At 32.9% G+C, this 72,089-nt stretch overlaps 1 protein-coding gene across 1 annotated transcript; it reads left to right on the top strand.

Annotated features, from left to right (window-relative positions):
- The first annotated feature begins 29,181 nt into the window (after nt 1-29,181).
- LOC130448568 (juvenile hormone esterase-like) lies at nt 29,182-44,522 on the top strand. The gene is made up of 10 exons (XM_056785982.1): nt 29,182-29,428; nt 30,290-30,427; nt 32,081-32,234; nt 32,320-32,511; nt 34,603-34,781; nt 37,081-37,216; nt 38,955-39,124; nt 41,460-41,601; nt 42,445-42,586; nt 44,269-44,522. The coding sequence occupies exons 1-10, from the start codon at nt 29,231-29,233 to the stop codon at nt 44,447-44,449; spliced, it is 1,632 nt and encodes a 543-aa protein (XP_056641960.1). The 5' UTR covers nt 29,182-29,230; the 3' UTR covers nt 44,450-44,522.
- Nucleotides 44,523-72,089: the final 27,567 nt, after the last annotated feature.

Raw genomic sequence — 72,089 nt, 5'->3', positions numbered from 1 at the left:
CTTAAGGAATTCGAAAACCCGGAAAAATTCACAAAATAATATCAATACGTTAGATTTGTGGTATCAACGCATCAAAAAATACAGAATGATTTCCAACTGATGAGGCCCTCTTGGACCTGGGGCCCGGGGTTATAGCCCCCCAAGTCCCTAGCTTAATCCGGCCCTGTTCATAACAAGATACGTTGATTATCAATAGAGAACGTTATTTGAGGTTATTGGGATAGAAAGAAAATATCTGACATGTAACCATAAAAAAAGTACCCAGATGTAATTAGTAGTTTCTAATCTAACGACGAACTGAACGTTTCTTTTCCACCGGTTTATATACAACGAACATATCAAGTCCTTCGTTATTTAATTGAGATCCTCCATTTTGAATAAACCAGTATTCGATATTTTACTATAAAAAATTTATCATTTGTTCATATTCATTCACACATTTTGACGTTAAATAATAATTATTTTCTGTAATGGAATATTTTGTTACACGAATTAATGAATGAACAAATTAACCTTTCAAACTTTTAACGAGATAATCATGGCATGATCTTAATTCAACCATCTGCTTTAAACGTACGCTTCAGCTTAATGCATCCATTCATAAATAGCGAGTTGTGGTGCTACACTATAACATCGACATTGACATTTGACATGTTTTAATTGTGGTTCATTGATTACGCACCGAGCCGGATGTGAATCACATATGCAATCCGTCAAATCCCGTTCGTTTTATGAATGTAATTTTAAGAGCACGAGTCAACTTTTTATTTTGAGAAGTATGAAATCATTGCGTTTGGTTGGGTTCGAGATTACACTATTTTATTTCCTTTTTGTCAAATCAGATTGAGCAAATATTCATTTTCTTTTATTTCACTTACTTATGATATGCTTTATGCCCAAATTATGGATGTAACGTAACTAGATTCTTAATAAATGACATATAATACAGTCTGAGTTGCTTGATAGATTCTCAGCAAATTTGATTTGAAAAGGTTTTGTAATTTGTAATTTGGCCGATATTCTAACATTCTTTTTCAAGAATTTTATTGAACTAACACGAGACTTCGTAACTTTTGTCCAATAATTTCCAAATTCATTGAAAAATTAGCGAAAATATAATTTTTATTATTGAATATAGTTTGCATTAAGGTTAACACATTTTAATCCATCGATGTTCTAATGCATCTCTAAAGATAGACTGTTCAAAGTCCGTTATTTATTTATCACAGTAAGTTATCTGAAGAACCACGTTTACCGCGAATGTCTTCGAATGAGGTGGTAATCGCTGGGATCAAATCTGAAAAAAATATAGCAGAACTGCTTGAGCTACTGATGCCCCGTGACTGGTTGCGTTATCCCGATGCAGGACAACTCATTTGCGTAATTTCCTTGGCGTTCCTATTTCATCACCTCATAATCTTGGAGCTAAATAGGCATGATAAACATTCTAAAATTATTAAAATTGAATCTATTAAAATCACAACTTTGGTATCTCAAAATACGATTATGATTTAGAGTTTGATACCGCCAGTTTCTCGTTACGATCCGTCTTGATACTGAGATATGAATCTACGAAAATTAGATTTCAGTCCAGTAACTTTATACATCACAGCATGCGTCAAATCCGATAGTTCTGATTTTTTATAGACTTGTTGGCCTAATAATCCTCGAGCGCCGAACGCAGGTTTGTCAAAAATCGAAAAAATCGGGTTGCTTACAAAGAACTAGTTTTTGAAAAAACATTTTTGAAGCAGACTAAATTTGTTACAATATTATACTGGAACAGTCTTTGTTTCGAGTCCTAGTTTCCAAGATTAAGCCTTTCATTTTTTTCTTCTTCGCAATTTATTCCAATTCTGTCTTTCGCATTGAATTTCGACTCTGATTATACTAACGAAGCCCTTTATTTTATGATGGGATGTTAAAAAAAGAGAATGAAATTAAAAAATCAAAGAGGAAAGTGAGAAATGTAGAAGAATTGAGAAATTCTTATTTTTGTAATGGTACACTCATGTTTTAAAAATAAAAGTAAGTTTTGCTAGATCTCTGATATCGTTTATTATGTATTAAGCTACTAATAACGAGGTAAATAAGATAAGCACAAAAAAAGTTAATAAGTTAGGTAATATCCAAACTAAAACAATTAAAATAATTTAGCTCTCGTGGAAGGTCCCGGTTCAGGTTTGTCTGTAACTGGATCGACGTATTGGGATGGCTATTTTCATCAGCGGATGGTGGTTCGTCGACGTTTTGCGCCCACAAGCCATCCTCTATTTCAACATCGGACAGATCTTCGACTTCTGGGATATTTACTACTGCAACATTAGATAAATTGTCACAAAAGTCCCCGCTGCAGTCCCACAACCCTTGGTGCAGGCGCAAGAAATCATCTGCTAGAGATGTTGTGGACCTGCATCTCTCGTCATTATTTTGAAGTTGAGGCCTTGTGGCGTGGATAATTGACTTCTCATCGTTGTAACGGTAGCGAATTTTCCACTTATTCCGAAAAAGCGGACGACCATTTGCTTCGAAGTGCTTCGTGCGCGGAAAACTTTTGTTGGATATGGCTCTTCCTGAAAGACTTAAACTAATTTTGGGTTCATGATCTCATAGTCGTCTTTTGAAGCATCGTGCAACACACGCTATTAGAAATTCATTGGCTGGTTTTAGTTTAAGCACCGTTCATTTTTTGTACAATTTGTTTGATATTTTCTATGTTTTTTTAAATCAAACTTTTTGTCCTCTGTAGATTAAACTGATATAAAATAAATGTTGCAAAAAGCGTATCTATCGGTATTTTAATTCGTAATAATAATAAAATTCGAAAAACAGACAACATATTTGAAATATTTAAAAAATAATGAGTGATGCGATAATTTTTGTGGAGTGGTTATTAATCAATAGATCACCTTCATCATGAATATCAAAATAAGAATAAAATCAAACTAGTACTTTATTCTAATAAGAAAAATTGATTTTTCCTTAGAACTTACATCTCAAATATTAAATTAATTTACAAAATTGAGCTATAAATTTGAATTAATTTATTTATAGCTTTTTCATTCTTATAAATGTGAACCATTTTTAAAAATTCTCTTTTTCATGTATTGGATTCCTTTTCAAGAATTTTTGAATCTTTCTTGGTATGTTTTTGTAATAACGCTACTAACAATACAGAAGTTGAAAAAATGTACGTTCCGAATACCAGTACCCGATAAATGAAAACCAATTTAAAGGTACAGCTGGGTTGATAAAAGTTACTATCCATTATTATTCCACCTGCATCCGTAAATACTGTATTACCTTCTTATATTTATTTCCAAACTAACCCATTTTATTGTGTATTGAGGTATAAGTTAAAGAGCTTAAAATTTGAATAGGGAAGTTATCAAAGCCTACATACAGCCAAAACAGCTTTGTGCATTTGTCCAAATTCCATCACACAAGGGCATAAACAGATTAAATGCTGACCATATGTGCACGTTATTCTCAAATTTGCGGTACTTAAGTTGGATAAAAGTAATATAATTGTTAAATCTGGTCAATTTAGACATTCGACGTTACATAAAATCCCATCAACCTGAAAATCGGAAAAATTGTTTAAAATACAATTGAAAATAAAATTTGAATGTTTCCCATAATTTCCGTGTATGGAAAAAATTTTATTCAAGGTCAAAGGTAAAAAAAATGAGTTATTCGCAATTTTTAGCTAAACGGTAAGTTTTATCATGAAAATACTTCAAACAAAAATTATAGATCATAAAATTATCTACAAAAATTATCAACAAATTATCTATATACTTTTTTTCTTACAAGCCACTGTTTCTGAGATATAATAATTCAAAAAGTTGTAAAAGTTGTCGTATTTAATGGTTTCATCAATATATTTTCAGCATTAAACTTTTCTTACAGCATTGAAATGAACCGAGACTATTTGTAAGAAATTTCTGTTGACTGGTTGGAACTGTCATAAGTTCGTTAAATAAATTATCAATTAACGAAGATGTTGCTAAAGTTCGGCGATGTTGTTCTGTAGCTTTCGTATTTCTCGTGCAATTATTATAGCCATTAAATGCGATAGTAAATCTGAAACATTATAACTTTTACAACTTTTTGAATCGTTATATCTCACAAACGATGGTTCGTAGAAAAAAAGTCTTAATAAGTTTTTTGTAGATAATTCTATGATCTACAATTTTTGTTTGAGGTATTTTCATGATTAAACTTACCGTTTTGCTGATAATAGCGAAAATTTTACTGATTTTCAGATTGATGGGAATTTATGTAGCTTCACTCTTATTTTTTTATCTAATTTGTCCGTTCTATTTGAAGGACAATTTTGTTATAAAGTAACTGTTATGAGCAGGTATATGAAGATGTTTCCAACCAATTATAAAAAGTCTTATTCTAGATAACATTAACATTTGCCAAAACAAAAGACGGAATTTTATCTAATATTTTTTCTATACCAACACGTATATGATCACACAAAAAAAATGAATATGTAGACATATCGGTCAGTTTATCAGATTTTCACGAAATATATTAGTAAGAATGAGCGATTGCTCTTATGAATTAATAAATAATAAGCGAAGAAGGTGTATAGTTCATGATTACCCTAATAATCTTAAAATAAATATGAACTAATTTACATGGTATTACATCATAAACGGTAATACGTTCCTCCTCCGTAGTCTATTTTAGCTTGACTTTTAGCATTGACATTTTAAGTCTAAGTAGGACCATAGAAACTAAAATTTTGATCAAAGAATACGTTTACTCCTGGTAGCAGAGCGTCAAGGATTTAGAAAAAGTTAGATATAATTTATACAAATTACGAAATTTCATCATCCATTCAAAAGCAGTTGTTGTCTATGTATGCTTTATTTCTTGGTGGCTAGAAATCATCAGGGGTAGCGGAGATTTGTGCTGTACAGCATTGTTGTTAAAACAATTGCAAAACTAGTGCAAAGAATTATATATTATATTGTTTTTCTGTTTATATCGAGCAAAAATAATAATCTAGAGGACCATCTCCAGGTATTTCCGATAACCATTACAAAGAAAATATCTCCATCCTATGAAGAGAGGTACAAAGCCATTTCTATTATAATTGTCAACAGTATCTTCATATTTATTCAAGTGAGTATCGAGGAAATGTTTTGATAAAAATTGGAGGAATAAAAACTGATGTCAAAAACATGGAATGCAAAGGATAATTCAAACAAATTCTTCCAGTTTCAAACATACTAATGCGTATCGTCAATATCAGGAATTTACTCTTAACAAATAATCTTCAAACAGGTTCAAGGGATGAACAAGTTTTAAACTAAGACGTTTAAGCCCCTGGTTAAGTTTCGTGTTGTAAATTGTATTTTTCAATGGTTTTTATAATTGTAAATAATTCTTCTTTCACCTCACTGACTTGGTGTGGCCTATTGAAAAATAAGAAGATTTTATTTTATTGAATGTCTTTCAGTTTTAATTTTCTTTAATTCAATGTTTACCCCTTCGAAAGAGCTTGACTATTCAAGAGATAAGTATCTTTGTGGGAATTCGAATAAAATTGAACGATTTTTTCTGGGTATTTTTATTATGTTTGTTTGTCATTGCAATAAATATTAACTCCATAGAACTATGAGAAATTCTTCAGTAATCATGTCATTCACTACGTATTTGCAATATTTTCCACGTTTTGTAAACAATTTTTATTTTTATCCATTCTAATTTAAATATTCTTCCATGGATCGTAATTGATTGATAAAAAATTCGCTTAGGCCAATACAAAAGTCATAATTAAAGGATTTATAATTGTAGAATATAAGGATTTAATTTGAATCTATAATAAATGAATAAAATATTATTAAACATTCTCATCATTCGTCATTGGTAGTATATTTTTAATGGAAATAATCGTGATTATCGATTGATCTAAATCAATACCTAATTTTGCTGTTAACGCTGCATAATCTTTCTCTATTTCAATTACTTCATCAATGGTTCCATTTTTTTAGTTTTAGCTTAGTTAGCTTCAGTATTCATAAATTTCAAATAAATAATATGATTCTGGTCACATCATAATCCTCAACGATTTTTCTTTCTGTCAACCATTGTTACAAACTTTGATGCTTTTCGTTCCTTGTGCGCTCTATAAAAGTCCAAAAGCTGTTTAATGTCTTACTGCACACTTTCACCTAAACTGTAAACCAGAATAAACAAATAGTTATAGTTTTCATTCTAGTCTACATTTGTCACTTACCACCGTGTAAATGATCTTGCATTTCTATTTTTTCTTACAATAACTTGAAATTTACGTTTTTATCTTTGTTTTCTGGTATAAAAAATCATCTCTGGTTATATATTTTTTAAGAAATTCCTGGTAATATATTGCATCCAATTAGATTTTATTGTGATGCTTTTATAACAGTAGGAACTGAAGTTGAGAGTTGAGAGAGAGAGTTGAGATCAAGTATTTCATAGTTAGTTCTTTGTTCCTAAATACCCAAAATTATCATTTATATTTGAGGTTATGATAGTAGGACTGCTGTTATTTGATAGATAATGTAGCAACGTGAGATTATCCATTTTAAACGGTACATCGGCATTCATTTGCCAGAAGTGCTCAAAAAAAAATCAAAGAAATCAATCGCAGAAAACGAATCATACTCAATCTCGACACACTCGAGCTCTCACACATCAGTTCAAACAATTTTGAACAGTCTAAACATCGAATTGATAGGTCATACGCTGTATAGTCCTTGTTTAACACCCAATGACTTTTTGCATTTTACCGCAGATCAAAAATAAATTCGATGTCAACGTTTTTTTTACAACTGAAAAAGCGAATGATGCGTTCACATAGTTTAGAGCAGCTTTTCTCTTTCGTAAATCATTTTCAAAATATTTATTGCTAGTTTTAGTTGACAGAATTACACCATATTAACTCTTAAAAAAACCAGATCCTAGCTATGGAAATTGAAGTACACTCCTATTGTAGCTACCCATGGATCTGGGAGTGCACCTGGACCACTTTGGGGATCACTGTTTAGAGCTATCTCAATAGGAATGGAAAAAATTACTGGTTCAAAAGCATGTATTGATATTGGAGAATATTTTGTAAAAGAATAAAGACATATCCAATTATGAGTTTGTTTTTATTTGTCTATCTCAAATCTTAAGTAGCAACTTTGTTTCTTTTTGTCGGATCCAAACATACCTCGTTGCAAAATTTGTATTGCATGCATTAATCTCGAAATAACCTTACCTAAAAACGTTCATTAGAATAATTAAGAGAAATCATTTTAAGTTAAAGCAACTAGACATCTCGATGACAGTATCTGCAGGAATTAAATATATTTACTGGCAGTGCTTGCGACAATAACGACGTCGGCAGTGATATAATTGGTCTCATTTTCCCTATCAGGCGTACTAGGCGTCACGAAGCTTTATATCGTGCGTCGCGTTCTCGTCGTGTGGTTTGCCAACTTTGCAAAACTCGATTCGCTATTGCTGATTCCGTTCAGTTATGTTGAAACAATAATCATACACTGTTCAACTATCTAAACGGTAATGATAATTTTTGTTGTATTTTGTAGCATCAATTATATTTCCTTACAGGTGTTATTGCGGCAAAAAATGTGGACGTTGACGATTTAAATCTGAAGATACAATCGTTTTTACCAGAGAACTTGGTATGATACACTTGGTATCATACAAATCTATTGATACAGCTTCCGATTCCAGCGAAGCTGTAAATTTTCCAACAGAGTTTTGAACTCACTGGATTTGCTAGGCATGCCACCGCATTATTTACAATTGAAGGTTATTTCTCCGATTATTTTGCTTCGTAATTTGAATCCGATACGGCTATGCAACGGTACGCGATTAGTCATTCAAAAATTAATGAAAAATGTTATCGAAGCCAGCATTTTAAATGGCAAGTTCCGAGGTGAAAATATATTAATAGCACGAATCTCTATTATACCTACAGATGTGCCAATTCAATTTAAACGTATTAGATTGGCATTTACAATGACTATGAATAGGTCCCAAGACCAAACGATGTCTGTTTGTGGCTTAGATTTTAGCACACCATGTTTTTCACTCGGAAAATTTTACGTGGCCCGCTCTCGAGTGGGTAAACCATCCAGTTTGTTCGTGTTAGCTAAAGTTGGGCTAACAAAAAATATTGTTCATGCTATAGAATTAAGAAATTGATATTGTTTGTTTGTGTTACTGTCGTAATTAATTGATGATATATATAATTTTAAGGAATAAATTATAATAAATAAAATAAAAAATGCCTCTTTCGCCCATTTACCACGTCCTTACACACTTACAATAAGTTCGTTATTTTTTTTTACACTAATAAGTAATTTATATGGCAAAAAACGTTTGTCGGGTCAGCTAGTAAATATATAACATTCTGAAATACTAAAGTACAATCAATCAAGGGTTGTGAGTGGTTCAAATTGGACGACAACCAAAATAGAATCAGCACCTAGAAGTAGAAGTTAATTGATTCCTTGTAAATGGGCCTATAATTTTAATACCGTTACAGTAGAAATTGATAACAACATAAGATCAACATTTTTTATGTTTACCAATATTATGAACGTAATGTTGGTTTCTATCAACCTTGTCCTCGCGTCGATTCAACTTAGTTGGCTTATTGGCTTTTCATGACCTTCGGGGTAACATCTTCTTCACAAGACCAACTACAAGATAAAGAAACCCTGAAAAAATATAGAATTATCACTTAATTTAATTTTTAATTTATTAAAAATTGCTGAAATGAACCAAAAAGAATATATATTTGTTATTTATGAATTGTTCCCAAAACATAATCTTGAAGCTACGAAATTAATGACATTGAACTTATTTGGGCCCACTGTAAGATCTATTATAATAAGTTTATTGGTAAAGACGGATACGGTGATGAAAAGCTCTTGAGTATGTAGAAAGATGCATTGTAAAATTGTAGTGCAAATGCTATATTTGTTGGAAACACCGAAAAAATAATTGGAGACTGGTTTAGTCAAGAAAGAAATTTGGTGAATACAGATCCAGTGATAATAAATACTGGTAAAGACAACTCAGATTTCCAATTGTATGAACTCTAAAGCAAGGTTTTCTGCTGCAATACCACAGGCTTGGTCAAATATTCTACTCTCAACCCTATTGATGGACTAAATATTACGTCACATCATGGTTTATATTGATTTTGGATTTTGTATCTTCTATATCCAGTATATCGATATTGGATGTAATTCAGTACACAGAGAGATAAATGTATCGATACTTCAAAGGAGACTAAAGAATCGGAAGTACACCACAATGTAGATATGAGATACAAGAAAAGTACCAATAGAACTTGGGTACAAGCAGCTAAAGACAAGAACAAATTTAATAACATTAATGAAGATTACATCCAGAATTGTATGCTAAAAAACTGAGAAAGATGTTGTTATTATATTGTACAAATGAATTTGTATTGAACACATTTGCTGTGTGTGTATTTACATTTTTTTTTAATTTGCTGGGGAGTGAATGAAATTTTCATGATTCAATAGACTACTTGTTTTTGTACTGCAAACAACTGTGTCAGGGTGGTTTTTTTAACCAATGATTTAAACAATATTATAACATAAAACTTTCCATATTAGATATTGGCCTTAAGGAAATCTGATTAAGACGTTTCAAATAATCAAATTAAGTACAATACTATCTAATAAATTCGAAAACGATTTACCTTCCGACATTTTCATCGGTATCAATTAATACGGTAATTTTGAGAATGAGGATTTTCTCTTTACGTTAGATTAATCTCAAATTAATGTTTCGGAATATATCTTTACACAGCTTTGATAAATAATTATAGATAATAACAATTAGATTAATCTTTATTCGCAAATAATTAGATAATTTGAATGCTAAGCGACTTGTGGATAACTAAATATATATGTTTGTAGCTTTATATTTTCAGAAGTTATTTTATGTGCATGAATTTGGAGTTTAGCAATATATGTAATGATAAAGCTTTTATATAAGGCGTGTTTATACGAGATGTGATTCAAGAAAGTAGGACACTAGAAAATGGAGAGATTTACAATAACGAAATATTTAGGCAGGACGAAAAATTCCTAAGGAAATATTTAACGAAATCTTGAACTTTACAAGCAAATCTTGAAAAATACAATATGAAAATAAACATAGATAAAACGATAACAATTATCATAAGCATAGAAACATAGTATCAAAATAAGAAATAGACAAATAAAACAAAAAAGAAAAAAGAAAACTTCAAATACCTGGGCTTAATGATAACGGGAGATGGAAAATTAGAGAAAAAAATAGCAGAAAGAACAGAAAACTATTCAATGCGACGAAAACATCTTTTTTAGGGACAATGAAATACCCAAGTGCAAAAGAGTGACACTAAAACGATACAAACAATGGAAATTAGTTCCTCGGAAAAATTGAAAGAAGCAAAATCTGATCAGACCATTTAAACATACATATGCATATTATAGAGAAATAATAAATACAAAACCTGCAAAATAGCAAATAGAAGAAAAATATCTTAGACGATTCTCGAACGTGTGAAAAAGATTTCTAATGAAATAATATTTGAAGCTAGAAAAATTTAACCAGAGCTAGGAAAAAAAAACAAGGTAGGCCTGGCTGGACGAAAGCCATAAAGCCACTGAGAATAGAGGAAACTACACGAGCTGCTACCACGTACAAAGAATCGAAAGGAATAGAGAAAATTTTGAATAAAAGACTCGATGAAAAAATAGTACCAATTTCCACGTCTTACGCCTGTAAGGGGAAAAAGACATAAGTATGTTTTATACCCCCATGTATGTCACAATTTGTGACAAGTTTGAACCCATTCTGGTGTGAAACGTGGTTCGTGAATAATGCGATAACATAATGTGTTGTTTCAAGCTGAAAACATTTGACAACGGAGCTCAGATAATATTAAATAACCTATGAAGATAATTACTAATATCAAAACCGTTTACGAGTGGTATTAGTAACTTAAAAGTGGAAAAGAGTTAATAGATGAAAATAAACAGTGCAAAAAATGAACAAACATATGATAGGGGGGTATTGGGACTTTTTATTCACGAGTTAGGCCATTAAAAGTCTTCCTGTCTGTTTACAATTCACCTCATTCATCAGATTTCGTATCTTTCGACATTCCCACAAAAAATAGACTAAATGGAATGGTGCGACTCTATGAGATGTGAATCTTATGGGGTCCTGTGGGTTTATTTTACTCATAAATTATACTAATTATAAATCAGTTTTTTCAATTAACATTTCTCCAGAAATTTCCAATCTGGGAATGAATTATAATTATTAGTTTTTTGCCAAAGTTCACAGTTCGACTATTGTTTGAAAGGGTTTATCGTTCTACTGACTGACTATGGATATGTTTGCCATATCTATTTCCGATAGTTTCTACCAAATTGGTACGTAGTTACCTTACACTATCTGTACCTTTTGCCTGGTAGGTGGGTTTCTATTGGTTCTGAGTATTTGATTTCTGGCTTATATCCACGTTTCTCCGTTTTGATTGCAGCGTCAGAGACATCAGTACACCATATCATTGTATGATTTCTTATTGATTTGAGTGTGTCATTTTTCAAATTGTTTTTTTGTCTGTTAACAATATTTAGAACTTTTTCTCGAAATTAACTTTTTTCTGGTAATTCCAGAAAGGAAATTTTTGCTAGTAGATTCTTTCATTCATCTAGGAATATAATTCTCCCCTTTCTTAAATCATCTTGGACAAACTTCGACAAACGGTGCAGTAGAGTTGATACTATGACAATTTTTCCGTCCTTGGACAAGTTTTAATATGCACATTGATCTCTGCACATAGCTCGGATGTCGCTTGACGTTTCTTTTGCAGGCTGTGAGCAATTATTGATCTCATATGTAGGTTCTACATCCCCACCTGTTGTCATTTCTTCTTCTCTACAACTTGATGGCCATCTTGAAGATATTCTTATTTCCATAGAAGTCTAGGGCTATTCAAAAATACTTAGACGTACTAAAACGTATGCTATAACAATTTCTTTTCTTTTCAGCCTTAATTAGAACTCAGGCTAAGGCTTAAACCATAACTGCGTTATGTTGAGTCAATCTTGATGATGATATCGCTCAGAGTATTTTCAAATTTACTATTGGTTTACAATTTCTACAACAGAGAGTATCTGCTTGGGTTAGTTTGCTCAGTAGTTCATGTATTACTAGGCCCTTCAAGAATAATAATGTTACAAGAATATGTGGTATAATTTCGTTGCAGATTATCAACGAAATTTCTTTTGTTTTCGAGTATAGCATGTCCACAATCCAGCGGATTATAGATCTATTCACACCAGGTAGGTTTATATGAACTTATTTTCTACGTTTGCATGGAGTTGCTTATTTAGTTTCTGTTGATCTAACTGCTCTATAAGAATGCCGACTGGTTTGTAGAGAAATATCCTTAAAGTATACATCTTTCATTTGATTGTCCAGTATTTTTCTATTTTTAAAACTAAGAATTTAACGATTATAGGTCTGAATGATTTCAAGTTTGTCCAAGACAGAAACTTGAAATAGTTGTGATTTAAATAACAATAGTAATAGTTTGTTGAGTCAACATCAATCAACATCATAAATAATGTAAAAAGTATTCAAAGTATGACAATATAAAATCAACTACGATCATACATTCCAATCATGATGAAGACATATTCGTAGACAAAAATGCTAATTTCAACAATAGCTGTGACAATCGTTGACCATTTAAAATCGAAAGAGGAGGTATTTTTTCAGGCCCTAACATATTATATGATAATTTCTTTCAACAATGTTTTATTTTTCGAAACGAGGGGTGCGGCATATGCTTTGGTCAGAATATTATCTTGTAAAATCACAAATAAGCAACCTAATACTTTTGTATACGATTCATTGTGCATTTGTTTGTACGCATCAGGTTATCTCATATTCTAATCTCGTTCGAGCCATTCACAGTAGACAGGAAAACAGTTGCACTTTTTACCCACCAAAAAAACCATCTCGTATTACTTAATTGAAATATTAGATCGGAAAAAAAACTGTGAAATCTTTGAAGCACGTAAATCTACTAAGAAATTTACAAAATGGGATTTAAAATGTGGTTAGGATTTAGGTCAAGTTCTAATTCGTACACTATTGTTGGTGATAATATTTACAATTTACTAAAAATTTTTGGTTTAGTTCATCCTATTAGGTTGAATGAAACGGTGGAATCATATTTCTTCAATATTTGATCGCATAACGAGGAAGCGAGCTCGTAATCACGTTAAAATATCAAGTTATAACAATTCTTATAAAAATGGTAAATTAGTAAACTATAAACTTTTGACTTCAACTATATTTTTTTCAAATTATTCATCAGACCAAAAAGAAATGAAAAAGCATCAGCAAGACTTATACGTCGTCCAAGTTATTGCTTTAATCGAAAATGGACTGTTCAGCAAGCTGATGCTAAGCAATTGAATATGACCTGCGCAGCGGTTTAAAGAGTGTACCAGCGTTATGAGAAGACTAGATCCTCTCATAGGCGACCTGCAACAGGCATAAGGCGATTAACAACCGCTTTACGGTGTTAACAACATTAAGAAATCGTCACCTCGATGCCGTTCAAATGCTACGACAGCTCCTTGAGGTACGAGGAGTGATTATTAGTCAGTGGACTGTAAGACAAAGGCTGTAATACAATAATCTGACCCCTAAAACACCTGAGACTTGTACAGGATCATGTGAAATGGACGTTGAAACAATAGAGACGTGTTCTGTAGGAAGGTAGAAGTAGGAAAGTGGTAACAGGATCGCAACCAGTTTGAATAATCGCATCAATGAATTTTGGCCCGAATCACTGCGTAGAGTGAGGATATGCTGTATCACCAAGGAGGCGACGGTTCTATCAGAATCGTTCACCAGTAAAAATGATTATGATTATAGCATATGGCGTCTAGTGTACTTGTTTTTCACTTTATTTCTCATGGTAGAACCATGTCACTTGGGAACGTAAACTTTAGGAAGACTTTAGGAAGACCTCCAAAAAGATGGACATGGACATGGACATCAACATCTCAAGGATGACAAGTTGGAAACTATAGGCAAAGGCCGACAATACTTTGAAGAAGAAGAATGATCACCGCACTACAGACACCTGGTGTGACGTTCGGGATAAATGTGAACAGTGCAACAATACTGCACTAAAATCCAAGACCATATAAAGCAGATTGCGTATTGCAGCTATTTCGACGTTGAGCATCCACCGTACTCTCCCGACATTTCTTCCTGTAACTTTGCCTTCACTACTAAGGTAGCCATCTTTTCCAAAGATAATGGTAACTTCAAGAAAAAAAAACAGTCATCATGACTTATTTCACTACCCTCGTAAATATTTTTATTAACATATATTTGCTGGGGTGCGAGATCTACAGACCTAACCTAACCATCAGCAGCATCTAAGATTTTCCAAAATTAGCAAAATATAATATGAAATATTCAACAAAAACTGATAAAAAAAATTATTTTTTCCAAGAATCAGTGCATTTTTGGTATAAGGTTCATAATGATAGAAAAATTGCGTATTTTGAATTTTTCACAAAAAAGCTTTATAATTTAAGAATATTTAGGTTAAGTAAGGTTAGGTTAGGTTAGGTTAGGTAAGGTTAGGTTAGGTTAGGTTAGGTTAGGTTAGGTTAGGTTAGGTTAGGTTAGATTCTTCTTTATTTACAGTAATAGACATTTCAAGCTAAATACAGGGATAGAAGATACCGTTTTTATACCTGCAAATGTGCGCTCGATGTACCCTTCTATATAATCTGTGCGCTCGAGCCACCGTGCGCTCGACTCATGTGCGCTCGACGCACGCATTCCATATGTTGAATTGTACGTTTACAACCATCGTATAAAGCTACTAATCGAAGAAACAAACTATTAAGTTTAATGCATACATATCAAGACATCCTTTATAGATTTTTTTATTAATTTTATGGTGAATTTTAATTTGTTATTGTTCTACTAAATCCAATCATGAGGCCACCACTGGTTTTTTAATTAGCTTCTCGCACTGCCGGCCTTTTTCTGTGTAAACAAAGATCAAAATTTAGAAAAAAATTAATCGTTTCTTCATGGTGAAGCATTGTGACCACCACTGTTTGGTAATATTTAGATGGTGAAATCATTAATCACGGGTCGGTATTTTTGAAAAAGGATCTTTTTCGTCTCAATGGGCGTGGCGGGCATAAAGTCCCATGATGAATATTTCAAAAAACTGTCGGCAAAATGCCACACAAATAAAACAAACTATCGTTGATGTCTGAATTTCATTGGAATTTTCGGAAACAAACATGTCAATTAGTTATTCTTCTGGAAAAATACAATGTCATGGGCGTAATCACTTTTCAGACGTCTTTAGTATCCAATTTTCATATTTATTTCGAACCAACTTCTTACAAAAATGTGTGTCCGAATTATTATTCGAGAAAATAGAATAGAAAAAAAAATACAAAAATTACGATGACCTCAAAAAATAAATAATCTTCTAGTTGTATATCTTATATAGAATGTCTCAAATTGGAATAGTACATATTATATAAACTGATACTGTAATCTACTTCATATTTTGTTTAACATCTTCATCATCGAAAAGAAGAGAATAATCATGTTATGAATCGATTTAGTTTCTTCTTTATTTAGATGATAATATTCAACAAAATCAATCTTTTCGAATTAGTACATTCTAGTAACAAAAGCAAAGTAGTATAAGTAATCTTGTAAACGTGAATTAGTCTTCATAGTTTGTTATGAAGTTATTCTTACCCATAGAGGAAAGTTCCAAGGGCACAAACTTGGCACATGCTTGGCCCAACTATGTAGAACTCTGGTCCAAGCTTGCAAGGCAGGTTTGGCCCAGTCTTGGTAAAACTCTAAAGTAATAACGATGGGCCAAGTTTGGTCACCAAGACTGGGCCAAGCTTAAATACAAGGGCTGGGCCAAGCTCAAATGTCAGGGCCAACCTTAACTGCCAGAACCGGGCCAATGTTAAATACCAAGACTTATTCATTAAATAACTTTTTCTTCTTTATCTTATTCAGGTATGTATATGCCTATATGAGTAAGCCAGATTACCATGAACTGTTTGATTAGGGGTTTTGACATACAAAAAAGATAGGAAGGCGTTTAGCGTTATTTTGAGTAAATAAAAAATAGTAATGATTTGTTATTTAATGCAACAGATAAAAAAATATGTTTTGCGAATGAAAAGCGTGATCAAGGTTATTATGAAATATTGAATGATTTTGTCGACGAGTGTATTTTCTTGTACTCTTATGTCCACAACAATCGTTTACAATCAGTCAATTCGGCTTCGAAGAGCCCCCCGCTTGCTTTGATCCTTAATACACATAGGTAATAATTCCCAGGGCTTGTTGGATGTTGAAAACTCAGCGGGACAGATACTCGATAAATCGAGGTGTATCGCGAAAAGAAAAGTTAATATTTATGGATTGACTTTTTGATGATATAAGTGCCATTACTTATGGGAAAGTCGTTAGGAATACAAATCATATAAAACGAAGTAAGTACGTAGTATTCAGGATTCAGTTCCCAGAGTTTTTAAAAGTACACAAATTGTACTCCAATTAATACGCTGGTTTCACAGGTAATACTGAGAATAAAATTTTGAACATTAAACACGATTTAACACTGTTGATGTTTAACTGTTGATGAAAAATGTGAGTGAGTTTTATGTATCTAACGCCTCAATTATCTCGGAAACAGCTATAAAGGTCTTGTAATACGGTCGGAATTGAGGTGGTATTTACATTATTGACAGATCATTCCTTTTTCCGGAAAAATAATGAACTTTATTTTTCCAAATGGATCACCCTGTATATTTTTCGCTTTTGGAAATCCTATTTTTCATGTAATATGATCTTTAAAGGTTTGTTGTCATGTTAGAAATAGCTCCACATATGTGAAGTAGAAAAATTACGAATTTTAGAAGATATACAGTAAAAGCGATAACAGCGGATACTCAAAATGTTGTCAACTTACTTCAATACAAAAAGCCATGCGATTTTTGAAACTTTGCAATACATTTTGCAACATCCGTGACTGCTCAACTCCTCTTCTATCTGTGGTAATCCCTGTTTGATATTACTAGCTTTCGATTTAGTTAGTGAAAATACAAAGTAGAGAAGTGTAGAAAATTGGCAACGATCCTTGAGATATGCTGTTGCCCAAATTTTTCGACAGAAAAAATTTGGTCGATTTGTAGTATCAGAAAGGGATATTTAATTTTAGATGAAGAAGAACACAACAGAAGAACGATAGAGAATTCTTTTGGTATTCTGGTTTCTAAGTGGACAATTTTCAAAAATATGTCTGTTAAAAATATTATGTTAGTTGTTTAAGCATCAGTGTGTTTGCATAATTGGCAGATATAACATAAATGTTTTACCTTTCAGTCTTTCGCTATCTCTCGCTTTTTTGCGACACTTTTGTATCCTGCATAGTCTATTATTATTTTTTGTTCATGTTTTCTTTTTCTTCTTCACCTTCTGGAATCTTCCAATCAACTTTTTTCACATTTCATGCTTTCCTGAAGATGACCTATCTCGTACCTTTGGGAAGCTAGCTACTGTAGTCTCTTATATAATTAATACTTCCGTCCTAGGTTAGTTTTTAACTATTTTAAATATCTCTCGTTGCCAAATTTGTGGTTTTTGGTTCAGATTTTGCAACTGCAAATCATTATTCCTAGCTTTTCATTTTTCTGCAATTATCTATCCAGACTTTTTCGAACTTTCCTCTTCGTGAACCCATCTCTTGATCCAATTTGTTAATTTTACGGAAGTCCAAACTCCTTTAATATTTTTAATTATTTCTGTGTGTATCATCTGATGCCATACCTATTCCTTAGATTCAATAACTAATTTCCTTTATATTGTTAATACGGAGATGTAGGATCTGGTATTTTTTCATCATTTCCATGCTATCTTTATAGAAATTACTATTCCTTTTTTGTAATAGTCGTCTTTTGACTTTAATATGACGGCATCGTTTATGGCTTGCAGGTTCCATTTTTCTGATTTTAGCATTTCGAAGCCATTAGGTTTAGCTTTATAATGAGTGTTGTCTATTGTTGTTATTGACATTAACTTTTTTTCCGGTAAAGAAAAAATATCAAACGAAAAGGTATTTTGAACAATGAAAAAGGGTTTTCAATAACATTAAAGAAAATACAAGCTAAAATTCGTCAAAATAATAATTTATTTGTAATTTTAACTTATTTCAATATTGATAATGCATTCGATTAAAAAAAAGAGTTATAAATATACATAGGAATGTGACACATAAGTATATTAATTTATAGTCTTGAATTTTTTTACTAATTTATTTATTAATACAGTTTACTACGGCTTATGTATTAATAAATCTGTTAAAATACCTAGTGACCAAAGGGTATTCGAAAAGAAAACTTTCACTTTCAAATTAAAATGAACTTAAAGTATGAAAAGTATAAAATCTTAGGATTTTGAAAGCAACATTTCGATAATAACTTTTTTTTTCATACTGTACTGTAAAGTCGACTTCACAGTATTAATTTGAGTCCGGAAAATGGCAATTTACGGTATCCTTGTATTTTACAGTATACAAATTCTCCCAAACCCGCTTGAAATAATAATAATTGTTTACAATGTTACCTTTAGTGCCCTCAGATAATTTTGCTTTTTATTTAAAACCGAAAACAGTATGAAAAAAAAAACATATCACGATATACGTCTCTGAAGTTATTATTAATGTACTCGATTACTTATTCTTGACTCGGCTCATCCGTCGCCTCGTCTATAAACATCTATCTCGTACAGTATTAAATCACTGCTTTCTGGAAAACTATAACCCCGATCGATTTTTGAAACTCTCTTAATTAGCATCTTTTCTGTGATATTTAAGCCGAAAGATACTGGGAGTCACAACTATACATCAGGAACCCATAATTGTACCTACATCAAACTTGTGGATAATTCCCCGTTGCAAGGAACCACAAAATTGCATCCAGACGTTCACATGACATCTATGCATCGCCAGAACATCGGCCATAGCATTTAATTGTTAATCTATTAGATGAAATGTAGCTAAGGAATAATAAGAGAAAATAATGATATTTCTAATAAAAATAACTGGTATTGGTTTACGAATTATAATCAACATCAGCCATGTTGCCTTTTCGTAAACTATAACCCCGATCGATTTTTGAAACTCTATTAATCACTAGATTTTTAGGGATATTTCATCCGAAAGATTCTGGGAGTCACAACTATACATCAGGGATCCATAATTGTACCTACATCAAACTTGTGGATAATTCCCCGTTGCAAGGAACCACAAAATTGCATCCAGACGTTCACATGACATCTATGGATCGCCAGAACATCGGCCATCGTATTTATTTTGTTAATCTATTAGATGAAATGTAGCTACAAATTCAGATCACACTAAGCGAACTGTTTACATTATCACTTTACTTTTAACAGTTATCAAACGCGCGTCAGAAAGTGGAGTCGCCGTGGAGATAACTAAAGGTTTCAAAAATTCCAACATTGATCAGATAGGAATTTCATATTACTTCTACTACTCCCACTGTTAGCTATGCTTTGTGTAATATGGCAATCATCATAACCACTACAGAGTGAGTTTGTAGAAAAAATATAAATCACCGTATTAAAGTCACTTAAATTTAATTTGGAACTAATGCTGTAACTAATGAATTAATTAGAAGACTTCTTTCTAAACCACACACATTACCACCTCATGGTCAAACTAATTCTGTAAATACATTAGAATTGATGTTCAAAATGGTCTCCTCAGTAGGTATACGGATCAGCAATACTGAATTCTCTGAAATACTTTTCAATAAATAAATTACAAAATCACACTCTATTGTATTTGTATAAAACGTTGTTAATCAAATGGTTGTCGTTACAACTAACAAGCATTAACATCATAAATTTAAGAGATAATGTCCTTCCTTAGTTTCTTCTGTAACAATGTCATAAAAACATGATTTGAAATTCTTTAAAATAAAGATACTTTTAAAGCGATACTAATCCACCGTAACACAATTGCAAATATGCAACGTTTCCAAATAATAATGGCCCTGTATACTAAATGTTTTGAATTTGAGTTTTATGATCGTTTTGTTGAAGAATCTGTGGGATGCCGGTAGCCGTAGTTAGTGTCACATTAAACCGGAAAGCTGTATAACTCCAGTCGGTAGGTGACAATGATCATTCCAAGATTTTTCTGCTTATTTTTTGGTTTTATTTATGGTTGTTGTGGAGCATTTCTAGTGAAGAGCTAGAAGTATCCTTAGAATGAAGTACACACATGGTCTGGGTTTTGAAAGATTAAATATAATTGAGCTTTTAAACAAAAATTTAAAAGCATAACATAGGAACAAGCAACATAAAATTCTGGGTGCATTCTTTTCTTATTATTTGAGACACATTTGATTTTTATTTCTATTGGTCAATATCCTTGATATTTTCATAAATAATTGAACGTTTTAAACGCTGATTGACAGTTAATTGAATAAAATGTTCAATATTCTTTGTATCGAAATAATATTTTCCTAAAATTTATGAAAAACACAAAGCTCGGGGTTCAATATAAAAATTCTTTCGAACAACACACCCTGACCGGACTAGTACTTAATGGTAATAAGAAGGATATTTCTAACAATTTTCACCGTCCATGTAACTGGAGAATTATTTCCTCGTGCGGAATGGGTCTATATGTAATTTAAAAATGTATTAGTACAGACAAATTAGCCGATTTTGAGCAAAAACCTCAAATTATATTGGGCGGTTTTGATTTTATAGATTCTGGGAGATTTTGGAATAAAGAATAAGTCTAGAAGCTCTTAACAAAATTACAGGTACGGATCTTCGAAATTTGTTCCTAATCTCAAAATATTCACCGTAAAATGGGTTTATACACTCAAAAATATTTTAAATCGCGAGAGCTCGAAAACTACGAGGAATTTGAAAAAAAGTCCTGGAACAAAAAATGTATAGCACAAAATTCTCTACAGATTAGACTCCAAGCTCAAAATTTTCACTGTAAAATTAGTTCATGTACTCAAAATCATTTTAAATTGCGGATAACTCGAAAACTATGCTGGGACAAAAATGTGGAGCGCAACATTCTGTACAAAAAAGATTTCAATTTTTATCTAACCTTAAAATTCCTATTATAAAATGGGTCTGAAAATATTTTGAATCGCGAATAATTCGAGAACTACGTAGAATTCGAAAAAAAGTACCGGAGCCTAACCTAACCAAAACTGTTGAGCACAAAATGAGTATCTACATTTTTGTGAAAGAGAAACTATTCAGAAGTCTGTGAATATTGAAATAATAATTGGGCGGTTTTGATTTTCTAGATTCTGGGAGGTTTCGGGATACTGAATAAGTCTAACCAAAAAAAAATTACTGGCAAGATTTTCGAAATTTTGGGACTTGAAACTCAAAAAAATTCTGATACGCGAATAACTCCAAAACTCTAAGGAGTTTGAAATAACTGCCAAAACAAAAAATGTAGATTATAAAATTCTCCACAAAAAAGTTTGCCAGGTATTTGTTCCTAATCTCAAAATTTTCACCGTTAAATGGGTTTATACATTAAAAAAATTTCTCGAAAACTACGAGAAATTCGATAAAAAGTCCTTGAAAAAATTTTCTGCAGATTGGTCTCTAAGCATGTTTTCCTAACATCAAAATTTTCACTGTAAAATTAGTTCATGTACTCAAAATCATTTTAAATTGCGGATAACTCGAAAACTATGAGGATTTCTACACAAACTGCTGGGACAAAAATGTGGAGCGCAACATTCTGTACAAAAAAGATTTCAATTTTTATCTAACCTTAAAATTCCTATTATAAAATGGGTCTGAAAATATTTTGAATCGCGAATAATTCGAGAACTACGTAGAATTCGAAAAAAAGTACCGGAGCCTAACCTAACCAAAACTGTTGAGCACAAAATGAGTACCCACATTTTTGTGAAAGAGAAACTATTCAGAAGTCTGTGAATATTGAAATAATAATTGGGCGGTTTTGATTTTCTAGATTCTGGGAGGTTTCGGGATACTGAATAAGTCTAGCCAAAAAAAAAATTACTGGCAAGATTTTCGAAATTTTGTGACTTGTAACTCAAAAAAATTCTGATACGCGGATAACTCCAAAACTATAAGGAGTTTGAAATAACTGCCATAACAAAAAATGTAGATTATAAAATTCTCCACAAAAAAGTTTGCCAGGTATTTGTTCCTAATCTCAAAATTTTGAGATTGGGATTGGGCAGATTGGTCTCTAAGCATGTTTTCCTAACATCAAAATTTTCACTGTAAAATTAGTTCATGTACTCAAATTCATTTTAAATTGCGGATAACTCGAGAACTACGAGGATGTCGACACAAACTGCCGGGACAAAAAATGTGGTGTACAACATTCTGTACAACCTCAATTTTTACCTAACCTCAAAATTCCCATTTTTGTGAAAGAGAAAATATTAAGAAGTCTGTGAATATTGAACGAAGGTAGTGTTCATGATTGCGTTTTTTAAAGTTAGTTCATTTTAAACCAAGAAGTAGTTCATATGTGTTATATAATGAAAATATTGATAATAACACGATTGGATTTGCTTGTTTATATGGCGAGTGATGAAATATATCCATTGATTTGCAAGTGCAAGTCGAAAATTATGCTAGCTTATCCGAGTAGAAAATAGAGACCTCAAACATCATGATGCATTTGGATTTTTTGGAAAACGAAGTAATTTTCCAAGAGTTAGAGCAGTTTCCATATGCGCCTGGAACGTAAATTAGCTTGAATTCGCTCAGCGGATGTGAGTATTTATCAATAAAAGGTGGAAAATATATTTGGGCATGTGTTGAAAGATTGTCAATAAAATTTCATCTATTTTGGACATTCAGCTAATTGAAGATAAACAAATAAAATAAAATTTCAATATAAAGAAGAAAACCACAATGAGTAATAGTATCGAATTGTCATTAAATATTTGATATAGAGGGAGATAAGCTTTATTGTTATTAGAACATTTTACAATTTTATGGACAAAGCGACAAAATTTCATATTAGATAATATGAAATAACAATGTGGATTAATAATAATAATTATAATACATATAATAACTTACGTAGTACTAAATTGAATTAGGCCAGTCTATTGAGGACTCTGACCATCATTTCCTAGCGTAAAATTTTGGGCAGCTGAATTCAAACCAATTAGCTTGACTGACGACGAGTGTCAAGACAGCTAAAAACTGCTATAATCATCATCAAAAGTTCACCAAATGAAAAAATAGTCGACATAATGTGTTGCAAAGAGTGAACCTGCTCCAAGAGAGGCGAAGACGGTTTCTTTGGCCGGAAAAGTTATTCGTATGGGACACCTTGATTAAAACTAAAAACATGGTAGTATGGAATAGCTTATATTACATGTATGAACAAGGTAAGTAAATAAACATGAAAAACAATAATAAAATATCGTCCAATTAACCATTAGATTGAAGTCACTAACACTTTAAATAAACTTGAGGAAAATTAGGATGTATCAGTTGCTTATAGTACGTCTGGTATCTGCAATTCTTTGAAAACTGGTAATTTAATGTAAGTCTTAGTATAGAGATAAGGTAGTTTTGAACTTTTTTAAGGGAAACATGTTATTGTCAAAACTATACAGAACCAATTGAAGAATAAGGAAATTCTTTCTATTGGAAGTACCTCTTTATAGGTGTTATTGAAAAATTTGGGTTCTAAATACAAAAAGGAAGAACGAACAAATATTGCTAGCCAAAGAGCGTGTTTCTTAGAAATTATGACTAATATTAATTTTATATTTTGAAACTTTCTTATCCTGTGTATCAATATTTTTATCAAAAGAGTTTCGCAAAAAATGTTGATTTTAACCATGTAAATAAAATACAAACAATACAAAATACAAACATTTCAAAAAGTTTGATTTCTTGTTAAACTACCAATTTGTAAATGTCCGACCGTTGGTTATAATGAAAATATTGGTACTGACGTATTAGTCACGTGTTGGTAGACTTCCACCGATCCGACTTTATGATGTTACGCATAACTGAGATGAACATTCAAATTTCTTTGTATCTCAATTATCATATTGTTACATAAATACATATAGAAAAAAATAGTGTGTAATATAATAATTTTTAAGTTTGCCCTCATATATTTTAACCCATTCGCAGTTAAATCCATCACGAATCCATCTTGATCCATCACTTTATTCTTAAGTATTACAAAAATGCTGAGAACACATAAACTAACCCAACACACCCTGCGGCGAGCAATCTATCTTATTTTGCGATTGTTCTCGCTCTACACAGTCAGTAGCTCTTGTATTTGGACAGATAAGATGATGCGCAAAACAAATTCTTCAAAAGTAAACGGACACTGTATCTGCACCGTACAGATCCGCATCCAAAGTACGAGGCATATTTTTTAAGTAAGTACCGTTTTGGAATTAAAAAAAGAAGTGCCAAGATATCGCAATAATTTTATTTTTACATGAAAGCCTGTACCTTAATCTACTTTTCCGTGAATATTGAGGCACCAGTTTTGATAACCTCCTCATAAAATTCTGCCGCCTGACTTGTTAACCACTGTATCACAACTATTTTGACTTCGTTATCGTCTTGAAGACGCTGACCGCCCGGGTGTTTCTTCAAGTGCAGGAACAAATGGTAGTCACTGGGCGCCAGATCAGGGCTCTAGGAAGGATGATCTAGAGTTTCCCATTGATTTGATGAGATTTTTGGTCATATTAGCCACATGTGGACGGCCATTCTCATGCAGCAAAACGATGCCCTTACTCAACTTGCTACGTCTTCTGTTCTGAATAGCACGACGCAGATTGTTCACAATAAGACGCTGCATTGATTGTCTCATTACGAGGCCAAAACTCCACTAGAAACACTCCTTTTCTGTCCCAAAAAACTGTGCACATGATTTTCCGGGCAGAAATTGTTTGTTAAATTTCACTTTTTGGGTCATGATGAATGCCGCCATTCCATGGATTGTTGTTTCTTCTTCTTCACCGATCTCACGATGAATATCGGTTGGTTTTACGCCTTTAGCACTTAGAAATCGTATAGCACCCCGTACTTCATAATAGGCGAGACTCACGATTGTCGGAGGCATCTTAAACACTCAGTAAACAACGTACACAATGAAAAATCAGACTGTAATGGCGTCAGTGCGTAGACAAGAGATGTAGGTAACCAGCGCGCATGTGCGGAACGCCGACCTTGGGATTGCGGCGGCGGAATCGACTTACTTAAAAAATATGCCTCGCATTTATGAATACTTTTCTGAATTTATCAAATATTAAAGAAATCGTTTTGTACGAGTAATATATGACGATTTCCATATTTCCTTCTGTAATTTGTCAAGCGTACTCCATCTTGTTGCAAAGCTAATAATAAAATGTACCTCCTAGAATATAAGTTTTTCTTCCATTGATTTCAAAATTGAACGTATTTATGTATCTCTCATTTCATTTTTCTCTTCTACTTTTTACTGATCTAGTTCTAAATTCTCTCTTTTACTACTTGTGTTTTTTTTCGCCCATCACCTGGATTGTAATGTTTTGGACGGTTTATTAGAGAATGTTTGTTTTAGAGCACTTTTTGTATAGTTAGAAGATATTCAAGATTGGTAACTGTGAATGACAACCGGTTAAATAAAATTGAAATTGAAGCTATAGTAATACAAAATTTGAAAGTAGTTACCAGAAAATGTTAGTTACGTTCCTGTATTGCATCTATATGTCAAATATATCATGACTAGGTCTACTTGGAATTGTAGAATAAAGGCGCAGTAAGATTCATACTAGAAAGCAGATTGTTCGATAATGGTCCCACTGGGTAGATCGTTCATTAGAGTTTCAGGGGGTACATTGTGACTCGTGGTCCCGAAGAATCTCCACCGTGGCAATTTTTTGGCCATTTTAAGCGTTACGATGCAATTACTGTTTAATGGGCATTCAGTTTGTCAAAACCTACATATAACAAGTACAAAGGAAGTGAAATTACTACGGTAAATTAAGAATAATGTACGTTTTTTATATTGCAATTTATTATGCTTTTAATGACTTTGCTTTCAAAAAAGAAAAATGAATTATGTGTTCTAGGTAAAAGTCAATTTTAATGTGACTTATACATATTCCAAAAATGAAGACATATTTCGGAACTGAATCTTATCATCACTTTCTTCTAACAGAAAAAGAGTTCTGGCTTGTGGTTTTTCGAAAGTGATTTCTAAAAAGTTGCAAATCACTTTAGTATAGATAAAATTAGAATAATAGATTTGATTTTATTTATATAAATAATTTTGCACGAGGCATTTTCTACTGTGATCGTAAAATGATTCGGGTGTCAGTTTTTGTGTCAAACCGGCATAACTGCAGAATTCATATGAATGAAAAAATTTTGATAAGACTGGAATAGATCGAAACGTTGAAACAACTTATCCACAAAATTTAATACAAATATATATTGGGTAAGTTGGTGTAGATGCCATATTTGGGGGCAAAATAAAAATCATTCTTTATGACTTTATATCCTAATCTCACTAGCAGTCTTACACCAACTTACACTAAAAATAAAATTTATGAATAACTTCCCCACATTAAACTACCTTACCACAAGAAAATCGATTAAATATTGTATTCTTATTATAGAAAGTGGTTGGGATTAGTAAGTATTCTGTAATCTCAAAAATACACGCACAATGGATAAATGAACTATTAATATCAATTGAATAAAAAGAATAGAAACTGCTTTAAATATTTATTAAAATATCCTAAGATAATTGGTTCAAACGCATGGAATCTTAATAGAGAATATTTGGAAAAACAATAAACCCATATCCAATTATAAATATTTGATTTTATTTGTCTATCTCAAAACTTAAGTATGTGTGTGTGTTGATCTTTAGCTTCAGGAATCATAGTCCTCAGCCACAAAATTTGTTTGAAAGAAATCAATAATTAGAACCATATTAGCGCTACAAACTATTAGAGAGGGGCTGGCTACAAAAAACAGGGTCGATAAGTTGCGCGCCATTTCAGCTTGTAAACTGGCGGCACCAACTTAGTACATCACCAAAAGCCAGCACAGATCGAATATGAAAATACCAGCCGGTCTTTCCGAACAGGAAATTGGCTGAAAAACCTCATCACATGCGCGCGTGAAACTTTTTCTAATATGGGGTTTAAGCTTCAAATAAGAGCGGTGTAATAGCGCAAGATGTTTTGCAGGCCAGAAAACTCTCATAAGAAGTGATCGAAAATGCCGGAAAACTCATAACATTTTTACAATGATAGAGGCGAGCGCCGAGATTACCATGTTGCCTCGAAGTTCCTCAAAGTTTCTTGGGGTACCTCGAGCCGATACTCAATACTGAGTAACTTTATCAAAAAGTATAACTATTTCCAGAAGTTTTAGAAAAAATTTGAACACAATCAATTGATAATCGGTGCAGTAAATGAATTTACCAAAAAAATTGGAAGCCCGTTTTTTGGCGTTTTGCTATCACGCCGCTCTTAGTTGAAACTGCAGAAACCTAATAAAAATGTTTCGCAAGCGCATGTTATGAGGTTTTTCAGATGAGTTTTCCGGCACTTTCGATCACTTCTTACGAGGATTTTCCGGCTTGCAAAACTTCTTGCGCTCTTACTTGAGGTTTAAACCCCACGTTATAAAAAGATTCACACGGGCACGTTATTAGGTTCTTAAGCCAATTTTTCCGTTCGGCATTTTCATATCCGACCTGTGCTGACCTTAAGAAGTGGCGTTTGGTGATGTACTAAGTTGGGGCCGCCAGTTTACAAGCTGAAATGGCGCGTATCTTATCGACTCTGTTTTTGTAGCTAGCTCTGGGACTATAATTGAATTAATGAGTTTAAAATTCCTTTGTTTTCTTAGCTTAATTAATACGTTAAATTTATAGGAAAATTAATATTGTTATGAGTATGAAATGGTTAATTTATGTGGCATGATTTTACAAGAAAATATTAGATGATTTAGATCAGCAGTAGATGTATTATCACTTGAACACTTAGCACTGTCCAATAAAACTATTTTATTCAGAAAATATACCGTGATTGAGCCTCATTCTGGTAATGGTAGAATATTTTTTTACTGACACTATATTTATTTAACAAAGTGTAGTGTCTAGTTGAACTCAGGATATATTTTTTCCGATGTGTATGCCAGTTATTATTCAGCTCTTTTATAAGAATTGGTAGTATGACTTGGGTGTTGCAAAATTTCTCTTTACTATTTTTTCTTATTGCTTCTTTTGTGAGTTGAGCAGCAATTTCATACCCTTCAATACCAGCATGCCCTTTAGTTCATATAAAAGTAATTTTTATATTTTATTGATTTAACATCCACAAGCAATTCCACAATAGTGTGTTTTTAAAGTTTTTTTACTTTTTGTTGCAAGGAATTATAGTGCTTGACAAACATTTCTGTTGTATATATTGAACATGAATCGTGTAACTTAAATTTCACCTTTACCTGTTTGTCTAAATGCAAAACTTAAATAGCAATTCTAATATCTGTACATAAAACTCTTATCCACCACTAGGAGATGGTTGGTTTGTGACAAATATTTTCTTGTAGATTAGCTCCAGAAAAGTTCAACAATATCGGAATAAAAAATATTATTTCTTCTTGAGTTAAGAAAAAACTGGAGATATGACCTCCAATTTTGGTTCCTAACCTAAAAATTTATTGTGGAAGTTATTACAAGCGAATTATGATTTAGTAAACGCGTTTTTGGTGGAGAAAAATAGATATTTGAAACGTGGGAGAGATCACTTGTTTGTTCGTTTTGTCAAAACAAACCTCGTAGTTTACATTAATCTACAATGAGTTTTTGAGTATTTGTACTCATAAATTCCAAGGTACTTTTAATTAGATCGATTGACTGATTATAACATAACTCAAATTTTAAGTACTTTGTTTGTCTAAATTATCTATAAAATTATGTGTTTCAAGTATTTCAAATACATAATATTTATATTGAGGTATTCGCATTCAATAAGAATTTACCATGTTGCTGACAATAAGTTTAACGTTGTTTCTGTTTGCTTCAATATTTGAAGTTAAATGTGACAATGACGATCTTATAGTTCAGTTAGAAAAAGGGAAAATACGTGGTCATATTTTAAAAAGTGAGAAAGGAAATGATTATTACGCTTTTCAAGAAATTCCCTACGCTATGCCACCAGTTGGTGAGTACAGATTTGAGGTGAGTTCATCATGGTTTTATTCTTCATTTTTTTTTCTCCTTAAAGCAAAAATTATGGTCAAAGAAAATTTGCAATTTAACCTTGTAGGATTTTCCTTCACGTGCACAAATATTTAGTTTTTTGAATATTTATAGGCTTATTTCATTTTCATTCACTCGTGAGTAGAACTGGTTTTGATTTTCACAGAATATTCAGACTACCAAGACCAGGACTAAGACCTATACAACAAAAACCAAGACCAAATATGCAAGTCTTAACAAGGCTATGGACCTTAATGGTCTGCATATATAATTTCTAGATCGCGTTTGGTATTAAATCTAATTTTCAAGATGAGCATGCTGCTCACAGGAGTTTTTCCCTCTTTCCATACCATATCAGGAAACTTAAAAATTTGTGAGTCAGTCTTAGACCCATTATAGAATTTACCTGATAATAAACGAGATTATATAATTGTAGACCAGTATTTGAAGCTTTAGTAAGTCGTCGATGGTTCCAGAGGGCTAGAAGAGAAGAGGTGGACCAAAAAACTGCGGTGGGAAGTAGCGGAAGAAGACCTTAGAAAGAAAAACATACAGAGCTGGAAAGAAAAAACAAGGGACCGAGAGAAGTTCAATTTGTTGGCAGTACATCAGACAAACCAAACCGTTCAAAGTGAAATGTCTACTCCTGGGAAGGAGAAGGATAATTGTCGTATAAGAGCGAGTCCAGAGTACTACAATCAATCAATAAAATAATATTACTTCTTATGGATCTCAATAAGATGGCCTTTATGAAACCCTAAACTATTACAAATTAAATAAATTTTCGTAGCAATCAAACTCGTTTTTAGAAAGTACAATGATCTAATGTATTTGTTATAGGTACCAAGAGAATCTGAGCCGTGGGAAGGAATAATAGATACAACTAAAAATACAAAAATGTGTTATCAACATGATCACAAATATCCTACTTTGATATCGAACGAAGATTGCTTGTATCTAAACGTATACACACCAGTAGTAAGTAATGAATTCAAACAATCAATGTTGTACAGACTAATAGCTTCGAAGCAAGATACTATAGTTGGAGTTTAACAATGAATCAAGTTTGTGAATCCACCATATTATTTTTATTATTAGGTATTATTCCTTATTGCTCAATACCTCACAATTCACGGAGATTTGAAATTTTATTCATTTCCATACACTAATTAGATGAACTAACTACATTTTGATGAAGCGACAAATTTTCACATGCAATTTCAAACTGATTTTCAAAGGAAAGAGACTTAGAATTAGCTTGACATGACTGAACTACCGGAAAATATTGAACTAAACATTACTCTAACGTCTTAACATAAGATCAACATACTAGACTCTAATCCAAGAATATAGGAAAATGCTCTTTGTTAGATTTTCTTAGTGATGTGTAGAATGAGCAGGGCCGGATAGACTGAGATGCTCGGATGACGCGTACGAAATTTTAGCAGAATTTACGGAAACGTTTCTCAACGGAAAGGCAGATCCGGTGAAGCGTATAAAGCTGTCCGTGAAGAATTTCAAATTCTTCTCCAATTGCAGTTTGCAAGAAGAACGTGTGGTCCTCTTGCGATAACGCGGTCCTTGAGAAGGGCATCACATGACCATGCGGGCCAATCAACGAATTGTCGTCTGCCTATCCCTTCTTCAAAATGAAGGTACTTCTGTGCACATCCCGCGTAGTGGGTTTAAGATGCATCTTGCATGAAAAGACGGATGTTGGCGAGTGTTGGATCATTGTCCATTTGCCTACGTAAATATTCGAGTATCTTCAGATAACTTTAACCCAATTCCTCTCCAATGAAAACGTTAGGATTCTTAATTCTTAAAGGTTGCCACCTCAAAATGGAATGCTGGAACTACACCAAAATTCCAATTTGCGATCCGAATAATCCTCGTGAAGTGCGTGGAGGAGATGGATACGGTAAATTCGAAACTGCGCGCGTTTCAGCATTCGTCGTAAAAAACGATCGTATATTTGATGTTCTGCCGATTGGTTCAGCTGTTCAACTAACGCCAGCACCACTGTTTCCATATTTTCGTTAGTTGTTACAGATACCAGAACGTGGCGCGTCACCAACAGAGCCCGTTTCTAGAACCTGAACATTATGTAATAATAACAAAAGATCCACTTTTTCAGAAAATTAAAAATAAAAATACTTTCGCTTTATTTTGAATTTTGATTACGAACAAATGATGATTCAATATACAGAGTGGTTCATAGAAAAAATCACACATCGATATTTCGCAGTGTGCATCGTATTTTAAGAAAATGTGTTATATTGAAGTAAATTTGAATCAACACATTTTATAAAAAACATATTGATTGTAATATGACTAAAATTCATACACAAAGTTCAAACAACATTAAATAACCACATAAAAAGAGTGGATTCTGTATACTCCCTAATTATATATATGAGGTTTAGAAAGTGGAAGGGGGAATAATAAATAACAGATTTATGGCAAAAATATGTCAACCATTGAATCAAAATCGTGTGCTTTAGCATTTACTTGAAATCTAATGGTTACCACAAAAATCACAATTTGTTCAAGAAGTTAAACGTCAGCTCTTTCATATGAGTTAATAATCATATTCTTATGTCAACAAAATGATGTTTTTGTTATGTACAGAAACCTGGTAGTGATGACATCCTTCCAGTTCTATTTGTAATTCATGGTGGGGGTTTGGGTGCCTGGTCCGGTTCAATTGATTATTTCGGACCAAAATATGTGATGGATTATGGAATTGTTGTTGTTACCATCAATTACCGTCTCGGACCATTCGGTAAGAGGTCTATGCAGTTTATCATTCGTATAAATAATGATGGGACTCCTCAAATATTGATATTTTTCCTGTATGATTATTATAGGCTTTGTGGGAACTGATGATGGAGCGATGCCATTAAACCTTGGTTTTAAAGATCAAAGATTTGCGATGGAATGGGTGAACAAAAACATCCGTTTATTTGGTGGGAATCCTAATCAAGTTACAATTGGAGGAGAGAGTGCTGGAGCTATGTCTATAGGTTACCACATGCTTGGTGATTGGCCAGATAATAAAGGTATCATTTTATACATGAATATTTCAAATTGATGTTCAGACTAACATTTCGGGAATATTTATTCAATTTAGCTAACCAATATGGCTAGTAGATTTAAGGCTATTATATTTGAGGCTAAAAAAAGGTAAAAAAATAACTAATTGTTGTCCTGTTAGCCCAAATTCCGGATGATAAAAATGTATACCTATCATAGTAATTTGAATCCACTGTAAATTGAAAATAAAAAAATGTTATCTACAGTCACATACTATGCGCTACACGAGCAAAAATCTAATTGCAGGAAATGAATTAAGGTGAAAAACTCCTTGTTTTTGTATCCTATCACATCTTTATTTCTAATCAAAGACAATTAACTAAACAAAGTTGGAAAGGAAAGGAAAATGAAATGAATCAATTATTTGGATTACTGAAGATAATTATGAAAACGCGTGAAGTTTGAAGTGCGACAATTTGAAAACGATGCACCTAATATATTTCTCCCTTTAGAAAAAATTCAGAAATATCTAGAGCAGCGCCACATTATTGTGAAGTTCGTTTAACCATATTTCTATAAATAGCAAATGGTTTTTATACCTTATGTTTTCTGCTATTAAACATTTCGATAAATTACAGCTACTAAGAACGAAGTCTGGTGATCGTGCTGTACATTCTATTACTCTTTTCAATTATCTATCCATTTAGATTACCTTTAATTTAGCCACTGAAAGAAGTTCCAAGATGTTCCAAATTGGTTGTTATGGAGTTCACCAACTACTTACTTACTTAAATGTACAAAGAACTAACAATATTATTCCCAGTAAAGGTATCTCAAACTTTAACTTTATTTGAAACTGTGTATGACCTAAAAAGACGATGATTATCGCTCCAGTACCGATAATATTAATTTACTTGTGAAATATCGTCCAAGCAAAACCGTACACTCATCAACTATTATGCAAAACATTATAGAATTCATTTATGAAAAAATTCAATTTTTCTGATAAAATAGTTGTAAATAACATGTCGAAGAATTCGCATTTCATAAGGTTGAATAAGATATTATAATCAAGTAAGAAACAAATCAGAAACTGACTAGCAAAACATAAAACATTTTTCCTTTCCGTATGTACAAGGACTTTCCCTACAACTACAGAATTTTTGCAATGAATGTATGATATTAGTATCATAAAATCATAACTAGAATCTAAAACATCCAAAAACAAAAGATGTAATATCATGTGACAAGTTCCTCCTAATGATTGTGAGGCTTACATAGGACAAACATCTCAGTATTTAGAAAATACATTAAAAGTCATCAATACGTTAAAAAATAAAATTGCGTTTTTAAATCATGAAATCATGAAAATAAAAAGGGAATTTTTAGAAATGGTTCACATACAAGAACGAGAAACTTTTCAATAATGAGGAAAAACTAAAAAAATTGAGTGAAATTTATACTTCCGATTAGTAGAGATCGAAAATCAAGACGATGTATTAAGAAAACCAAGTTATACGAAATGAAAGGTTGCTTCGTTTGATATACCTACATCCAGCTTGCGAGTAAGACTCTACATTTAGAGTGACTAAAATTTTTATTTGTACTATTTCATCCGAAACATGGCAATTGTTCCTTTTTATGTCAATAACAGCAGTTTACTTAATTAAGCTATTAATTCCAAGTCATGTTTATAACGCAAAGACGTTAAAGATTGTTGACGATTGTTTTCTCATTAAAGAAAATATTAATGGCAATACACCAAGATGATGTCGTTCAACTTTTGGCAAATTCATATCCTGATCCAGAAAATGCCACTAGTAACAAATAATGCGATAAGGTTCCGATCCCTATATCTTAATCGGTGGTAAGAAGAGAAGGATCGCTAGAATGTACAGTGCGATTACCTCAACTGAAACTAAACCTAATTTACATGATCTAGGCGATCGCCTAATTTGTTAATTAATATAAAAAAGAGAGATTTCATTTCGAATTAGTGTTTTGTAAAAATATGCTCAGTGACTATTTTGAATATTAACTCTATTACCGGGTTTTATAAGAATTTAATAGAAATTCACTTGATCTAAATAGAGCTATGTCATGTCTTATTTCAACAGAACTGTTCCATGCTGTTATAATGCAAAGTGGAAACGCTATATCTGGAGGACTCGTACAAGACAACCCAACCGAAATAGCACTTCAACTTGGTAAAGCTGTAGATAGCAAATTTGGATCAAGTGATACAGCTGAGTTACGGAATTTACTTAAAAAAGCAACAGCTGATGATATTTTGATGGTAAGAAAGTTTATTAGCAATGAGAATATTAATCATTTTAAAGTAAGAACCGATTGCATAACGTGTCCGCGCATTCTGTCGAGTTAGATCAATTCAGATTTGGCCACTTTTCGCTACTCTCAATATGACACCATTACATCTCTTGTATTGTTGTTTTTAAATGCAAAAGAATTCAACACAAACTAAATGACACAATGCACATCCTAAAATAAGGATACGATCTATGATTAAACGACGATTGCGTATAACTCTTCAGAGTTTGCGTCAACGTAGTGAGTGGTTGGATTCAAATCTCCAAAATTCAAACGAGAATCATCAGTCAGGAATATTATACCCACGGTTTTCTTCGAACTGAAAATAGCTCTCCTGCTACAGAATGAAAAGTGCTGTGCTATCCAAAATCGTCGGGCAGGTTGGCTCTCTCTATGGATTTCATCTTGTTTACTGGATAGCAGTTAGCTTCGCCTAGGCATCAAAATTTTTTCATTGGTTTCTTGATGAAAATCGCTTTTCTTCTGAATGAACTTAACTGTCGGGATATCGTTAGATTTCTAAGGAAGGTTACCATAAATAGTAATTATCCCAAAATACACGTTCAAAATAAGTCATTAGTATATTTCTTTAAATAAACTTATGAGAATTGTCATAATATAAACACCTTGGTTACACGTAACATGGATTTCTATAAATATTTACTCCAAAGAATATTAAGGAACTAACTTGTATAATTAGCGTTGTCAGAAGGAGTATAAAAAAAATTAATATGTGCGTGCAATCCCAGGGACTTGCACCCATGTAGTTTCATTCGTTCCTTAAGTTTCCAGATAACATGGAAAATATTCGAATAGATTCACACACCACAGATCAAAAAGACAATTGATCAAAAATTTATGTTTTTAACTTAATCTCCTGCCACTCCATTTCAAAACAGTTCTTACTTAAATAAATGAACTTGTATATAAGATCATAATCAACATGATTCAAATATCGAGCAATGGTATGATGTTCAAGGTGTTCAGAAAGGGTATCGGGTATTTGTAAGTTCAATTAAACAAAAAATATTTATAAGTAATAAAAACTTTTATTGTTTTTTTATACCTTATGAATTAGAAAATCATTTGGAAAAGATGATGTTATCCAAATGATACAACAACGTCACAAAGCTCTTGATATTGCTGCCATTTCTGACCTGATGTTTTCCATCAAATGGGTTAGGTTCATTGGATTATTTTGGCAAACCTTACTTTTAACGTATCCCGATACAAAATAGTCAAGCGGGCTAAGGTCGGGGTTTCTGGGAGGCCAGTTGATGTTACCCCTTCGCGAAATGACTTTATTAGGGAATAATGCATTCACAACTTCAATCAAATCATTCGAGATATGGCAAGTGGCCCCATCATGCTGGAACCACGTTCTTAAGTTGAAACCTGTAAACTCCTGCAACTCTGGGACCAAAAAATTTCGCAACATATCGCAGTAACGGTCACTATTCAAATTGATTGCTCGGCCTCGTTGATCTTCATGAAAATAAGGACCAATAAATCCTTTAGCAGACATAACGGCCCAAACAACGACCTTTGGGCTGTGCAGGGGTCGTTCTTGTTTTCGTCTCGGATTCTCGACTACCCAGTACCGACAATTCTGCTTATTAACATGACCATTCCGGTGAAAATTTGCTACGTCGCTGAACAGTATGTATTCAAAGTTGTTAAATCGCTGCATCATTTCGTTGGGAAAATTCAGTCGACTAGCATAGTCAGTAACCTTCAATTCTTGAACCAATTGAATTTTACAGGCTCTTAAATGCAAATCTTCCTTTAAAATCAAATGTAAGGACGATTTTTTGATGTTTGACGCTTGGCTTCGCTTTCGGATGGATAAAAACGGATTTCGACGAACCGATGCCACAACTTCTTCAGTTGTTTCTTCATCGCGAACTGAACGAGGGCGACCAGAGTTTTGTATTTTAACTGTCGCACCTGTATTCTCGAACATCTTGATCCATTTCCTAATGCTATCGTCACTTGACGTGGCGTGGCGTGGCGTGTACGATATTCCGCACGATACAGACGTTGAGCAGTCACTATTGAATCACCGTTACGATAATACGCTCGTACGCAAAATGCACGATGCGTCTCCGAGTACTGTTCCATCATGACTAAAACTCTACAAAATGGCGGACGCCACGAACCTCTCCCCGCTCCCTTTCGTCGCTCCGTTTCGAATGTGGCGCGAAAACAAATACCCGATACTCTTTTTTGGACACCTTGTATAATAGAATTTAATTATGACTTTTCAGACTAATATAACTGGAGGAATTGCAATAGAAAAAGATGGTCCTTTCTCCTATAGAGCGTATCCATCTTTTTTGAATGGAAATTATAAGAAAGTTCCAGTTTTGATTGGTTTTAACTCGGAAGAAATGTCATTCTTGGGTAACTATTCAAATATACTTTTGAAGCATTAATGAATATTCACTCTATTAATAATTTCTCGTTCTTCATCAATATCATCTTTGTTACCTTTCATACCTTTCTATTTTTTGTTTTTATTCTAGTTTCATTATTTTCTTTTCCCTTTTCCCGCGGTTGTTCTTTCTTTCGTGTTCAAATCTAACAGATTGCTTGAGTCGACCATAATCTTAGTTATTAAAAGTTTAAATTCAAGTATTTTTTACATCCACACCACGTGGATATATTGCCAAAACTGCCAATTTTTCGAAAGTGCAACAGAATATGCAAAGAAGACATACGATAGATCTACCAGGAGAAGATTCAATACAGTTAGAATCAAATCGCCAGAAAGACATACTAATAGTTGTCTAAAGTGAATACCAGCAGACCTACTGATAATTTTAATAAAGTATTAACGATATCACTAAAAAGGGACATGAATAGTTGAAGACCCACTCTACTATTCTAAGAACAATCGGATATCTCAAATGCTGATAAAACAATTTGACTTAGACTAGCAGTGTAAATTCCAAGAATAATATGAAGATAGGAAGGTGCCAACCACCAGAAAACTGAAGAGGATCTCGAATAAAACCAGGTTCAACAAATGAATTCTCTCTTAAAGTTCATAGTGAATGAGAGAAGAATTTTTCACTCCTTGTGTCTGCGAAGTAAACACTCCAAGCGATCAACAAAACAAAAGAAGAAAGTGGCATAGTGCAGATTATTACCTATAAAGAATAAGAAGATAAACTTCCAGTTAAACCAAGAGGGTATAAAGAAGAGTAAGCAGCAAACAAAATTGGTGACTTTATCCGTTGTGATGTGGAGAGGTGGTATAAGTTATTCCTTGGATTCATTGTTCTTTGAAAGATGTAGTCTGGTAGTAATTGTTTTGGACCATTTTTTTTAACAATTATTAATTCGAGACATTCTAAAACTAGATAATAAAATAGACCAGAAAATAAAGAGCCAGAAGCCTTTTTTCTAGAAAAACACTAAAGAAATTAAGGCATTATTCATAATGTTGGATCAGCATTGAAATTTCTTCGCAGCTGTTCGTTGGCGTTAGAGCGTTGTTTTGCTAGCTAGACTTCATTCTCGAGAATAAGTGGAAATCACAAAGTGCAATGTCGGGTATATAGTGTGCTTTAAACTGCTTTCTCAATGTTGGGCAAAGTTTAACAGTAGTCAAAGTTTATTGACAAGAAAATTAGAATCTCTACATGATTATTTCAGGATACCATCGACCTAATCTTAGTGACAACACTACTCAACATTTCTTTATTTTTTAAAGGAAATTGTGAGTTTCGTGGACTGTTTTTTGTCTCAGTTGCGATTTATTTCAATAATGAAACACAATGTATGTTGTTTGGGATCAGAAATGTTAATTCTCTCAATTTTATAGTGGTGGGTGAGGATCTTTGGTATTAATCTCCCTTTTTTTTGACAATTTCATACAATAAAATCGTGAAGCTTAGGGAAATCAAATCGTTATTGGAAAACGGCAGTTTTCAGCAATCTTTTCATCAACTTTAGCAACGAGTCAATCACAATGATTGGCTATATCTTTCATTTTAGTCAGGCCAATTTTTAATCCACGATGCTTTGAAAGATTTTTTATTCCTCCTTATTCTATGAATTGCACTCATATCTTTACATTTTACTGAAAATTATTTAACCTAGAATAAAAACAAAGCAAATGAATTTTCTTTTCCAGCATTATCAAATAATGATGCACAAAGGGAGGCATATGACAAAGATCCTAGTCAACTGATTAATGATTTGTACAACATGTCCCCTGAAAACAAAACAATTGCTGGAACTTTACTTAAGCAAATATACACATTCAACACCAGTTTTCTAGAAGATAAGGGAGGTTATACAAGGGTAAGTAAGTTGATAAAACTATAATCATTTCTTGAATGTGATAAATATACAGGGTGTTCCACGACGAGTTAAAACTATCTGTATATGGCAAAATACTTATAGTGAAATCATGAAAATTTCTACGTTTGTATTTTCGGATACGATCTTTTCAACTAAAATATTATCAAAGATGGCCGACTTCCAGTTCTACCAGAAGTCGACTGTAACTTTGTTATTTTAAATAGACTTGACCTGCATCTACATCTTTAAAAATTTACAGAAAACATTTAATACCTGGATAACGGTAAGGTTTAGGTATAGGAAATCATACTTGAATTTGCCTCATTTTTTACCCCTGAATGCATTAAAATAAAAAAATCCGGGTGGTTCTATTTGAAAAAATGAAGATATTTGATATTTATAACGTTAAATTTTGAACACTTTTTCTACACACCCTGTATAAAATGAAAAATTTTTCAACATAGATTAAAATACGTGTGACCTTGCTAAAAGCAACCGAATAGGAATCATTTTCATATCTTTGAGAGTATCCTCGTAAAAAAATAATTTTTAAGGGTCCGCCAATTAATAACTCAAAAAGTATGCATTTTTCGAAATAATTTTTTTGACAAAAGTATACTACAATTTGACGTAGATTTCAAAAATGTATTAATATACAGGGTCTTCCATTGAAAATAACAAAGTTACAGACGACCGGTAGAAAATATTTTAGTTGAAAAGATCGTATCTGATAAGCCAAACGTAGAAATTTTTGATTCTGCTATTTATAAGATATAGTTTATACTCGTCGTGGGACACCCTGTATAGAGATTCTGAATTCCATATGGTGATCTCAAAAAAATCATTAAATTGACTGAAACATTTACATTAGTATCATTATAATTATTCCATGTATGTGTATGTGAAAAAAAGTTTTTGGATATGTGTTACGTTATGAAATGAAATTAGATTAGGAGGAATTGAATAAATCAGTTAATGATGGTGATTACTTCAACATAATATTAGGTTTTCATATTTGCATATTCAACAATTTACCAAATTGAATTAAAAAACACTGAAAAATTAGATTCCTTTATTATGAATAATGAAGTCAAATGCACTCTTTTTCAGAATAGTTTATATTCTATCTATCTACTCTATTTCTTCAATATTTTGAGATGTAAGGTAGTTGATAGGGATCCAAAAGACTTGGAAAGTTGAGGATTATCCATTTCGCATTGATCTTGCTGATACAACACTTTTATTTGCTCTATCGTTACTGGTCTTATGAAACAAAATTGCCCGTAGTGGTGGTATGAACTGCAAATAGCGATCTGCACTTAATAGTCCTTATTTGTGATAAATTTATATTGGTTTCGCACTCACAATTGATGCTCTTCGATAGAAACACATAATTTTCTAAGACCAGCAATCCGCCATATTACTAGAATCCATGAGAATATTTGGATTCAACAGAATTGATTGATTAAGTGAAACGAGAAGTCCATTCAAAGAACCTTTTTGTATTAACCAACAACAATAATCAAAGTTAAGGACAGATACAAGTCATTTAACTGGAAACGTCTTGTTTTAGACAAAAAGTTTAATCATATATTTTCTGCAGTCACTTTGCTGTGGATACTTTCATTATTTTGGACCAATTTTGTTGTTCATAGATACATTTCTTGATTTATAAGATTCCTTCTCGAGTAATTAATAAATTGTAAAAATACCTTCTCAAAATAAGACTATCTAATTTTTTATCTAATTATTCGTAATACATAGTTATTTATGATAAAAGTGCGTTGAGTGGTACTTTTGAGCACGAGCTGCAAAAATGAAAAACACCAGCCTGGCGTATCGAGTGTATCGCAAAAGAACTTCACTCACAAGTATCATATAATATTTTATCTACGACCATATTAGAAAATATTTTCATGGAATATACTTATTTCTACGTTTAAATGTTTAAATTCAAATTTATCTTAGTTTTTAACAGTGAATAATGGGACCTTAACGTTGATGATTTCCATTGCTATTGGCTCGGCTTTTTGAAGAAATGTTTTCCTTGTAATTTTTCATTTTTTAGTGTTTTACAGATCCTGAAAATCGCATAAATATTTTTTTAACTTTTCCGGAAGCATGTTTTGAGTTACATTGCACGCAATTTCTTCAATTCTTCTTCTATGTTTATTTAGCTTAACAGTCAGTATTTTATCAATAAAAATTTGAAAAATATTTTCAAAAATGATGACAACGTTTCCCGTTTCATAACGATAGTATAAAATAATTACAATTACAGAACCTTTGGTCGTAGATAAAATAAATTATTCGTTTTTTTTTTCATTTATTATAGTACAACAGCGATAAATCATACACTCTTGGAACTTGCAAACAAGTTGAACTGGGTTCCTCTGTTGTGCCTTACTATTTTTATCAATTTTCGTATAAAGGTTACTTAGGAGGAGACATGTCCAACGTAGATAAGTTACCTCCAGGTAAGTTCTATTTTCTAAGAAATAGGACCAAATTGGTAAAGAAGAAAAATTTGTCAGTCATGTATATAAAGTTTGTACGAAATTTCTCGAAAGAAAATGAAAGAAAAGAAATTAAGAAGGTGACGAACTGACAATTTAATTCCATTTTACCCAGAGTTCGTAATATTTATTTGAGTCTTCTTAAGTAGCTCTTTACAAAACCATTAGCTAGAAATTTAAATGGTAGTATAAGTTATTGGTAAACAGCACAACAAGCTTTTAATCGTATCATGAACATATATTTTGTTGTTGTGTTTATATTAATAAAGTATAGGGCGGCGACTGAACGTCAAACACAATTCCTGAGGATCAAGATTAATCACTTCAAAAGGAAGAAACTTGATGCATACCATACAGCTATTGAACCTAAAAACATTACTGGAGAACCAACTGGCCGACAGATCTAAACAAATTAACGGACCTAATGGATTTTGCAGTAACTAAGAGCTTATCAGATATACATTCTGATATAGAAAGCGATTAAGGTTTAGATTCAGATCACACAGCTTTTTAATAACACTAAGTGCAAACGTTATCTGGAGATCACCGCTTCCAAAATTATATAACAAGATAACAAACTGGGAGCAATTTCAACACATAATCAACACCAATGTAAACGTAAACCACAGAATACAGGAGCCTCAAGAAGTCGACGAAGCTGTGGAATACTTGTCAAATGGCAAGCAACCAGGAATTTGCAATTAAATTAAAAAAAGTTTAGGGCGTAATTTGAAATTGTTATTTTATTTAATAAATGAATGTATTCCATTTTTTGGAAAATGTATAATTTTGTTGTTCTTACAGATGTAGGAAAAGTTGGTCATACCGAAGACTTGCGTTATATGTGGGACGATGGTAGTAACAGTGATCTTAGTAAATTTCCCGAGGAAGATCAATTAATGTTACACCGTTATGTAACAATGTGGACTAACTTTGTTAAGTATTTGTAAGTATTTTATAATCAAAAGAAATTTGAGAGAAGAAAATGATTATTTATTGCAGATTTTATGTGTAAAAAAATTGTTCAATTCTTTTAAAAACCAACTACTAATATTTATTAATTTGTTGTTGGTAGTGCAGTTTTTTGGGTTTAGGGATGACGTCAACACGAACGAAGGCGTTGAATTTGCTACCTAAATGTAAAACGTAAATTCATTGATGAAGTTTTATATCTACCTACATTAACTTGAGGGTCCCTTATAAGAATATGGTAGATTAGATTTTGTCCGTCGCCGACCCATCTATAAATCAAACTCATTAATAATCCTCCCGTCAAATTGTGATAACTTACTATGTATTGTCTACAGCAGAAAGCTTAATTCGCATGTCAGTATCAAAATAGATCGTGTTGAACAACATAAACAAACTCAAAAAGATATTTGTAGTTATGGATGTGATATGGAAGGATCAAATGCAAAGTAAAAAGTGGAAACATTGAAGTTCCCCAAAGTCGAAAAAAGTAGTAGAAGTAACTTCTAGCTGAATAAGTCTCGTTAATCATATTTAAGAGCACTGAAAGCGCAATTTTAATAGATAGTTACAATTACAGTTTATTCTTAGGCCAAAATTACGTAATGCGATAAAAGAACAACGCCTGGAGAAGTTAGGCAGAGGTGACCATGTAGAAGCCCCCATACTTGAACGACGGGGCTTAGTTTGGGCCAACGGACTTGGCAAACTGGTTAATGGCCGAAGCCTGGTTAAAGTCTGGGTAACTTAGCCATCCTATAGTCAGTCAGGCTTGGCAGAAACTATATAAAGTTTTGTTCTAATATCTTATCCATAATAGATACCTGAACATCAAAAGTAATACGTAATATTATATGTTTAAGGCCTGATCCCGGCCTGCAAACAAAGCGAGAAATATTGTTATCATCCCGGAGTTCCCACCAAGTCTGCGCCAATAATGGCTTCTAAGCTAGGGCCAGAGTTGTTCATACCTGGACCTATATTGAGCCCATCGTAAAATCCTATACAGGTGGTCCTTTGCTCTAGGAAAACGCGCTCAGCTACAGATCTTTCGTTACAACGGCCGATATAGCTCAAACTGGCCTCTAATAAATTGACCATTCGTTATATTTGGCAGTTTTGGCTCTCAGCGAATACCACATTTTTCTAAAACTGAAAGCGCCCCCAGACTAAAGACGTTTAATCGGCCGATAGTTTGATTGGGATCTTAATCAGTGTGAAGATATATGCTTATTACATTCCCGATGAAAAAGTTTGATAAGCTGCTGCATTGCCTTCAAACTAAATAATCAGCAAACTCACCGATATTTTCAACGACTACTACATGGTATTTGGCTTATTTTTCTCAAAATAGCTCTACCAAGTTGTTCCTAGTCTCTGCTTGAAGAAGCATCAATAGTAAGTCTGATTTGAAATTGCACTTTCAGCTAAGTGAACGTGGCCTATAACTGTATTAAATTTTTCGTTATAACTGGACAAGGCCACGTAATATGATATGGAATCTGAGAAAGATCACTCAGTCACTTACGAATTTGATAGGCTTCTAGTTGTAGACACTTTAGACAATACATTTTGTATATCTGATTTAGGTTGAATCATAATAATCAAATGTTTCTAGTTATTAATAGAGCATACCGTATATTATTTTAATTTTTTCAGCAACCCAACTCCTGAAAATGACCCTTTGTTAGATAATATGATATGGACTACTACCGAACCAAATACCATGAAATATCTCAACATTAATTCTACATTCAAAATGCGTACTCACCCAAGGCAGTACAGTGAGGTCAAACAAGTTATTGAAACATATATGCAGCCACCATACACAGTATTTTAGTGAAACAAAATATTAATGTTTTAAAATACGATAACATTTTGTAATAACGCAAATAAAAATATAGAATCAAAAATTGTTTTTATCATCATTCAAATCCAAGATGTATTTGAGAGACTTATCTTTTTCCAAATATTGTGAGGTTACTAACGGCAAGTTTTGTGGACTAAAATATAGCGAAGAATTTAACAGTTTGATAGTAAAATAGTAAGATAGAGTGGACAGACCAAAGCACGTATTACTTTTGTGGAATAAAAATTGAAATATCATTTTATATTATTGAGAAAAAAAAAACGTTGTTGTTTTTCTTGCTTACAGTCACGTTACTTTAAAAAAACGCTAATCGAAAGGACAAAAATACTCCAGAGAGAAAATATGTCATATCGTAGCTTATTTCTTTGCAGTGCTATTGGTTACCGTCGCCTCAAACCATGGAATCTCTCCAGAATTGGATAGCCCTCGGGCGTCGTCAATGAGATCTTAATAGTTACTGAAGATATGAACCACAGAGATGCAAAGAACCTACAATCGGCGACTGTACGTGTGCTCTTTCATAACCGACTTGCATATGCTTCTTAATTAGTCCGATCGAAGGTTTTTCCTCCCCTATATTTAGCTGCAGCATGAGAGGTTTTTACCACCAATGGAAATTTTGCCTGTCTTCAGCAGACAGAATCCATGTCCTTTTGTCTTTCCCTTTCTGACAGCTCTAGTAGTTTCTCCATTCACGAGTAAGGGATTCCCACTCCAGATTAAAGTCCTGTCAATTGTCGCATGGTCTTTGCCAAGTCAACAGTTATTAAGTCAGTAATAAGACAGCCAGAATAAGCTCTGGTTCTAAAGTCTTATTTTGCAGATTTTGTGGTTTTTATCTTGTGCAGAAAGCTGGTAAGTGTGACTACCATCTCAATCTTCATAGCAGGGGTATGGCTTTCTAGTAGTAAGATTTAGTTATATTTATTTAGACCCCATAGTCAAATGGCCAATCAATAGTTGAAGACAATGTACTTAAATATATGAAAAAAGTAAGTAAGCATAATAGTGGTGGATAATTCCGTTTAAATCTGCTGAATACGAAGAATGAAAATATTATAGAACAAAGAATCAATGATATTGATTCATTCTATATAAAGATGAAAACTTCAGAATTTAAGTTCTAGCAACTGGAAAAGAAAATAGAGAGTAAAACCGAGTGACAACCTGATGAGCATGTATGCTTAAAAGAACTAGCAATTCTGGACAGTCGATTTGTCACAATTAGGTCAAGCAATATGAAGGAAAAGCACATACTTTTAGTCGCTATATATACTTCATAATAGAGGCATATTCTAGTTTTGGAAGAACCATTGCAATAAAAAGTAGAGATTCGATTTTAAATTCGGCGAACTGCCTAGAGCTTCTCAGTGAAGGATGTTTTGGTACACTTCTGAACTAACCATTTTGTTTTTGTAAGTACATCCGCTTAGTATATGTCACCATCTGAAAACTATTGGACCTCAATTTGATTTTTCTTCCTTGCTAGGAAAGTGAACCTTGAATTTCCTATCAGGTAAATAAGTTCGTTGGGTTTTAACGAAGATATCAAGTTTTATATACATGTACATTTTTATATGGTACTGCGCCTTGGAAGCCTATGACTAACTCAATAATCAATTAAATTTGTTGAAATATAATTTTTTGATACCTTCAACTAAGAAAGCAGATTTCGTATGGTAACAAAAGATGAAGCCACTATAACTTCATTAATTATTTTTTGTATTTAAACAAAAATCCTCGATTATCAATGAAATTTTTTTCAGTTGTCGTAGCGAACTTTTGGTGGCCAGGAAACGCGTTTTATTTGCTTATCTATTTACACTTTTCAAAGGAATTAAAATATTTATTGCTAGTAGCTAAATCTTTGATGGTTTCTAGTTCCCGTAAGTGTTTACATCCCATCAAAATAATCTGACTTCGCTTTTGGATCTTTTATATTTATTTATCGAAGATAAAAGACTCAATCGGCTCTTTTAAGTAATCAAACACATCATCTTTCATTCGCGCCTGACGCGGCTTCGGAAGATTTGTTTCTTGTTACTTATTCACAAATCTCGTTCATCTCGAGTAAACTATTGTTGTGGGAATATAAAACATAAATATGTTTCCGTGTATCCGTAGATGTTCTCTTATTTCTCCAATCTTTTGTTAATACTTAAAAAAAACAGTAATGAATCATTATCTTTTATAACTGTAATAGCTTATAAATCATTATGGAAATTCATGAGAATTATATATATTTTGAGGTAATAAAAATTAGAAAACACATATACTTTAATTAGTGGAGGTATTTTTAGATGAATAATACATATTGAAGTCCTAAAAATGGAATTAATCCGCTACATTACCGTTAATAAAAACATAATTCAATCACCAGTGGCGAACGCATCTGAATTTTTTATGACATTCTTGTAGAAATATAATTGTAATTGATTGTGTTGTGTTTTCTTCTACTACGCGTAAAGATATTCAAAGAAAAATATTCCAAGACATTTCTTTTTGTCTCCTAATCGTGTATTTCGAAGGATCAAGAAAATACTTAAAACAGAGGTAACTATTGTAGATCCAAAAAGGTACATGAATATTTCTCAAAAACATAGTACAGTTAAAAGTTTAGGGTAAGATTGCAGAGTACTGAATTTCAAATCGGAGGATAAAAATTATTATAAAAACGTTGCGTCTTGCCATTTTAAATTCTCCGAGGCAAAAAGGTTTATCATAACCAAAAATTCAGCGAATAATATTTTGGTAGGGGGTGAAATCTCTTACAACTCAGACACTGGTGTTTTTAAACAAATTTTAAGGAAAGAGGAAGAGGAAAAAATCTTTCAACTTTGATCCTATGATTATACAAAAAGTGATACCCTTTAAGCTTGAAAAGTTACATCATGTTTAAAAGCTTTTTAACCTAAAAGGTCACATTTTGGACTCCGACTAAGCTCATTGTGTTTAAGATATACAAAATTTTTGTATGCTTTCAAATTCCCAAAAAGGGGGCTACTCAATTTCTTAATCTAAACTAAGAAAGGTAAAGAAATAGGTTGAGGTATCTTTAGGAATAAAGCTACTCGTTAAGACAAAGTACAATGATCTATAATTGAAATTTGAAATTATAAAAAAACCCAGGTTAAAAAAAATTACCCGCACTACTCATGAGTTTGTTGGTTTACAGAAAATAATGAAGTAAATTACCTGACCTTTAACAACACATGAAGGGTTAACTACTTGTCAGGAGAATACAAATAAGACCATATCCGTGGAATGTGGTTAAGAAATAAAGAGGTTCATTCAGTTAGTTGTCCCGGACTAGGTAGTTCCACGAGTCGAGGTGTGACGTTAATTCCAAATTAAAGACGTCTAAGTTTTAAACCCCAATGAAGATCGGTGATCCCCAATAAAAGTTCTATGTCCAAAACTAGGTACCTAGTTAAATTAAAAAATATATATACAAAATGCAATCTGTGAAAATTTTGACCAATTTATAGATTACTAAAAAAAATCATTTATAACTTAAATTTTTATCCTAAATGCAATAAAAAAGGTAGTCTATAATTTGGAGCCTAGCCTAGTTCATCGGGCAACTATTTCTGCTTTTACAAAAAAAGGATATCACCTTCTTTTCTAATGAAGGGAACCTACATTTACTTCTTATTAGAAGTTCTTATTAGAAGAAAATTCTAGAAATCGGTGGAAGGCTCCTTTAGGCCGGCAAAATCCCGCTTTTCAAGAATCTCTGGAGAAATTAATATTCACTCTAGCACGGTCGCTGACCAAAAGAACAATGTAACTATCTCTCCAATTGTCAAATTCTCAGTCGGAAATACCAAAACATCTTGGCGGAGAATGGATCGACAGGGAAAAACTATCGTTTTATAAAAACATTTTGAATTCTAAAGTTGCTGACGAAGACATTTGTCAAGAAAATAACAGTGAAAACAGAGAGCTTACGGCTTAATTATATTTTTTTGTTCATATTGCAATGAAAATGGAACCATGAGTTTAGTTGTAACGTGGACTAAAATGTAGTCAACAATTTACCTGTTTGATAGTAAGTTTGCTACTAGAAGTGGTCGGACTAGGGCACCTTTTACTTTTGTGAGACAAAAATTAAAATATTCTATATTATTGAAAGCAAACGAATATTGTTTTATTAAGATCTACTTTGTTTTTCTTACTTCCAGTTACGTTAATTTGAAAAAAACGCTAATCGAAAGGATAAAAATACTCCAGGGAGAAAGTATGTCATTTCGTCGCTTACTTCTTTGCAGTGCCCTTGGTCACGATTGCATTAAACCATGGAATATCTCCATGACTGGATAACCCTTCGAGCGTCCTAGGTTTTGCAGCTAGATAAAATCGTAAGATTCTTCTTCTTCTTTTGTCTGTTCCCTTTCTGACAGCTCTAGTTGTTTCTCGATTCACGAGTAAGGGATTCCCACTCCAGATTAGAGTCCTGTCAATTGTCGTATTGGCTTGGCCAAGTCAACAGTTATTAAGTCAGTCTAGTACCGTATAAGCAGCCAGAATTAGCTCTGGTTCTAAAGTCTCATTTTGCAGTTCAATTAGTGCCGCTGTACTACCTGTATAAAATCGTGACGTCTTGCCATTTTAAGTTCTCCGAGGCCAAAAACATTTATCATAACCAAAAATTTAGCGAAAAATATTTTGGTAGGGGGTGAAATCTTTTACAACTCAGTTTCTGAACAAATCTTGAAAAGAGGAAAAAATCTTTTAAGCTTGAAAAGTTACATGATGCTCAAGAGCTTTCATCAAAACATTCTGCCGGAGAATGGACCGATAGGGGGAACTATTGTTTTAAAAAAACCTTTTGAATCGTTGCTGACGAAGTAGTTGGTACTTCTGAAGATACTGAAGACTTTTGTCAAGAAAATAACAGTGAAAACGGAGAGCTTACAGCTTATAGCTTATATTTCTTCGCTTATAAATATGTTTATTTACAATGTTTGTTTTCTTGTATTTTGCAAATTTTTCAATGAAAAAAATAATTTATGTTATCTAGGTTGATTAATAATTTGTAAATCCATATAAAAAAGCACAATATCCATAATTAAAATAAAATAAGATAATTGATGAAAGAATAATCTCAAATAACCAAACACAAGATTTGTTAAGTGTTTTTTTTAAGTTATTTAGAAGGAACCGTCAGCAAATTATTAATAATAAGAAAGTAAACGCATTTCTCCTTATTTTCTTAAAATGGATTTATATGTATAGGGCGAGTTTTGATATGGAACGCCTCAAATAAACTGATTGTGTGACATGACTCATATTCAGTGGTTGTAATATTCAATACGGCGTTTACAAAAAAAATGATCGTTATCTACTTTTATAAACTAGCGTAAATATCAATCATACCATTCTACTGGTATTAGGATATTTCAATATAAACGTTATTATGATTACCGGAATAACTACCAATGACAGCTTCATGTATCGATACGACATCGAAAGGAGACTGTTGTTTTTTCGGAAGATGAAATCACGTTCTTAATTGACAGAATTTAAGTTGGCGCTGATGCTATCTTAAAGCAACTGTCTACCTTTCGGATTATAGATATTTCTATATTTATAGATATGCATATGTTAGAAACAATAAGTATTTATTTGGGTTGGGCAGCTGTTTCTAAATAACGAATTATATATTGTGAAAGTTTAAATGTGAGTTATCATTAAGTTATTGTAATGTCAAATATGATTGCAATCTTCTCTTTTTTCAACCAACGCTGGGTATAGCTCTTCCATCTTCTTCCTTGCTGCTTTCCTCTTCGATCTCCTAAAAAATCTATTTGTTGTTGTATTTTAAATTTAATCGTTCACTCAAATTTTAATCTTCAATACGACTCTCTAAATTGACTTTTCCAAAGCCGGTCCTGGAATTTCAGCTTATACCAATCGGATGTTTGATTTTATTCAATTTCAATTTCACGAATAACCCTGTAAATTGAGACAAATGATATTCTCTCTGAGAGACTCTAAAAAGTATATGAAGTTCCTCATGACTTACCCCGCATATATTCATGCAGGCTTTGCCATGCCAAAGAGCTATCTAATATATTAATACTTGAATGGAAATAACTTTTAAATGTATGGATCTCCTAACAATCGAATTTTACATAATTATTCAAATAAATCGGTATCAGTCGGGCAACGGTCATAAGTCCGGCAACGCTGTCAGAAAAGATTAGAACGAGGCATAGTCTTGCTTCAGTTCATTGTGACTGTGTCATAATAACACCTGCTCGTCGAGTAAAAGCGTTTTCGGAATGAATAACTGACACAACTTCACGCGTCAAGAGTTTTTCATTACGTCGTATCTGCGTACGAACGTGGTATGTTTACTGACTTTACAACAATCATTTCCAAATTGGCCGCAACCGAATCGTTCAACAATGTGGACGTATCAAAAATTCTTAAAAAGGGGCTCTGTTACCGACACGCCACATTCTGGACCACCGGTATCTGTAACAACTAACTAAAATATGTAAACTTCGGCTTGGGCGTTATTAGAACAGCCGATCTAATCTGCAGTCATGAGAACTTCAAATATCCAATCGTTCTTTACGACGAATGCTGAAACGCATGCACTATCGGGCTTACCGTCTCCATCTTCACCACGCACTTCACGATTTCAATCCTAAATTGAAATTTTGCGAGTGGTACTTCGGATGCAGTTAGGATGATCCACAGTCCCATCATTCTATTTTGTGGTTGGATGAAGCAACCTTTAAGCTGAAAGACATAACTGCGTGTACTGGAATGACCAGAATCCTCATTGAAGAAGAATTAAACCTGCGAGAGTTGTGTGTGTGGGCAGGTATCAATGCGGCAGGTTTCGTGGTTCCGTACCTTTGGAATATCACGTGACGGGTCAAAGTTATCTGGAAATGGAATGATTTACGTGGGCAACGATCCAACAGTTGCGAACATGAGTCATTTCATGCAAGGATGGAGCTTCATCGCTCAAAAGCGCGTTATCGATTGCTACGATTTCTTCGAGCTCCTAGACTGCAATACTTCTAACGTTAAACCTCTTCATCTTAACAGCGATATCTTCAACCACCTGTCTTACAGTATCTTGAACTCGCTTGGTACTATCACATCATGCCGAAGGTTCATACAGCTCAGCTTCACTTCATTTCAAACTGCAGCAATGCAATGCTGCAGATTGTTGCCCTTTTCCATCTGCTATTCGAATCAGTTGACTAAATGTGCGGCGGTGATATTAAGCCTTGAAGTGACTCCAATATTGGTGGATGACCAGGTGCATTGTCAAGAAGTACTAAAACGTTTGGAGGCAGTCCATTACGATTGCAGTACGCTGTGACATCTGGACAAAAACTGTTTGAATACCAGTTAGAAAAAACTTCTCTTATTACCCAGGCTTTTCGATTGGATCACCAAGCAACTGATAAGGTATCATTATTAGTACCACGCATAGTGCGAGGTGTTTTTGACTGATATAAAAGCAAAGTTTTTGATTTGAAATCTTGAGTAGCATTTACACTCAGAAGAAGAGTTAATCCATCTTCGGCTGCTTTAGAACCACTTGCCTGCCTTTCTTCTTTGTAAATAGAAGTTCGGGATGGCATATTTTTTTCAATAAAGACCGGTGTCATCAACATTGATGACGAGGGAAGTGGGAATTTATTTTCACAGTATATAATTGTATAGATGGGTAGGAAATTCGGCATTTGCTGCTTAGCCAAATGCAAATTCAATCGTCTTTTCAATTTTTCAAACTAGCCATTGCAGACAACGAGCTTTCACCGCCTTCCTGTTTAAGGTTGCCATATGAAGAAATCGTTTTAGCACATACAATATCTGGACTCATTGGAGCATCTTTTTTATTCATTCAATTCATTTCTATACGTACAGAAGACTCTGAGAGGCCAAACGGTCGTTCAACCTCTGTAGCCCTGCCTCTGTTATTCATCTTTTTTAAAATTATTATCTGCAAATTCAAACATAAACTTTTACGTTATTAAATTATGTTTCAGTTCACTGTTCTACAAGTGCAAGAAATCTTATTATGGTAAAGCATCAGAAATTTGACCAAAAAACCGCTATATTTCAAGTATACCCATCGAGAAAAACCTAGAAAATGTAAACATTTTTAAAGATACGAGGTACTAATGGCTATTGCAATAATGCCACATGGGCTAAATAACCAATAAATGCGTTCGCGCAAAGCGATGTCGGTTAGCGCGAATTTCAAAAACCGGATGTTACTGAACATAATGAAATTCCATTAAATGTATTCGTATTTCATTAGTTACCAAATGTGTCCTTACTCAAGGTAATTCAATAAAAAACAATTAACCAGCTTAAATTGGTAAAATAATGAAGTGCTATTTATATTATATTTTCGGCCAATTTTAGCACTGTCTTTCACATAAATATATGTCGTAATGAATTTTGTACTTACTAAACGTCTCAGAAAACCTTGTAAGCCATATTTATCTAATGATTCCAATTAAAACGTACTACTATATTTTTAATCTCACTTTTTAGATCAAAAGATACATTACGTCTAGTGTATATGAGAAAATTTCAGTTAAAAGTCATCTAATGTCGATAAAAATAAAACTATATTATGGTTTCGGTAGTAAAAAAGAACGTTTATTATAGCTGAATAACGTTAACGTCAGGAATTTGTTGGTTGTTTAAAATACGCGTTATGTATATATATTCGAGTTTATTAATTTATATAATATTTTCACACAAAAATTGATACTCTTGTGGTCCTACCAAATTATAATTAAATACGTTGTTTGTTTAAAATTTTGTTGCACAATTCCTTGTAATTGGAGTAATAATATTATGGAAAATAATAACAATAAAGAAAGAAGGAAATAAATAATTATAGACGGTTTACGTAAATGTGTCAAGATCAAGTTGATAATTTAAATTCAGTTTATCGTCTTCAGGGACTGAAGACGATAATTTGATTATTGAAACGCGCGTCAGACAGTGTAATGGTGAGTGTTGATGCAGTGGTAATGTAAACAGTGTGTTCAGTATGAATATCGCCAATGGTTCCAGAAATTCCAACTTAGTCTAGATGGATCTGTGAACATAAGGATATAAATTTCTTTAATTTCTTATAAATGTTCTTGATTTTTAGTTTATTTAGAATTAAAATTAGTTTTATCTATAATTTTTCAGACTCAGATGAAAACTTGGCATTTTCTTTATCAAAATATGATATTGATACTGACAAGTCTCGTATTTATATTAATCAATAGATCACCTTCATCATGAATATCAAAATAAGAATAAAAACAAAATATAAATATGTTTTAACAAGAAAGATCGATTTTTCTTTAGTTTTTACATCTCAAATAAATAAATTATTTGTAGTTCTATTAGAATTTACCAAAAAGAGCTATAAATTTTACTTAAATTATTTATATCTTTTTTATAATTTATAACTTTTTCGTTCTTATGAATGTGAATAAATCGATATCTAATTATAAATATTCGTTTTCATTTATCTATCTCAGATGAATAGCAACCCTCGTATTTTCAACCAACTCAACTTCTCATCCTTTCTATCATAGAGTCAACACATATTTAACCAGTATGGATCTGCAATTTCCAAATATCTATGATATATCATCGATAGATGCTATCTCCCCATGGAAAACAACCCTCCCTACTACAGACCTAGAGCTTGGGCACCTCAATAAATCAGAAACACCAACAAACGTAATAAAACAAAAATTCCTAAGAACCTTAAGTAATGACGACAACTTCGATAAAGTGTACAGAAAATCAAGATGAAATTGGAGTCGCCTTTTATTCCGAAAACCTGTCGAAATCCGTTGGACTTTCTCCTATAACATCTTTTTACTTTGCTGACCTGTTTGCCATTCTAGAGGTACTTAAGGAATTTCATAAAATTATATATAATTTTATTATAATAACAGATTCTTAAAGTTTACTAACGTTAATCTGTCAACAATACACCAACCATACTTTTGTTATTCATATTAAGAAGGATTCCATCCCACACTGGAATAGAGGTAAATGAAAGAGTACATGGATCAGCAAAAAATCCATGTAACAACGAGGAATCAGAATAGAGTAATTATACAGGGTGTCCCACGACAAGTAAAAACTATCTGTATATGGCAAAATACTTTCTACGTTAGGTTCCACCCGAAGTCGACTGTGAACGTTTGTCCAAAAACTTTTTATGAAAAATGCATACTTTTTGAGTTATAATTTTTTTTTGTTGTTGTTGCAGACCCTTATAAATTATTTTTTTAGGAGGATACCCTCAAAGATATGAAAATGGTTTCTGTTTCGTTGCTTTTAGCAAGGTCAGACATATCTGAATCAATGCTGAAAATTTTTTCATTTCATACAGGGTACGTATAAAAAGTGTTCAAACTTCAACTTCATAAATATCAAATTTCTTAATTTTTTAGATAGATCCACCCAGTTTTTTCTGTTTTAATGCATTCAGGGGTAAAATATGAACGAAAAATGAATCAACTACAACTACAACATACATTGGAGAATCTATTTCAATAAGACCCAAAGAAACTTACAAACTACCTGAAAGGCTGCAAACTAAGTAGTAAAATCCAGATTTAACGATCGAATGTATTAAACCTTAATAATTACTCGCTAATAACCTTGCGTTGATGCAAAAAAAAAATAAAAAAAACCACGTATTAACCAAATGACGAGTAGATAATCAAATTTTTGACTGAATTGAGCCCAAGAAAACCAATTTTTAATAAAATCAAACTGAAAATAGCGAGCTTTCAATCGACTTAATCTTGGAGATTCCAGTTTTTCACCAAATTGAATAAAAAAACGTTAAAGTAAACTTAGTTCTGAGAACGGACAAACACCTATAATAAAATATGTAAAAAATAAAACAAAAATGTTAATATGTTGTGTAATATTATCCCCACCCATATTTATATGTAATTGTATATTTGTCACGTCGCTGGATTATCTAATCTACTTTTCATGGAATAAATTCCATTTATGTCGTGCTATTTATTTTATAACCCAAGAATTCATTTGGAATAGCCGAGGGATATGAGCGTGTTTACAAAAAGGCAATCGCGAAACCGACTATTAGCATAATACAGCTGTTAGCAGTTTTAAAGTGAATTTACGCAGCAGATGTTTTGATTGAGACAGTGTAAAGTAATTAAGACTTGGATCGTACAAGAGGTGCATAATATTTATTGACTTATGGACCTAAATACCGTCTCGTTTTATTATTCGAGCGAAATGCTAATTACCAAGTACAAAAGCTGAATTTTATATTATTAATCTAATTGACCAGGATTAAATTCCACCAGTCAATGAGAAAAAGGTCCATAATAACACAATTTGCTTGGAAGCATTTTACATCGAGATATCAACCCTAATATTTATTTCTCTCAGATTTATCTATATAAAAATTTATACTGTTCGTTAGTCTCGTTAAAACTCGAGAACGGCTGGACCGATTTGGCTGGAGAAGGTTTAAAAGGTGAATACATATGAAAATACATTTACAACCAAAGAAACTGGAAATGGGTTCGCGAAGAAGTTGTTAGACATTGGAAATAATAAAGTCGCAATGGACACCTCGACCGAATTCATAACATTTACCCACAGGTTTCTGTCACATTACAGACAAAAAAGAGGAGCTTATTCAGCGTGTTTTCCCAGATATAGCGCATCAGTTCCATAACCATAATTAGCGGCGAAAAATAAAGATATCGAGGATATGAATGCGACCAGAATTTTCTCTTCCAGTTCCAAAAAGCTTTTAATTCACTGGAATTGCCTGGATTACCAGCTCATAATGTGCAGTTAAAAGTAGGTTCAGTTGTCATCATGTTGCGTAACATTAATCAACATGGACTGTGCAATGGAACAAAGTGATGAATGCAACAATCGTAAAGGGAAAATACAACGGAGAGGTTGTCTTGATCTTGCTTATACTAATGATTCCAACGGATTTACCATTCGATTTTAAATGTTTACAATTTCCGATACGTCTGGCCTTTGCGATGACCTTGAATAAATCGCAAGGCCAGTCGGAATCAACTTGGAATTTCTCTGTTCCGCGTATGGACAATTATAAGTCGCGTGTTCGCACGTCGAAAAACCGTTAACTTTGTTTATTTACGCACCATGAAACAAAACAAAAAATCTAGTTTATCAGAAAGCTTTAAGTCCGTTTGTTTGTTATAAGTTTATTTTATAAAAGTTTGAGTCGTTTCCAATATTTCGAAGTAGTTTGTAAGCTTGCATTAGTTTGTGGGTTGATTTAGAAACATTTGATGTATCAGTTCGTTTCGAAATGAAAAAAGTCATGAGCCCTTGAACAGATTTTCTCTTATTTTACAAATTTTGGAATACATCTTAATGAGGCCTGACATAAGTGATAAAAACACTTGAATAATTGATGTAAAAGAGTACAATGGTCAAAATTAATGATAACAGCCGGTGTTTTATAATTTATTAGATTCAACCGAATTAAAAGTGTCAGAATGCGGACCTTTTAGCTCACAATTATGAAGACACCTATTTCAAAAACGGTTTCATTGAAACGTTTTTCGGTGTTATCCACATAATCGGTGCTTTTGAAATATTTATGTGATGAATAATAGTAAATAGCAGGCTTCCCGCATTTGAATCGCCTAATATCATAAGAAAGTGTCGTTTGGTCCATTATTGTTTGCCTTTAATATCGTTTCTTATTCTTCTGATATAGATATTGATTTGAAATATTATTTTCAATAACTCGTTTTTAATACTGAACGACATGGTCAATTAAAAAAAAACCACTTTGAAAAAAGTAATGAGTTTCCATGTCCTATTTTTTGATTATTTATTAAAGTGCACATTCGAAAGTATATTTTCTTATTGTTACTTTTCACTTTAATATATTATGCATTGAATATTGTAGATTTATTCGATAAGGATCAATCGTTGAGAATTAAAAATTAGGCACTGGTTGGTTTCCTTTATACTTATCGAGAACTATAAGCGGAGGTAAAATAGGTAAATCGATAAAAGTCTATCACTTAGCATGGAATTTAATGTATAATGTATAATAAAATTGATGACATTGTAGAAAATAATCGTAGTCTAACAATCTAAAAACGAAAATATTCAGCTACAATATCAGTACAGGAAAACGTTAGAATCCAATTATCAATATCAGTAGCTTGATTGTTAGTTGAAACAAATATTTTGAAAGCTTCATCCAATAAATCTTGTAATAGCATTACCGATTAATATAAACCGATATAGGGCCACAAACAATTAGGACTTCGTCTAGATAGTATGTAAAGTTTCTGGCTAATCGAGATACTTCCAGAGCGTTAAATTTATGTAAAATTACGGCATTAGTGCGATTTTTTACTATTTATGATAGTACATATCCAGGAGAACGTTTTAGATATTCGATTTCATCACTACCTTGGTAGTGTATTTTGAGAAGAAAGATCGTTCCTAATCATCCTGGTTGTGAGACTGAACACTTCGAGCTATGTCCGTCCTGCAACATGTCTGTATCTTTACAATAGTAGCTGAAGCTAACATATTTCCACTTCAACAGTCGACAAGATTAAATGCAACAAAGAATACATACAAAAGCCGCGATAAAATAGTTTAACAAAGGTCATCATATTATTGTGAGCTCAAACCAATAGTTTTTATTGGAGCATAAGCCAATGCGGACGTAACAATCTAATATTGAAAAGTACGTTTGGTAACTTCTGAAAGAGATAAAGCTTATTAGTATGCAAAGAATGCTGAAATTCTTGTACGAAAAAATGAAAACTGCATGTTATCACTAAATTTTGTGATATTTTGTGAAAGTGAATTAAGATATTGACGTTATTCCAGTTGGGATCCATGTTATTAGCAACAACAGGGACACATAGGAGTGACGTATGAATCAAAACAACTAATATTATAATTATATTAGAATCTAGATCCCTCTTGCTCCTCGATCCAAATATTCTCAATTAAATAATATATTTGACACATTTTCTATTATTTTTTCTTCATTTTTTGTGTATGTGAAAGCTAGTCAAAGTTTCTACTTCACGCCATCTTATCAATACAATATCTTTTCATGTTATAGCATTGTCAAACTTTCAAAACGCTAGGGAATTTGTTGGCTCTAGCTCCACCCAAATAATATGTTTTCTTTCCTTAATATGGAAATTTTACTAATGATCTATTTAGTAACTAATGGTGGGTCCACACCACACATACAGACTTTTGTTCGTACAGATATCTGTACAGACTATGAAGTCGGAGTAAAAAATTTTACCCAAACATTTGGATGGAATATCTATACAGTCTTTTTATTACTTTTAGTTCGATAATACACTATAAAAATATAAACTTTCCTATATTCTAAGAATAGATGTTTATCTAATTCCGTGATTCCCAAATTGGTTCAGGTGGACCACCAGGGATCCACGGGAGACTCAACTTGAGTCCATGCTGGGACGTGACAAAAAAATGGGAGACGAGAATCGTAAGCAGGGGTCCATGAAAATTTATTTGATTGGGATAGTGAAGAACTAAAATGTTAGCTGGACTTCTCCTATCAATATACGCAGATAACATTTTGAGAAGCTCACCGATTGTCACTGGCATATTCCATATTCGACATTTGCCATTGCCGTCCCCTCTTGTTAATGTTGTCATCCAGAAGATAGTTGATGAACGTACCCCATGACTATCCCAGAAACCATCACCCGTAGTTTTTCATCCGATAAAGCTTCTTTGCCCTTTCCACTCGACTATGTTAACTGTTTTTCCATTTTAAAAACATAGTTCCATTTGCTTGGAGAAATGATTTGGCCGACACATTCGCACAATCTCAACCCGATAGAGTTGTTGTGGTACAAATTTTTAGCATATCCTGAAAGCAGTTTCAGGGATCTTTCCTTCTATACATACTCTATTAAAAAATTCTAGCAGTAAAAAGATCGCTTTATTTCGTTATCATCTTGGCTGTCATTTTATTTTCTTCCGATGCCTTCCCACTCTTCACTTTTATAGTGCTCTTCACTTTGTTCTTCTGAGTTTTCCATCTTCATCCTCTCTTTGTTTTTCCGTTTAGAGATCTTTTATTTTCCCTATTAAGAAAGTCCTCCTCTTCAGTGCTCCATTATATCTGGCTCATTAATTAGCTGGCTGACTTAATTGATATATTTTCTACCTTTCAGTTGTTTCTAAGATCTTTACATTAAATATTATGGTTTGTTCTACTGTCTTGTTCTAGCTTATATCAAAATTCCTACCATTTTTTCTGTTTGGAGTGCATTACCAATTTTTACTCACTAAATATTGAGTTTAATGTATGTAATGTTAATTTTAGTAAAAAATCGGAAAGCCGCTAATATTTTTATTGGAAATAGGAATAAAATAATAAACATTGATTATGCCTATAATTTTTTGAAAAATATATAAAATTAATATTCAAAATAAGAAAGATGGTATTGGTCACTGTCGCATACTACAGCTTATATAATATCTTTTTTTGGAAAAAAATATTAATCGGCGTGTCTAAGTTCCTAATACGTCCTTATCTATCTAACATAGGGGCTCCAAACCTCTTTACAATTATAAATCAATGCAAAAATCCGACACATTTTGCTTGAACTTAGTCAATAGGACTTGAAAAAGATTCCTGGAGTGAGCTTTTGGTCATCAGTTTTTTTTTACTTCTAATGCGATAATTTTTTTAATTTTTCTCTAAGCGTTATAAAGTTATGATGCTTTCCTGTTGATGTTCTCTTTTAGAAGATAATTGATGAACGCATTTCGTGACTATCCCATACCTTATAACCGTAGCCCTCAGTTTTTCAGCCGATAAAGCTTCTTTGCCCTTTCCATTCCAGTCCAGCTGATACGACAACGTTCAGATCCAGCTTCCTTAAATTTCACGTTTTCGTCCATGGTGTCAAGCTACCCTTCAATTTTCGTAGACCTATCACCTATCAGAAACAGTTCGAAGCCCAATTTTTTAACATTTTCAGGGAAATTTTCACTGCGCTTCATTTAGGAGATTGTCAAACATAAGCGAAGCGTCTAAAATAGCTGACTGTTCTTCAGTTCTTCAGTTTGAGGTCAGTAATTTTCAGACAACTCTTCTATAATTGCAAAATCAAAACCATTATCTTTAAAACGTCTCCCAAATGAATCATATTTCAATTTTATTTATTTCAAAGACATTCCTATTTTCTAAATCAAAATCTCAATTTATTAGACCTACCTATATCTGAAAAATTTTCTAATTAATTTGGAAATTCTTAATCTACACAGTCCAGAAACATATGGAAGACTTCTCAAAACCATTTTGTGAATTTATTGAATGTTTAGATGAATAAATTCAATATATTATAATAATAAAAATCATATTTATATCTCTTTAGATGTGATTCATCTAGATATGAAAATTAGTTTCAGTATCCAAATTTATTTAATAGATATCATGGTACAACTGACACAAAATGTTTAGAGCTGGTGAGAATATCACTATATTTATGTTGATGGTAGACATTTTTCATGCGTTGAGAGATCTCCATTGACCAAATCTGACTGTTCAGTGGCCAAACAAAAGTTACCAGCCTCAAAACTCTTCCGACAAAAATGCCGAAAACATAAATAAGCATTCTAGAACTCGACTCGATGTTATTGTAAATACCGCGTTTTATAATAACACAGATGTTTATGACGACCTGGCTTTCTGATTATAATATTGGACGATGTCTTATTTTCCTGTTTTAAGCCGGCCCATAGCAACTGCCCGAATAAATTTACTAAAGAAAAATTCGTTATACATATAACAGCTTGCTCACTGAATACATATTTCAATTTTATTGGTAAATTTATAAATATAATAATGTAATTCGACTCGTTTTATAAACAAATAATATTTCAATTGCACATTTACGAGTATGTCTACACACTAGACAGTCGATAAAATTTGATAAAAATAACTATAGAGAAGATTATATTATTATTATACAATAGCAATAACAAGTATTAGAAAGAGAGAAATGCTTCAAAAATTGTTACATTTGTAGACAAAAGCTTAAGAAAACTAAAAAACAAACATAAAAATATTTAAGTAAAGATAAAAATACAATAACATTTCAATATACAGAAGGAAACAACAATGACTAACTAAATATGCCCTCAAATTATTACGGAATGCGGTAAAAGATGATATCGATTTAATTTCAGTTGGCAAATGATTGTGCTTTTTTCTGAATTGTAAAATATTGAGCCCGTAACTAATTCTGAACGTGAAGTAGGTAGGTAAAGGTCATGCTCCGCGTTCCTAAGTGGATAGACAAATTGGATAAGCGTGCTTACAAATTAGGCAAGCGGATTCAAATATGAATAAGGAACGAAGTGTCAGAATTTTTAATCTTTTAAAGAAGTCCCTGCAGTGATATCTGCTGTTTAGTTTGAGACAGAAAAGATTAGAACCGCACCATGATTTAAGAGTGATTAGGTCACTAGATATGGTCCTATGAAGTGTCGTGAAATCAGGGTTGCTCCAAGAGAAACTAGTGTCGTCTGCAAATAGACATATTTTACTCCTGATGTCTAGGAGGCACTCCATATTCTATTGGATTGCAATAAGACATCGTTGTATCATCTCTTAGAAGCTGACTTCTGTTGATAAGGTATGACTTGAACCATGCGAGAGGTGTTCCCTTGGAAACCGTAGTACTGCGACTTGTTGATTGAAACGTTAATTAAAGTGGTTAAGGTGATTTAATGTTCAATCGGGCAGACTCGATAATTTTTTCGCTGTAATTCACACAGCATCTTTTCGTGTTAATGTTCTTCAGTTATCAAACTTGTCTGCTAAGTTTTTTCTCCACAATGACTTTCAGCACAGAAGACTTCGCAGTAATTGCATGTAAGACTCTCTTTATTTTCTATTGTATTTTCTTTTTTTCTAGACACTTTACACCCTTCTCTTTTAGTTCAGTTTATTATTTTTTCATCTGTCCCTCTTATTATTATTGCTTCTGTTTGCTATACTTTTACTAGAAATGATTTAAACATCTATTTACATACCGTACATTATGTTTTTCTATATAAATCATTCCAAATTTTTACCAGATGAAAGTTTCTGTCTTGGATCTGTTATCTATTTTTGAGGCTCCTACAGTTGTCCAATTTTTAAGCTAATATGACTATTTCTAAAATCCATACATTTTATTGAAAGATAGCACCAATGCTGTGATGGTTGTATTTGGACGATCTGGTACTGGAAAATCAGTGATTTTTATGGAATAGAACTTTGTAAACTATATTTAAAAATACATTTCCAAATCACCCCGTTTTCTTAATCTCCAGAAACTTATTTCTTACTTTCGTTGGTATTTAGGTTTTCCTTTAGACATTTGGTTTTATATCAATAATATGATTTTGGAAATGACTAACAATAAATTCACTGCACAATCAACAATTTCCCTATATGAATTGGATTGTTGTGGGATTGTGGCTATGAAATACCAAATTACACTCTATTTAATATATATTGCAAGTTTTGGAACGCCTATAGATATATTCATAGTCGGGCAAATGAAATGGAACATTCCGAAGACATTGGGCATGAATATTTACAGAACGAATTAAACAGAAATAATCAGGAAAATCTAGAAACATAAGTTAAAAAATATCCAGAAGAACTTTTTGCAGGAATTGGAATCTGGAGCGAATAACTTCTCTCAGTACCCTTGTAGTAGAGGATTAGTCTTGTTCAATATTATTTTTTTCCATATTAAGAGAAAAAGTCGTACAATTTCTCACACAAATTTCAACAATTTAACGAATATTTCTTGAATTTAAACTATTCTTATTGAATTTTCATCCGTTACGTAGATGCTTTACTAAAGATATTTCTCAATTTCCAAAGTATTGGAATGGAAGAGAGTGCACTCATAAATTTGAAGTGGTTTTGCAGCGTTCCGTTTAAGAATGTATCTTTATAAAAGCATTGCTGTATTGCTGTTGTGTAGTTTCTTTGTCTTTGTTTAAAGACACAGTAAAGTGGGTCGCTTCCACGACAGAGAGTTGGCTCATCATAGCTTTTGTCTCTTATTTTACTTGCAGACGCGAGTTTTATCAAGTGGATTCGGAAACGGGAAACATTGTATTAAAAATTCGATATCTACTACTTGATGTACGTCGTCAAGAGCACGGATTGTAATTTTAACGGAAGTGCACAAAATCGAATATGAGAGGATAAAGAAGAGGAGAACAAAATTTGTTATACAATGTTTTAACACTTTTGCAGTTAATTCAGCATTCGAATAAAGAAGATACCGAGTATACAGTATACAGTATATACGGATAAAATTGTTGATTCCTCATATAAAATTGTGATGCGACCACGCCATGTGCCACTGCATTAAAAAATCTATTTTCATCTTTCGACTGTTTCCCCGAACGACTTCTTTAGTAAAACAATAATCTTTCGACCCGTGACAGACGACACCTGACCCAGGAAATTATATGTTACCTTCTTTTGGGAATACCAATACTTTTTTTATGACCTTTTCGATGTTCTCATAGCATGTAATTAAACTTAGTCCCCCAGATATTTCCAGTAACACGTTTTATAACAAACCAACATATTTACATCACCTTATCTTCGCGAAGCGATCAGATGTCCAGTGCCTAAACCTCAGCGGAGCTACGCTGCTCCTAGAGATTCAGCACACACGAATTAGTTTGATTTTACGTTTGTTTATATATCTATGTATATTGATCTGTTGGTATATATGTCTATACATATATAGTAACACTGATTCATCAACACTTACACGCCTTACTATTCACAAATATTTGATTTATGTAAACACTAAACATCTTATTTATTCAAATACACCGTTTAGCTCACATTTGCATTCAAGTGTCGCTGTCCCGATGACATCAATTTGTTGACTGAGTTACAGCTACTAAACTTTCTGGAACCTTCGACTCCTTTTTTGGTGGAAAGGAAAATATTCAAAAGACATTTCGACTACTGGAATTAATAGGATTTGTAGGGTTTTCAAACACTAAAAACCCACCTCTTTGCTTCTCAACAGACAGTATAACAGAACAACCAGAAGGTATTACTTCATATTAATGCTTGGGCTTATTTTGATCTATTTACTAAGTATCGCTTTATTATTTTTTCTATATTAGATAATTTTCCAGACTTCCTGGCTTTATGAATAATATAATAATATATAAAAATGTTGCAACGGAACGTATTAGTTTAATACATTGTTGATGTGGGGTTTTTGATGTTTGTTGACGTTTAATGCGTGGTTTTTGACGTACAATACTTGGTTTAATAATGAGAGATCACAACTTGAATTAGATCCGTTCATCTTCAAACTCATATTGAGTAGGCGTATAGAATTTGGCCAATTGATCATTTTTCCCCGCTGCATTTATGAATAAATTTCAACAATTCTGAAACAATCAATGGTGCTAAATTCTAGATCCAGTACAATAAAATGCAAAACTATTTATGGAATATAGATATGGAATATAAAATTAACAATATGTACCTTCCTGAGAAGTAGAAAGCCCTGTTAAATAATTTCTCTTACTGTATGATATAAGTGACATAAAAAATAACAAATTCAACTTGTCTTGACACATAAAGCGTCGCGAGTATACACTCACACTAACAAAATAAAGAAATCACGAATGAGTTAAACAGACGCGGTTTAAAATTCAAAGAGGCGCCGCAAACAGTGTATGTATGATGAAAACATCCAGTATAAACAAACACTATAAAATTTCCGAGGATTTTACCAACCCTGAGCATATCTCGTCTGCCATGTACTTCCGATACATAAACCATAAGAAAACGCAGTCTTAGTGCTTCAAAGAAATGTGCGAGTAATATGTCATCGCACAACAGATTTGTTAAAGACTACCGTGTTTATGATGAATTATTATTTATACAACGTTCACTTTGATGTTATCGAAATCAAGTGATATACTAAACGAAGCAATTTTTATTAGAAATGTCGATTCAAGATAAATAAATGTTGTTAAAAAGATCTAAAATTAATATATCTTCAAGTTTTCTTCTATAGTCACAACAACGATCTACCTTGGGATAAAAAGAATATGATTACCTTTTCTCGTCGAGAATTCTTAAGTAGAGCATTGGAAGTGCCAAAAGATAGATTTAAGTAGCTATAAATAGAAAATACTACACTACATTTGTCTGTATTTTAACCAACTCAAGACCAGCTGTAAACTAGCTAAGTTTCATACTGATTAAAATCATTTATCTTTCCAATCAGCCTCATACGTTCAATTTTGAACATAGAACTTCACTTTCTCAATGCTTCTCTATCTTGGCAAAGTGACATCGATTTTGGTGAACTTTTCAAATCGTCTGACCAACGTATTTATGGCCTCTAATCAATTAATTACTTGTTAATATTATTCTTTTTATTTTCAGTTTTATTTCCTCCATTGGCTTTATGAATACCTATACGTATTTGTTCACTACTGATCCAATAAGAACCATTGAATCTTTTTTTTTTCTCTGATTTTTTCTTAGCACAGTTATTATAGATGAATCTTGTATGTAGATCGAGGAATACAAGTACAGTGTTCTATGTTTATTATGTTTAACAAACTAAACTAAACCAAACAAAATCCCATTATATTGAACTGAAAAAGTTGGACTAGAGTTAAACTCTATCCGCTAGAAAAGTTTGCTGAATGTTACTAAACGCTGTGTACATATGAAAAATCTTCTGTCATATACCCGTGTCCAAAATTAATTGAAATAGTAGATGAAAGCTAAAAATTCCAGAAATTAGTCGCAAAGATTTTTAGATTAAATCCTATATTAACAATTTTAGAAAACTGAACATGAAGATAAATACCTAACTTACTGTGATACATGCAGCAAAATCTACAAACGCATACACCTTATAAAAATTATTGAACAAAAAGCAAAGATTCATCAGATTACCTTAATTTACTATAAACCAGCGGCTACCAAAGTGATCCAGGTACATCCCCCGGGTCCCTCCGAGTGTAGTTGAATATCTATAGTTAGTAATAATTATTTTGGTAAAGTGGTTTACGAGAAAAGAAGTTCGGGAACTTCTGCTACAAACGATAGGCTTCAAACTAATCATTTATTTGATATTCCGTGAAAATTATACAGCTACATACTACTACTACTGTGGCCACCCAAATCCAAGTTGCCTCCATAATTTTCTATCTTCAGCCATGTCTTCTCCACTAAGTCTCCTTACATCTTCACCCACTTGGTTATTCCATCTTGCTCTTGATCTTCCCAGTGGGCGCCTCCCTTCTGGTTGACCTCTCCACAATCTTCTTATTGTTGTCTCTTCATCCCTTCTTCTTACATGGCCTAGTCACCTAATTCTTGTACTTCTTATCACAGCCACAATATCTGGTCGTCTGTACCGGTCCCTGAGTTCTCTGTTTTTCAGTATTCTCCAAACTCCTCCTTCAGAAACTGGCCCATATATCCCCCTCAATATTTTATTTTCATATGTTATTACCTTCTTCTGGGTGTATTCTTATTTTCAGATTACTTTTAAGTAATTTCGACAAGCTCCAAAACCATCTATTGGCTGCATTTAACCTCATCTGTATTTCTTCTTCTATTTTATTGTTGATGTTCATAGTAAATAATAGGTACTTAAATTCTTCAGTAATGTTAAACGTCCAGCGTTGAATGACTGGGCTGTGGAACTCTTCCTACTTTCATATATTCAGTCTCTTCTTCATTTACCTTCAATCCTACTTTTCGTGCTTCTTCCAAGAATACTTGTGCCAGTATTTTCCGCACTCAGAGATATTTATTTTCCCTCCGATATTTGCTCTTTTTGGAGTTGCTTGCAAAGTCTTTTCCAGAGCAAGCTTGAACAAAATGGAGACAACCCGTCTCCTTTGTCTTACTCCTGTGGTGATATAGATGGTATCTGTGTATCCAGCTTCTTACAAATAGAATTTGTGAAGCAACATCGAGAAAGAGAATGTTAATATCAAAGGAGATGTATAGTTGCTTAGTGATAAAAGAATAAATAATTGCCACGCAAAGAGGTGGACGTTTGGACTTTCAACAGATAACTAAGTTGGAATTTTTGGAACCGTTGGTGATATTCATATTGAACACACTTTTAACACTCACACACTGACAATTCAAATAGCACTTCTATGACATCACGTTCTGAGTATATTAAAAATCTTTATTTGGGAAACACGTTTTTTACTTAAAAATACTCATCCGGAAGATGATTCTAAAGTTGTTGAAAAATCTACTCATTTACACATAATTCGAATTTGAGGGCACATTTTTTTGTTCTGCTGTACTGTTTCGCTATAAAAACATGAAATTGACGATATGGTTGACTAATTTAATTTTTGGTTTCTAAGAGCGCTTGTAAACGTCCATTTTTTCACCGGACAACGGACCGTGTTTGTTGCCGGATTCGCGGTGGCGTATGATTTATAATGGATGTGTTTACATGCACTGGACATCGGTTCGGCGAACAATAAGTCCGGTGCATGTATACAAATTATAAATCATACACCACCGCGAATCCGGCAACAAACACGGTCCGTTGTCCGGTGAGAAAAACGGACGTCTACAAGCACTCTTAGAAGTTATAATAAATCATCCTCTACTAATTGCCCATTTACTATAAGAAGAGGGATGTGTGTTAAAAGCTTCACACAAAATTATAATACATTTAATGGTCTAGCTACGGAAGTACCTGAATGAATCCGATTGGAATATTACTACTTACTTATCAAAAGTACATATTGAAATCCATCTACTTCACAAAATATCCAACAGTGCTATTTACTTCTCTAAGCTCATTTATTCGCAAATTCTCATCTAAAATATATTCCTTGCGATTTTCCCACATGTACAACTCAATAAATATTCTAGTATACTCGAAAAAATGTTTAAAAAACTATTCGATTTCGGTAAAATCAAGATTCGTGAGAATTACAAATGAACTCCTATTTTAGTGGCAGTTGTGCCAACCTGCTGAGTTTAAAACTGTGCGTATCGGCTGATAACATCGTAGATACCGAACGGTGTTTTGATTTGAACTTTGTGGGGTACCGTGTAATGATTGCGACAATACGGGAGCTCTGTGGGACATCTACAGGGGGCCACATGCGATACTTGACTTTTATAAAGGAATTTGTGTCCTCACCGTTGTGTCGATTGATAATCCATCAATGAAACCATTCTTATTTGAAAAAAATGAATTTTATTACTTAATATTCTAATTACAAAAACTTTATTTAAAGTTTCTTAATTATTGGAACATAGAAATATACCAGTACAACAGAAAATTGATATATGCGTTGAAATACTTTTAAATTTATCGGTTAATTTATATTTACCGCAGCATACGAGGGTGGTTCCAGAAGTACCTGGCCTGACCTAGAGATGACCACAATATCAGAAATTAGACAATCTATACATCATATGCTCCAAATATTAAGACGCCACGTTGTTTGGTATTCATTTGGTAGCCATCAATATTGAACATAAATGTGAATTTGTGTACATGGAACAAATTGGTCATCGTTATGTGATACAATACTTTAATTTGGAAGGCTACCCTACGTGGGACTGCCTCTTCGTTATCATCAGCAAGATATTGGATAGTAGAGTTTAAACAAAGCCGTACGACCAGCATCGCAGAGTTGACGTCTCCAGAAATGTTGAAGAAAATCCACAAAGCGGTACTGGATGATCATAGATGAAAGTGCGTGAGCTAGCAGACTCCTTAGGCATCTCAAAAAGTAGGGTACATCGAATATTAACTGAAAATTTCGATATAAGCAAGCTGTGCGCAAGATTGGTGCCACGTTTGCTCACAGATGGAGATGTTTCCATCAAGTGTTTGGCAATATTTCACAGAAATAGAGCACCTTTTCATAACCATGGATTAAACGTAGGTTCATCATTTCATACCCGAAACAAAAAAACAATCAAAACAATGGAACGGCTCCAAAAAAGGCAAAGATCTTTCCATCTGAAAGCAATGTCATGGCGTGAGTTTTTTCGTATGCGCGACTATCTTGAAAAAGGAAAAACTATCAACGGCCAGTATTATGCGAACTTATCGCGGAGTTTGAGTGTTGATATCGAGCAAAAACGGCAGCATTTTGCTAAGAAGAAAGTATTTTTTGATAGATAATGCACCAGCTCAAATATCCGTTATTGCAATGACCAACATTAATAATTTAAAGTTTGCATTGCTACCTCATGCAACCTATCCGCCAGATTTAGCTCCCTCGAATTATTTTCTGTTACCAGACTTGTTAACATGGCTCTGTGGTAAAAGATTTTCCGACAATGAAGAGTTGAAGTCGACAGTTAATGACTATTTTGAGGAGCTTAACTATTCTTATTATAAAAAAGATATCAAACTTATCTAACATCTCTGGGAAAAGTGTATGAAGCCAAAAGGACATTATGTCCAAAAATAAACAAATTATTTTCCAAAATTAGCTATTGTCCAATTACACGACATGTCATTTGGTCAAGATTCAGGGTTCTTCTTCTACATATTGGGCACCAGTAGTGATATTTTCGGAACGGCTGCAAAGCTTGGGAAGCCTCAAACGAGTGGCGTACGCTTTATTGTATGTCGAAGATAGTATCGGAAGAGCAGGAAATCTTCAATGAAATCCACGATGCACCCTTGCAATCTATAAAGTGTTGTGCAAAGAAAATTTAACAAACATGTGCTCTCTTTGAGTGAATCTAAATTCATTACCTCTTAATTTTTTTTGCGTTTGTTTACTTCAGAAAGGATCCAATAGGGTGAGGCTTCCCTACCGGTTATACCATAAGCATAGAGAGAAAAACAAGTAAAAAAGTAGTCGCACATTTTTTACCGTTAGTAATCAGTAAATAATAATGAAAATCTCAATTTAAATTTGACTCAAAACTATCAACATTATTTTATGATTATATTTCTCAATGTTTTAGAATTTTATGTCAAATTACGTTGAAAATCTAACTAAAAAGGATAAAGAAAATGAAAGAGAGAAATTTTAGCACCACCAGAAATTAGAGAAGCTGCTGAAGTTGCCTCATCAAAAAACTAATACATAATTATGGAGATATTATACGGTTATTTTAATTTTCGATAACTAAGTGTATTATGTATGGAATATATGTTAGACTAAAATAATAGTGGTCCTAATAATTTAACAAAGAATTCCAACAATTAAACTTCTCCCCTTCAGTATACTCTCCCACCCACGCTACACACCTTTACATACGTTTTTTCCATTGATAGAAGTAGTGCTGGAAGTCTTCTTTGGTGAGTGCCTTTAGGAGCTCTTCCGTTTTTTGCTTTACCGCTTCCATCGACGCAAATCGAGTCTCTTTCAAAGCAGATCTTTTTTCTAAGCTATCTAAGCTTTAAGGAGACCTGACCAGAGCTATTGGTCAGATTTTTTAGCACCAACTTCGCACAAACTTTCGTCATGAGTAATTCTTCGTGTAATATATATCTAACCGTTTTTTTATCGGAGTTTAGAGACTCGGCAATCATCCGGATGCTCATTCGACGATATGCACGTACAATTTTATTGATTTTGGTCACTGTTTCCGGAGTTGAAACAGTCACAGAATAACCTGGGCGTTGGTCATCTTCAGTACCCTCTGGGCCCTCAGTAAAGCGCTTACACCACTCAAAAACACGCGCACGAGGTAGAGAATCGTCCCAATAGGTCTCTTGCAACAATTTATAGCAATCGGTCGCAGTTTTTTTCAATTTAACGAGAAATTTGATATACACATGATTTTCGGAATGAGAAAAAAACACGTTCGTTTCAAATCGCTACTGCATAAATACCATAATAGTGACTGGAACGTGTTTTAGGAAGTGCATAGACAAGATATCTAGATACCCAACCCACTACTGATTTTTCATCCCACCCGTCTAGGGCGCCCTCTAGGCTCGCAGTCTCGTTATCTAATAGCCAGACCTCGTATCTTTTAATATAATGGGAGGTAAGTATTTTAACTATCACCCTGTGTATTCTGTGTACCTCAACTGCAATGTATGAAGAAGGAATTAATTCGAGTTTTTACACATTTCCGAAAATAAACATTCAAATCGTGTTGAAGTTAAGTACTTTGGTTACCTGAGCGTAGTAATCCGATTTTTAAAATCATCTCAACCACCTTATGCTATTCTTGCCGATCCTAACAGAATGACAGTTTCACAGAAAAAAATAGACATAATTTAGATCGCTTTGTAGAATAAAAGTCAAAAATCGAGTCATCGGTGCCGTCTGTCCCAAAATAACAATTGAAAATAGCTTATCTGCGTGACCAATGCTGAACGTCAACGAAAATTGAAATAAATGGCCTTATTTGTTGTCAAACACTTTGAAAATGCCGCTAAAACATATCTATTATTGGCTTCCTAAACCCATGTGCTTTGTTAGAATGTAAGAAGTTACTTAAAATTGCCTTGCATATATTTTAATTCGAAAAGTTGGAACAACTGTCTTATGTAGTTGATGG

This window comes from Diorhabda sublineata, chromosome 9 (genome assembly GCF_026230105.1).
Source record: "Diorhabda sublineata isolate icDioSubl1.1 chromosome 9, icDioSubl1.1, whole genome shotgun sequence".
Lineage (NCBI taxonomy): Eukaryota > Metazoa > Arthropoda > Insecta > Coleoptera > Chrysomelidae > Diorhabda > Diorhabda sublineata.
Note: the sequence above shows the minus strand (reverse complement) of the source record. Positions and strands in the feature narration are given on the sequence as shown.

Bases quoted from the DNA above. Each gene is read 5' to 3' on its own strand.
- LOC130448568 (XM_056785982.1), top strand. From the start codon at position 29,231: ATGTTGCTGACAATAAGTTTAACGTTGTTTCTGTTTGCTTCAATATTT. The intron at 32,512-34,602 runs GTATCATTTTAT...TTATTTCAACAG, and splicing joins TGATTGGCCAGATAATAAAG to AACTGTTCCATGCTGTTATA. The intron at 37,217-38,954 runs GTAACTATTCAA...TTTCTTTTCCAG, and splicing joins GGAAGAAATGTCATTCTTGG to CATTATCAAATAATGATGCA.